Raw genomic sequence first — 72,089 nt, forward strand, 5'->3', positions numbered from 1 at the left:
TTAATTACAATCTCTGGCTACGCCCAAACTTTAAGTGCTGGAAATATGCTCATTGGATAATAGTTTGCAGGGTGCTTTTAATTACTTCCTTGATATAATGCAATTTACGTATTTTTATTGTTTGCTTTGGCTCTCTTTTTAACGTGCATACGTCATTATCGTGGTCTGCACAAACTTGTCATTGTGCGTGTATTCTGCTAACTGCACTGTCCATAACTGTTTGATAGGACTTCATTTGTAGCCTAGGCTATTTCCTTATTTTTTGTTGATTTAGTGGGCTCGTTTGTGGGAAGTTGAGAATGAGTTTCACGGAGACCGCCGGCACTCATCAGTAACTGAATTAAGTCTTCTATAGTCAGTGAAAGAAACTAAAAGTCCCATCCGGTTTGTTCACTAACAAACAGGGCGAACTCCATGCACTAAAACTAGGTTCAGCAAGATTATCGGCTAACACTTACTTCTGCAACAATTCCCTCTTCCTGGGATTGACACGATAGGCGTGTTGTGGCAAAGCGCCGCCAATGTCAATATCATGCTCAATCAGAGAGGTACGGCTAGGAACGTCAGGAAAGCAGGATATCCGCTTTCTCCACATCATTCAAATGGGAAAGATGTAAAGGTAGCTCTGCCAGGAACTGAACGAAGGAGTTTCGCAGGTGACCCTCTACGATCGCCTGTGATGGACCTCTCACGCCCTCACTTGACTCCTCACTTTGAGAATCAAGACTTTCAGGAGCATTGTCCACAGAAGAGAACACATGCTCTGGACCGCTAGAGCCCTCTAGAGGCATGTTGGCAATTAACCCAACAGGTGCAGCTGGCAAAGAAGGAAAATAAGGTTTCAAAAGATTGATATGGCAAACCTGCATCTTTTTCTGCTGATCTGGCGTACTGAGAACATAATTGTGATCATTGAAACATTTCACAATTTCATATGGGCCACCAAATTTAGCCTGAAAGGGACTACTCAAGTAGTCAACTTTATCCCCAAGGTTAAAACTATGGTGTTCAGCCCTGCGGTTATAAAGACTAGCATTTGCATTTTAGACTGAGCTTTACCCAGCTTATGTCTAGCAGCAGCTCTAGCTTCATACAAACGATAGCGGAACCAGCTAACATAGTCCAACACATTAATAGGTGTCTCAGCAGTGCACCACTCATGAGCTAAGACAGCGGTTGGCCCTCTCTCAGCATGTCCAAATACCAATTTGTTAGCGCTCTACCGCAGAATAGTGATGGCTTGTTCGCGAACGAATCAGTTTGAACAAACGACTCTTTAACATGAACAAACCGACCTGATTCCCCATTTCAGTTTGTCTTGTTCGTATCGTTCGTTCGCCGAGACTCGACTCCCAGCTCCACCCACTAGTCACTGACTCTCGAGTCGCTGTTCGTTCATTGACTGTGTTTAGCGGTAAAGACTTGAGGACTGAGAAGCCAGCCGGGCAACAACATTCCAATTCCGAACATGATGCGCTCATCAGCTAAATGGAACTTAGTTAATGTTGTGTTGATTGATGACCGTTTGCACCATTGCATGATCGTGATTCGTTTGAGAATGAGAACGAGGGAGGACCTGAGTCTGACCGACTCGGCTGAGAACTGTGCATTCGTGATTTGTTTGAACGAGAACGAGGGAGGAGCCGAGTCTGACCAACTCAGTGACTGATGCCACGCTTTACCATGGCACGAGTGACAGCACAGCTAGGAAACACATCAGGATGCCTCCGTGAGCACTGATCAGGCTTTGGTGGTACTTCAGGCACCAAATTAGACAAAACAATAGGTAGACGGCCTCGGTATTACCCCAGACCTTCCCGCCAGCCCGGTTATTGCCCAAGATGAATGAAATACCTGGTACTATGAGAGAAATTTAGTCTCACATTCAATGAAAATATGTAATTACTATCATGCTTACACGTTACATGAATCTAATAACTGGAGAAACATTGAGTTAACAGTACCACTCTCCACTAAACACAGCTGTAGGAGTCCACCATTAATGCTGTTGAGGTGAATGAGTATAGTGGCCTTTGGAACAACCTCCGAGCTTGACATGTTTAATATATGTCTCGCAAACCTCTAACTAAGAATCCCCCCAAATACCACAACAGTAGTCAATGGATCAATTATTAAAAGAAATACTTCAACACTTTAATTAATTCAAATTCACAAGTAAGATGAGTCCATCTATCGCCTAAATGGAAGGGAGAAAGCATAGCTCTAGGCCAGGGGGTACTCTGCTGTTACCGTAAACCATATCATAATGAGCCAACTTCAGCACACTGCACTGCACACATTGCACACCCTGCCCTCACTGGACACACTGCAAGCCTGTAGACACTGCACACAGCACACGCTGAACACTACACACAGCACACGCTGAACACTACACACAGCCCCCTGAACACACGTGAGGGGGACCAACCTCAAGAACACGTAAAACAGGGTTATGAGCCCATACATATAATACATGCAATAATCACCACTATGCCTGGTTATTAGAAAAAAAGGGCTCGCTGAACCAATAGGCCTGGTATCAAACAGTGCTTGCCGTAGCTACTACCCCCTGTATGATGGGGGTCCCATACATGGAGGATAGACTCAAAGATAAAATATCACACTATATCAACCAACAAACAAACAATAGTAGAGTATAAAATCGTCTGTTCCAACTCGCACCAAACTAGTCTCTCGAATGGCGAGTTGGAAAAACAAACAAACAAATAAACAGTGCTGTACGACGTGGTGTAGGGATCCGTCCGTCTACACCGTCCCTCACTGGTCACGGAGGCCGGAGCGGACTAGAAGATTGCACCAGTGACTTCTAGACAGAACAGACAGGAAAACAATGCGTCATGGTGATGTGACGTTATCGGAACCAGACTCACGCACAGCTTACGGCTAGGGTACGTCCCTTTCTCACGGGACTGGCAGGCGTTGTCGGGAAACGAAGACACGTCCGAATGGTCCTTCCTGGCGTTGCGAGGTCTGGTCGCGTAGTAGTGAGCTTTCCGGTTGTCGGCGTCCAGTGATCAGTCCTCCTGTTCTCGGGCTGAGGAGCGCCGAACTCCATGTTTTTGCCCCTTTTATTTCCTGGTCCCTCTTCTTCTGTGTACAAGAGAGAACACAACGTACACCCCAACCCACAGTGCCCCTAGGGGCAGGGAATATCGGCTCTAGCCAGAGTCTATTGTTCGGGATCTGGGGGGGAATCAACAGTCTTTCCAGTTAATATACTGTTCCCCCCCCCCTAGTCGCCTTCCGCGACATTCCCCCCCCTTTAACCATGGTCGCCCGACCTGGTGAATCAAGTATAGCGTGTAGGTCGTACCCCAAAGTTGCTTCGCTGGGAGCGACGAGGCCCCATTGTGTGCTGGTCCGCTTCCGGATCAGTGGACACTGATACCTCATCATTTAACACAACATCCTCATCATCAACCAACACCGGATCATAATTAACAACATTCCTATCATTAATCAACAACGGATCATAATTAACAACATTCCTATCATTAACTAACCCTGGTCCCCCCCCAGTGGTCCTACCTTGGGTCCCTAACTCAAAGGGTCGGGCAGTAGGGGGGTGAGGAGGCATCATTGTGGGGATGCTTAAAGAAGGCCTTGGAGGACCTATGGGAATGGAGGTGGATTGTATAGGGGAAAAGCGACCGGGGGGTAGCGTGGGGTGTACTGCCCTAGGCGGGACACCAGTGATGGCTGGACGGGAGGGGCACGGGGGCACTAGGAAACTGGGAAGATTGAACTGGGGCGGGGCAGCCACATTGGCCCCAGGTGGGCCTTCGTCTTGTACCTGTGGGCTGGCCAGCACTCCTGCTGGGCATGGGCGGAGGTTGTTCCGAAGCAAAGTTTGAGTGGGCCCTTCTTCCCCTTCCAGGCGAATGAGGTAGACAGGCTGTTCTGGCCAGGGTCGATCTAGCACAACATAAGGTGTGGGAAGCCACCTTGATGTCAGTTTACCCCATGCCCTTCTGCGGAAGTTCTTGACCAGCACTCGCTCGCCAGGTAGCAGAGGAACAGCCAATGCCCGTCTATTGTAACGTTTCTGGTCCAACGCATGCCGGTGGGAGACGTATAGCTGCACTCGGGCGTAAGCGTCCATCAGGGTATTATGGTGCTGGTGGACCCATTCTTCGAGATTACCACGCTGCTGGGGCAGGGTCACTCCATGGATGATGTCAATCAGTAGTCTGGCATGGCATCCAAACAGAACAAAGTGGGGGGTCATCCCTGTGCTTGCAGAGTTATTATAAACTTGCATCAGGGCCAGAAGTTTGTGATGCCATCGCGGGTGGTCTGTGGGATCCAGCGAGCTCAGCTCTCAGAGTTGACGCATCAATGCTGACTCGAAGGTGCCCCCTTGGTCAGTCAGAATTTGTTCTGGACGTCCATAAAGCTTTTACCGTGGTTGTGGCTGTCTGGTCCCGTGTGGGCACGGCCAGAACGTAGCGGGAAAATTAGTCAGTAATAACTAAGATGTATGGGAAGGCATCAGCCGGTCTCCCCAGGGATAGGTAATCTAGCCCTACTAGTTCAAAGGGGTAGCTACATTTTATTGACTGCAGGGGTGCACGAATCTCAGGGCTGGCCTTACTTACAAGGCACATAGGGCATTCTTGCGTCCACACCCAGACATCCCTACTCATTCCTGGCCAAAAGAACCGTCGTCTTAGAATGGATAGGACCTTCTCCACTCCACTGTGCCCCGCCGCCTGGTGGTACTCCAGCCAAAGGTCAAAACAGCACTTAGGCGGGAGGATCATTTGGAGGACTGTCACCCCAGTATCAGGTTCTAGCACCTGCCTCATCAGGAGACCCCTGTCCACCTTCAGTCAGTCCCACTCACGCAGTAGTTGGCGCATCTGGGGAGAGAGGGAACGCTTGTCCAGGCACGGTGGTAGAGTGCCCACTTCTACCCAGAGGCAGATCTGTTGGAGGTTGGGGTCCTGGCGTTGCCACTCCAACCAGGGCCTCTCTTCTGGGTCTCCCAGGTGGGTCGGGGGTTCAGCAGGAGTGGCCTCCGCTCTGTCCTCTGTCACCTGCACTCAGGGCCCCTGGGAGCCTGGACAACAAGTCTGCATTTTGGTTGGAGGCACCTGGCCGATACTTGATGTCGTAAGAGAAGTTGGCCAGTTGGGCGGCCCATCTCTGTTCGGTCGCACCAAGACGGGCGGTGTCGAGGTGTACTAACGGGTTGTTGTCAGTGAATACGGTAAACGTTGCACCCCAAAGGTAGTCTTTAAACTTTTCTGTTATAGCCCATTTCATACCGAGTAGCTCCAACTTAAAGGAGCTATAGTTCTGGTCGTTGCGTTCGGCCGGAACTAGGCTGCGGCTCGAGTAAGCTATCACTCGTTCCTTGCCCTCCTGCACCTGGGCTAGGACTGCACCCAAGCCATCCAGACTGGCGTCAGTGTATAGCTTAAAGGGTAGATTGAAATTAGCAAAGGCCAGAATGGGTGCACTGAGCAACCGTTGTTTCAAGAATTCAAAAACAGTTTGACACTTCTGCGGTCCACGTTACTGGTGCAGAGGAGCGGCTGGCGGTCCCTTGAAGAAGGCGATGGAGGGGGGTGGCTAACTTTGAGAAGGAAGTGATAAATCTCCTATAATATCCTACAAAGCCCAGGAAGGAGCGTACCTGTTTGACAGTGGTGGGGCAGGTCAATCTTGGACCACTCTTGTCTTCTCTGGATCGGTGGCCACTCCTCGGCCACTTAAAACATGTCCAAGGTAGCGGACCTGTCGCTGGAAAAACTGGCACTTCTTGGGCTGCAGCTTAAGGCCGTGGCTTTGGAGGCGTTCGAAAACTTGTTCCAGGTGTCGCAGGTGGGTCTCAAAGTCAGGGGAGTAAATGATGGCGTCGTCCAGGTATATCAGCAGATTGTCGTGTACCTTGTCCCCTAGGCAACGTTGCATCAGTCGCTGGAATGTAGCGGGGGCGTTACACAAACCAAAAGGCATCCGGGAGAACTTTCTCCTGGTCAGGGGGTGCCACCCCGACTTGCCAGTACCCACTGGCTAAGTCCAGCGTCGAGTACCATTCCGCCTGGTGGAGGCCCGTCAGAGACTCCTCAATCCTAGGGAGGGGAAACTAATCTTTATGAGTCACTGCGTTAAGTCTCCGATAGTCTACACAGAAGCGCAATGATCCATATTTTTTCTTAACAAGGACTATTGCGGCGGCCCAGGGTCTCAAACTTTCTTGAATCACACCACTGTCCAGCATACCCTTCAGCAGTCAGCGCAGTTCAGGGTACAATGTGGGTGGAACAGGTCTATACCTTTCCCGGATAGGGGGTGCCGTGCCGGTAGGGATACGATGTTGCACGGCCGTGATAAAACCAAAGGCTCCTCCATCCCTCCACTCCGATTGAGGGATGGATCCCTGGTGTGAGGGTGTGATGGTGGGGGCCACATAGGCCCTACAAGCCAGCGTTTCTCTCCTGGTTGTCTCCTTCTCCACTGCCTCGGCCTCTGTGCAGAGAGCTTCAAAGGTCACCGTGGGGTTACATCTGCCATGTCGCTCCAGCTCGATCTTCAGTGGGCCCTCCCTTAGGCCCTTAACGAAGTGGTCCTTCAGGACCTCATCTCGAGGGCCTGTGGTGTCGGGGGAGCTCCTCTGCCATCTGGAGAAACATTCACAAAGACGCAACATGAAAGTTTCCACTCCCTCCCCCTGTTCTTGTCTACAGGCAAAAAAGTCTGCACGGATGCTGGATGATGTCCTAGTGTCTCCATATAATTTAGTCAACTCCGCCAGAATAGTTTCCTCTGACTGTCTCCGTTCGGGGGGAAGCAACATGACGTGTCGGTGAGCTTTCCCTTCTAGCGCATCTAACACAAAGTCTACTGTCTGACTAGGGTCTAATCCCTGTGCTCTGAGGTAGGACCTTACTTTAGGTTGCCATTTGCTAAATGGTGGACTGTCGTCCTCGCCTGTGAACTTAGGGACCCAAGAGGAGCTCATAAAGCATGGCATCATCACTGTGTTCATTCGTGGTCTAACAGACCCCTGTTCTTGGCTACCCCCTGGACGCTCTTCGGACTCAGCATGACCTTCTACAGACATGTTTTTGTGATGAATTGGGGGATCCTGCCGACAACGCCAAAAGAGGTGTTGCGCAAACCTCTAACTAAGAATCCCCCCAAATACCACAACAGCAGTCAATGGATCAATTATTAAAATAAATACTTTATTAATACAATTTCATAAAAAATAACACGCGTAAGATGAGTCTATCTATTGCCTAAATGGGAGGGAGAAAGCATAGCTATAGGCCAGGGGGTAGACTGGTACTCTGCTGTTACCGTAAACCATATCATAATGAGCCAACTTCAGCACACTGCGCTGCACACATTGCACTGGACGCACTGCAAGCCTGAGGGCTTGCTGAACAGGCCTGGTATCAAACAGTGCTTGCTGTAGCTACTACCCCCTGTCCGATGGGGGTCCCATACATGGAGGATAGACTCAAAGATAAAATATCACACTATATCAACCAACAAACAAACAATATATAAAATCGTCCGTTCCAACTTGAGCCAAACTAGTCCCTCGAACGGCGAGTTGGAAAAAAACAAACCAAATAAACAGTGCTGTACGACGTGGTGTAGGGATCCGTCCGTCTACACCGTCCCTCACTGGTCACAGAGGCCGGAGCGGACTATAAGATTGCACCAGTGACTTCTAGACAGAACAGACAGGAAAACAATGCGTCATGGTGATGTGACGTTAGGATAGGGTAACATCTAGGCTAGGGTATGTCCCTTTCTCACGGGACTGGCAGGCGTTGTCGGGAAACGAAGACACGTCCGAATGGTCCTTCCTGGCGTTGCGAGGTCTGGTCGCGTAGTAGTGAGCTTTCCGGTTGTCGGCGTCCAGTGATCAGTCCTCCTGTTCTCGGGCTGAGGAGCGCCGAACTCCATGTTTTTGCCCCTTTTATTTCCTGGTCCCTCTTCTTCTGTGTACAAGAGAGAACACAACGTACACCCCAACCCACAGTGCCCCTAGGGGCAGGGAATATCGGCTCTAGCCAGAGTCTATTGTTATCTATCTATTATCCTAAATATGGTTGAGGCCACAGTTGTGGGCCCAGAGATACAGTACATCTCCACTTAAGGGAATAGTACATGGGATGAGGTAATGACGTATGGATGGCGTACCTGCAGAATGAAGATATAGGTAGGGACCCAGCAGTGGCTCTTCAGTTCTTTGTCAAACCAACTCGGCTCTGTTCTAACTTGCTCGCAAGGAATAATAAAGTCTTTATCTTTCATGCTTCAGTCTTCTCAAACTCTCTTATTTGTTTTAGTGGTAAATGCACTTTATCTACCACAGTACCAGGAGAGATTGACAAACTCTCACCACCACTTCACCTTTGACCAGTCCTGAAGAGAGACAAACTCTATGCAACGGCACCCAACAGGAGCCATTTCGAAACCCCTGACTAGAACATGTGTTCCAGTGGAAGAACTGTCAGACAGAGGCAAAACACCCGACAGCATAAATGACTGAGCTGCCCCAGTGTCTATCAGTATGCGTACTGGCACACTACAATTCCCATCAGGCAAAGACACAGCACTTTTGGTGACAAAGGGAGTGTAATCTGCGTCAAATTCACATTTATCCAGGTCAGTAGCAACCTCAGACCAAACACTCAAGGTATCATGCAAAGACGATGGGGCACTTCTCCAAGAAGACACCAGGCCAAAACCCTTGGCATTCCCTTTCCTCTTACGAAGGTCCATACAGTCATATTTCATATGGCATACCTTCTTACAATAGTTGCAAGTGACCTCTGCTCTGTTAGCGGGAGAACGGCTAGAGCTAGGGGGAATGAGTGTGGAGCGTCACTTCCACCACCAGATTGTGGTTGACGCCAAGGAGGGTGTCGTGTTCTATTGCGCTGGTTTGCCCAACCGCTACTAGCAACACGTTTACGCGTAAGCACAAACTTATCCGCAAAAACAGAAGCCTGATCCAGATTTTGCACCTCCTGTTCGTTCAGGTACACAGCGACAGCTTGAGGGAGACAGTTCTTGAAGTCCTCCAAGAGAATAAGTTGTCTTAGGTCTTCCCTGCTTTGAACCTTCTGTGCACTGCACCACCTATCAAACAGGCATTCTTTCTCACGTGCAAACTCAACAAAAGTATGCTGTTCTAGCTTCTTAGCACTCTTGAACTTCTGGCGATAAGCCTCAGAGCCCAGCTCATAGGCATGCAGTATGCTGTCTTTAACTACGTCATACTGAGCAGCTTGGTCCATACTTAGAGCGGAAAAGACCTCCTGGGCCTTCCCAGTAAACACACACTGGAGCAACAATGGCCACACCTTTTTGGGCCAATTAAGGGTGGTTGCTACCCTTTTCAAATGGGTGAAATATTTTTCCACTTCCTTCTCGGGGAAGGGTGGAAAAAGACGTCTTTTTTTCTCATGCTCATGAAACTCCATTTGCTTTAATTCAAGCTTGTGCTCGATTCTACGGAACTCTAAAGCCCTCCTTTGCTCCAGCAAAGGAGGAGCAAAGGAGAGCCCGAACCTCGGCAGCCTTCAGCTTTTTAAGCTGCAGCTCATCTGTGGCAACAGGAGCATCAGTTTTCAACACTCCTTTCATTTCTAACTGGCTTTTTACCGCGAAGAACAAGGTCTCTTTTAGATTCTTCTGCGCTGTTATCACCAAGTCATAGTGCGTAGCCACTGTACAGAATATTTAGCTAAGCTAAGCTAAATATTGGGGAGAAATTGGCTATTGGTAGATGAATGTCTTCTTGGTAGGCTAACAACCAGAACCAAGAAGACATTAATCTACCACTAGCCATTTTTTCCCCAATATTTAGTTAAGCTAAGCTACTTTAGCTAAGCTAAAGTTCCCTTTAGCTTAGCTAAAGTTTAGCTAGTTTCACAAAAGGCCAAGTTACTGAAACAACCAATTAAGCCAAAGGAGGCAACACTTCCACAACACAGTAACTTTAAATGACCTACGTGATCGCATGCATAGCCTAAAAAAAATAGCAGCGATAGGCTACGCAAATCACAATCAACTTGAGGCCATCTAAAAATAGACAAATGCACATTGATAGATAGATAGATAGATAGTCCTTTAATAATCCCACTTAGGAGAAATTCACCAGAAGTACAGTGGGAAAAGAGAGTGCGAAACAAGAGTATATATACAAATAAATTTACCAATTTGAAATAAAATATAATATAAAAAAATATTAGAATAAGATAAACATACTATATACATGTAACTGTCCGTTTGTAGGTGACTTGTGCATTAAAAAATAAATATGACTAAGTATAAATGTAAATGTGCCAATGTGCAGGGTTCCTGAAGTAATGAAGAATGAAATAAATAACAAGGTTTAAACAACAATCAGTCCTGAGGTGTGGGGTTTAGTCCTTAATCAAGTCGAGAAAAAGGAGATGTTGGGGCTTGGAGGTGTCAGGAACGGGGAATTGAGGTGTTGTAAAGTCTGATAGCTGATGGGATGAAAGAGCCCCCCAAGCGCTTTGAGGCACGTGGCTGAATGAGTCTGTGGCTGAACGTGCTCCTGAGTTACCTCAGCTTGGCGTAGAGAGGGTGAGAGGGATTGTCCATGATCGCCTGCAGCTTTCCTCTCATCCTCCTCTCTGTCACAGCCTCCACACAGTCCAGCTTCATCCCCACCACAGAGCTCGCTTTCCTCACCAGCTTATTCAGCTTGCTGGCACCTCCTCCCCAGCACACTGCAGCAAAGAAGGTGGCACTGGCTACCACAGACTGGTAGAACATCCGTAGTGGCCTAGTGCACACATTGAAAGACCTGAGCCTCCTCAGGAAGAACAGCCTGCTCTGTCCCTTCCTGTAGAGGCCCTCCGTGTTGTCTGACCAGTCCAGTTTATTGTTTAGATGCACCCCAAGGAACTTGTAGGTGTCCACCATCTCCACCCCCTCCCCGTTTATGGAAACAGGTATTGGGGGGCTCTTTCTGTGCTGGAAGTCCACCACCAGCTCCTTGGTTTTCCCGGTGTTGAGCTGAAGGTGGTTCCTGTCACACCATCCCACAAATTTCTCACATACTGGCATACTGGCCATGAGGTAGTTAGTAATCCATGCCACCATGTCAGGATCCACCTGCATCACTTGGCGCTTCTTAGCCAGCCGGATTGGCTGGACGGTGTCTAAAGCACTGGAGAAGTCGAAGAACATGATCCTCACCATGATTTGCGGCCTCTCCAGGTGCGTGTAAGCTCTGTGAAGCAGGCAGATGATGGCATCCTCCACGCCAATGTCAGTCTGGTACGCAAACTGCAGTGGGTCCAGGCAGTCCCGCACCAAGGGCCTGAGGTGCTTCAGGACCAGCCTCTCGAAGGTTTTCATGATGTGTGACGTTAGAGCCACAGGTCTGAAGTCTTTTGGAGCGGTGGGTCATCCCTTCTTTGGCACAGGGACTACGCAGGATGTCTTCCAGAGTGTTGGCACCTTTTTCAGCCTCAGGGAGAGGCCAAAAAGGTGTGTGAACAATCCTGCCAGCTGCTCCGCACAGACCTTGAGCACCCTCGGGCTGATGTCGTCCGGTCCTCTGGCCTTGTTTGTCCTGGTCCTGGTGAGCTGCCGTCTCACGTGGCTGGTGTTGATGGTTGGGGTTGTTGTTGCTGGGGTCACTGGGATAGTTGGGGGTGTGATGAGGGGATGACTGCCCTCTGGGCTGGACATTGGTCCAGCCTCCCGGGTAGTGTAGAAAGGGAGAGAGAGAGAGGGTGGTGCTGGGAGGGGAGGTGCAGAAGCTGCCATGCCCGGGTCTTGTGGTGCAGCAGAGAGATGAGTAGTGCAGGAGGGGGAGGGGGTGTTGGTCTGGCCCCAGTTGGTGAGTCAAATCTGTTAAAAAACAGGTTTAGCTCGTCAGCCCGTTCCTTTGTCCCCTCCTTTGATCCTCCAGCCTTTTTCATGCCAGTGATGGTTCTCACCCCCGCCCACACCTCTCGGGGGTTGTTCTGCTGCAGCTTCCCCTCTATTCTGTTCTTGTAGCAGTCTTTAGCCCTCCTCAGTTCCCTCCTCAGCTCTCTCTGTATTTCCCTTTGTGTGTCCTCATTGTCTCCTCCCATGAAGGCTCTCCTCTTCCGGTTCAACAGGACTTTGATGTCCCTGTTGTCCCATCTAAAAATAGACCAATGCACATTCCACAAACAGTTAATCGACCGGCATAGCGAATGCAAACAGCAGCAAACTAACTCAAACTTACAAACTTAAAGCAAAATACTCCCATGCATCCAGATTAAACATTCCATTGGTTTACAGTGTTAATTCCCACTGAAAAGGTGTACAAGCAGTCATCTGGCGTCCTGATTACCTTAAGGTGACCAGATTTCTGAGACAAAATCTGGGGACAGATTCAGATTCAGCGGTGTAAAAACCTCCAAACATGTAGCGTTTTTGTCATAGAAAACTAAAATGGGGACATTGCCCTTCCCCTGCCGGACGGGATTGTTGACGGGGGGGTTCAGTCACAGTCAAATCCGGGGACAGCAGTAGCCGGGGACAGGTCACTGAAAACGGGGACAGGATTGTCCCAAAAATAACAAAGACAAAACCATAAACAGTGCTCAGAAGGAAAGGCAAAGCCCAGCTGGAGCACTCTTCCTAAACTAGAGACTGCATGAAACATAAAGCCAAGACAAATCAAAGACGTTGTCACCTGAACACCCAAGAGTCTATGATCCAAACAGGTATCCCGGACGAGCCCCCAAATTATGTAACGTGGACTCGTACACCATCACATAGTAATGGAGTCAACACAGAATTCAATTTTAAATCAAAAGTAATTTATTTGATGTAAAACAAACAAGGCAAAACACATGTCTAGGGAATTGGATTACCTGCAAGGTACAATGTACATGTGGCAAAGTATGAATCTGACTGAACACAGCAGCAGCATGCCTGCATCAACCAAAGAGGTGCCCCCTGAAGTAGAGTGAAACCCTGCTTATATAACCCACCACCCAGGTGTGGTCAATTAGATTGTTATTACACTTGTAGTGGCAGCTATCTCCTAAAAGTGGGAGCAGGGGGTCATCACAACACAGATAGACAAACAGACAGAGAGACAGATATTAAATGATTTGTTGTTAAAGTAATGCCAGGCGAATTCAGCATATGCCTCAACAACATGTTGTATTAAAGTTGTTTAATATTCTGGATTGGTGTGTGCATCAACATTCAACTCATTTGCAGATACTTGAGGCAGAGAAGAGTTATGCTTTGCCTGTCTGAGTCAAAGGTTCACAAAATGGCTTAGAGTTTGGAATATGGTGTGTTAATTAAAATGGTAATTAGATGATCCTTGTGGCTAGACCGTGAGGGGGAGGAATTACTTTAAAGTTCCCTCAGTTGTACCTGTCCTGAATATGCAAATGTACTGATACATTGACATTGTTTATGTCGAAAGGCTTGTCATATGTTTACATATACGCAATCCCCCCCCCACACACACACACACACACACTTGTAATGACCATTTGAAAAGCTAACCGTTTTCAGGAATTTGCAGAATATTAATTTCAGGACACTATTTTTTATATAAAAAATCTGTTTTCTAAATGATTTAGCCATTTAGACAACAACACCCAATCAAACATATACTGACTTCTACACATGGACATGTGTTTACAAATTGCCCAACTGCCCACGTACCAAGGAACAAGTGTCAATTAAATCTTTCAGATTTAAGCGAGTCTTCAAAGTGTGTTAAACAGCTTGTTTGCGCTCAAACTTTACTTCCGTAACAGTGAGACGTCAGACTGTGCAGTGGGCAGTGTTGAAGTGCAGAAGTTCCGCCTTCCGGCAACCCGCAAAGTTACAACTTCTCGGCGGTGTGAATTTGCCGACACATGCACAAAGCATTCGACCAATCGCAATAGAGTGGGCATGTTGTCCCACATCCGCTCCTTAACAAGTCAACTTTAAAATTTCTTCTTCGTGTCCCACGGTCTGTGTCCTAAGAACAATGCAGCACTGCCGCTACGTCCCCCGATGGTCGTGCTGCGGTACTACATCGCTGCACCCCGGTCTGTCCCCCGTGGTCGTGCTGCAGTACTGCAGAGCTGCGCCCCGGACATCCGTCTTTTGCGTCCGGACACGTTGAGCAGAAAGGATCTTTTACTACTACTTTGAAGGGGACATATTATACCACCAGGTGTGAGTGTGATTAGCCATTACAATGCTGGATAGATCAGTCTACCAGCCTACCCAGTGGACTGTAGCAAACGTTGCTCATCTATCTGTCATACATCTAGGTGGACAAGCCCACCTGTGATATCAGAAGTGGCACATTTTCAAAACGGCTTGTAATGGCTAATCACACTCACACCTGGTGGTATAATATATCCCCTTTAAATCATTTCAATCATTCGGAAATAGTGACATCTACATTTATGAAGCATTGTTCATAGCTGCATAATCACTAGTCAGCTATTCATAATAATTTATAAATGATTAATTTGATAATTATATGATGATTCATAAGATAATTTATAAAGCTAATGATTTACAAACCTTTTGCAATGTCCTAATAATGCTTTGATAACACTTAATAATGCTTAAATTCACAACTATGAATCCACTATTTTCTTCTACTTTATTAATGCTTCAAGGTTACAGCAAGTCCTTAACTTTGTCTTGAACAGAAGGAGTCCATGTAGTGCATTAGGCTGAGCTCCCTTCTGTAGACCTAATAAAGATCTGTACGTCATTGTCAGTTACAATTGATTGCATTTAATGAGCTTGAATAAATAATGCAGACCTTCCTGTGTGACTATCCAGACAAGACACACAAACACACTTAGCAATGGTTTGATACCCTTCAATTGGTATGTCTTCATCAAACTATATTTTGTGTGAATGTCTTACTACCATTTGCATTATGAAACGTGCTTCCATAGCTGAACGGACCAATAAGTAGACTACGTCTAGTGCATTGAGTCCTGCATATGTAAGTACTGCAGGCCCTGGTTTATTTCAACCAGAGACAAGTGCAGGATAGCTGTGGTCAATTATTGGATCATTGCAGGTACATAAGATTGGTTAGGCAATTTATGTTAGAAGCATATTTGGGCATTTTTGTGGACATTCTCTTTAAATGCCAACAGCGATCAATAAATCATATGCTCTGACAAAAAGAAAATCCATTATCTGTGACTGTCGCAGCCTGCAATAAAGCCTTCCAATCATTTAATTTGGCCTGAATAAAATGATAGGATGGCCTTCCTGTCTGTCTACTACCTGACTGTCTACCTACCTGACTGTCTACCTACCTGTCTGTCTACCTACATGAGTGCATTCTGCCCATGCACTCATTGCTCATGACCGGAGTCTTCAACAAGGCTAGCAGACCTGTTGCTAAAGCTAGAGAGCTAGCACCACATGACTGGAGTCTTCCTGTAGGCTAGCAGACCTGTTGCTAAAGCTAGCGAGCTAGTAACACTTGACCAGAGTCTTTCTCAAGGCTAGCAGACCTGTTGCTAAAGCTAGTGAGCTTGAACAACATAGCTGAGTGATATTGTTTGGCAGATGAACAAACTGAGGACTCTGACACCGATACATCTATTACTGTTTGGCAGAAGATCTAATAGCATGCGAAGCAGAACAGAACAGAAGACTTGTGACACTTCTCACTTCTTACCCTTTGAGTTGGAGCAGAAAGTCACAGTGAAATCATTATCGTAAACTATAAGTATCCATTATAGCGATCAATCATAAATAAGTCTCTGTTTCTTGTACCAAATCAAAGAGGGAGAGATCCCTAAATTACTCTCCAGTCCCCACTTCCTGGTGGCCGGCGTCCATTACAAAGACATGCAAGGACCGCATACACAGTCAAGATACAACGTTCAGAAATGAGGCACAACTTTTTAAATAACAATCTGCTTTGTTGTTTTTTAAAATAACACGATGCAACTCATACTCATGTCAACTCATATCAGTGGCCTCTGTATTGTAAAAGGTGAATTGCAAAATGGTCACATCACGCTAACGTAATTTACAAGCTGTACAGATGCATTATTTTATTTTCCTTTAAAAAACCAAGGCTTTTCTTGGTCTCTTTCTTGGTGGAAAACTTTTCTTAATTTTACTTAATTTTGTGATGTGCTTCAAACAAATGTTTCAACCCAATTTCCAAATCCCGTTTTTGGAGATCTCAGGATAAACCTTTCCTCCCACAGAATCCAATCTGTAAGATTGGGTGGTTTCAAAGCATGGCAGTCCCATTTAGTCACACAAACATTGTGGAGATTAACCAACATAAACTTAAATGACTGCAGCAGCACCGGCTTGCAGGGCCACTAGAATTATGAACAGAGCCCATATTTAGATTCATAGCCACCTGCATCACTGTAGGATTGTAACCCAGTTATTACCTTGTTGTATTATTAATAAGCCCTTTACTAATCCAAGCACAATACATTACATAAACAGCATTTATATAATGTTGTATTTGTCATCTTTTATTGACAATGCAGGTATGCGGCATATTATTTTTTCAATTCTAGTCAATGTGATTTTAGAATCTCTTTTGTATATCAAATGTACTTTTTTAAAAACAAATTCCAAAACAAATGAACAGCTTGACAGGTTTGTTGTTATTATTCACGTCTTCTTTAATTCTAAAGAACATTCATTCGAGACAGCAGAACCATCTTTTTAATTATCTTTATTCAGCAAAATAACATTGATTTTATAAATTTCTGCTCAAACCTACCATCATTTAACCCCTGTACACACCCCTTATCCCAGTCCCTACCATCACCTCACCCCTGTACATACCCCTTACCCCAGTCCCTACCATCACCTTACCCCTGTACACACCCCTTATCATCCCCTAACCACTGTACACACCCCTTACCATCACCTCACCCCTGTGCACACCCCTTATCCCAATGATTTTGATTCCTTTTCCTCTATTCACAGGGAAATTTAGATCAGCTTCTACATAACATTGGTTTCTTGAAAAGAAAACTGGTGAGAAGATTCAAGACAACAAATAGCATTCTCAAATAAAGAGAATTGATTATATATTTGATCCACACACACAATAAACTATTTGGAACAACAATGACTTTGCCATTGACTGTAAACATGCTTTTAAAACAGGTTTTGAGAAAATGTAGATGATAGAACGATGAGGTACATATGCAAGAGTTGTGAAAATCCACCTGTGATCAATGTTTTATATAGGTATGTTTGTTTTAATGTGTGCATTTATGTCTGCAAGTTTTGGCATTAAGATAAAGTAAACAAGTCATTAGCAATAAGCTAATATCCGGGGTCACTTCTCCTCATCTTAGTGTAATCCCCTTCGTCATCAGACCAAACACAAGACGAGAGGCACAGCAGCCAAAGCTATGTGTGTTGTTACTGTGGGTCAGGTGAAGACAGCATGGTTCACTGGTAGAATTATGAGCATCTCATCTGATGCTTCCATAAACATTAAATTGGGTTTTATTTAATAAAAGGAGAAAATGCAAATTAAAACAACAAAGGCATTTTTCCACACTAAACGTAATGTATTACAAATAGAATAGACAGTTACAAGAAGGTAAACATCAGAGGTATACTTGTGATGTAGCACATAAAATAGCACGGTACATTCTCTTTACAAAAGACTAAGTCATGTATAGAGATCATTTAATAAAGGAGCGGTTGTGTATTTTTGTGTTGAAATTATGAATAAAGATAAATTACTCCAACTAAATTAGAAATCTCAGCAATACTTTCTTTTCTTAAACTCACAATTCTTGGATAAAACTGTAGTCCTACTGTTTGATATGTAATGACTTGGTTTAGCGAGTGTAAGCTATGGTTAACTGACATTGTATTGCCAGTTTTATTTTTTTTTATGAAATACGTATTTATATATTTATATATCTATAATGTAATTACATACTACACAAATATAGACTCTTTTTTTCTTTGTAATATCTGAATACTGGACAAATGATCTCAAACAAATAAACAAAGTGAATAAACAATGACAATGTTAGTCTTTAATTAGAGGTGGTCGATGAGAGACAGTGTCCATATTTCACTTGAAAGATTGAAGTACAGATGTGCAGTAGAAATCCGTTGGACGAGGAAATCCAACCTCTGTAAAGGTGACTGATGTTGACAGTAGCTCAGAACAATGTGGGGTAGGAGGCTAGTGGCTAGTGGCTAGGAGAGGAGGGACCAACTTGGCGGAAGTAAGAGGCTTCTTTTTCACTTCAATCAGGAGAGTGCATTTGGATGCAAATTATGGTAGCCTTCCAAACGGTAATAAGGCTTCCCTCGCCAAACCACACCCCAGAAGAAGAAGAAGCGTGGGTCCACCGCCTGAGGATGTTCTGGTACCTGTAGGAACAATGCACACATGGTGAAGACAGGTCGCTCTCTAGTTGTCTATCCATCCACCCAACCCTACCGCTCTATACATGACACTCTATTTAAGGAGTTGTGATTATCAGCACATGTCATATCCATAGACTTCGTCTCTTCCTTCTACTGCAGTCGCCTGACCAGTGATCTGGAAATTATTACTCGAAATGTAAACTACTCGACTGAGGCAAGCTTGATTTACAGCCCGACAACTGAGGGTGGACTAAGAAAACCATTTGGGGGCCGCCCTACTTATATACAAATCTTTTATTATGGGAAAGAGGACATTGCATGGTAAATAATAGACTGATTTACCATAAGCTAGTGCTCTTTAACACTATTCTAAGGAGCTACGTGGGCTACAAAGCTATCGGGAAACCCCAGTAAACCACTGCAGTGTTCTCACTTTACAAACTACCTCTGGCCCTTTGTGTGGGTTTGGGTTTGGGTTGCCCATGTTTGTCCGATACTGACGCGGTTTGAGATCTTATCCGAGGTCTGACCATGTCCTCACATGTACTCTGTACATGTACAACCTTTTGGAGTTTGGATCAAATGTGTATATACATTTCAGGACATAGCCTTTACCAAGTAGCCTTGATGAAGAGTAACATGTCTTCATGTTACTCTGAGAACCCCTCTCCATCTAGAGGCTCAGACTTGACTCTCAACAGATGGCGTCATTGCCTGGATAGTTTGCTGACCAGCGGTGTTCCTGGTTGGCTGATGAGTTGGTTGATTGAATCAACGACTAGCTGAGATACAGATGTATAATGCATAACCATAGTGGAAGAAAATGGTGACATCACATGTCAACAGCTAATAACTTCTGTCCCATCGGACCGTTTCCTGCCCACTCAGTGTAGGACACCACTTCCTCCACTGTCACAATCTGTGCAGAGTACAGGAGATGTACAAAGTACAGAATGTACGTGGGCTGCATACAGTGCATATCTAAAGAAAGCCAACAACATTTATTGTGTAGTTACTGCAATAGCTCCCCCAACCAATAGACACTTTTCCTCTAGAGACATCACTTGTAAACCCACCAACTAGAGCTCCCATTGACAACTAGCTCCCATTGACAACACAGGAAGCATCTCATCTGTTTTGTCAAATATGCTAAAATCAGATACAATGCAAGAGGAACAATGTTGAATGAGAATAATGAGATTGATACCCTGCAACAAAACGGAACATGATGGCTTTGAACACCAGGCCATCTAATTGGATGAGAGCCGCTCACTCAATGGGGCAGTAAAATGTCACCGTGATAACAGCCAACTATAAAAATGACGACCTGCCTGATTGGTCTATAGACAGTCTCTATTGTTTATGTTGATATGAAGTATGATGTAATATTCAGCTCAATCCAAAGCTCTGCAGCTTGAGTTACTACACTCACTAGTTTCTGGTAGAGTTACTACACTCACTAGGTTCTGGTAGAGACTTACTACACTCACTAGTTTCTGGTAGCGAGTTACTACACACACTAGTTTCTGGTAGCGAGTTAACTACACTCACTCGTTTCTGGTAGTGAGTTAACTACATACACAGTTCTTCTCACACAGATTTCGGTCCTACAGTTTCTAGCTTAGAAATATGTGTTTCCATTTGGGTGAAAGGCTCTTTGATTCAATGTTTTCTCAGAGTGCTTAAGATACATTTAGATTTAAGTGTTGCCCAAAGGAGAATATGTTTAAATGAAGCCTCTCCACCTGGATGTGTGAAAACAGCGATGTCAGGAAGGATGGATGTCGAGTTGGGATTTAACAACAGCTGACACACAGTCAGGCAGTAGCAGTACAGAGCAGCTTCCTCCCTAATGTGTCTGCAGCCGTCCCCAGCCCTCTCCCCTCACCAGTCACCCCCTCCCCCAGCTGGCGCGGGCCTTGTTGTTTACAGATGCAGCAATGCGGAAAAGGGAAATTTGGAGCACTAGTTCAAATTCAATTTAATCACAGTGCATTTGCCTTTTATTAGCCACCTGCCTCAAACCTCCAATCCGATGAAAGAACTCTGTCGCCCTCATTCTGTGGCGTGTTTCACACTGGGCCAGACTAGTTGCACAGCTACAAGCAGGCACTTATGGTGTGAGACGCACAAGACACAAGATCCTACAACACAGTTTTCAGCATAATTCCGGCCTAATAATGTCCCGCTCTGTAGCCCGGGGGATTATTCAACTCTTCACCTCCACTCAGCAGCCAGTAATATCTCCATGTCTCTTTGTTGTGCTTTAGGGTGAATACGACTCTCCCAGCATAATGGACTTTCTGTTTCAACCAGCTAACCAGCAGGGAAATAATTGGCAGGCAAGATGAGAAGTGCCCCAAAATGATAGCATATCAGTAGTAAAAAGGCAATGCAGATAAAAAATCCCATTTTGCCCCGAGGCCAGTTTGAAGAGTAGAATGATAATGTGAACCTTTAAAGCACGCTGGCTATGCTCTGTGTGTCGCTGGTCCCAATAAGCAGCTCCTTTGTTACATGATGCACATTCCCCCTAGTTTTATTTGGGAGGGCAACAATGTGTAAACAAAGGACTGTATGTTGTAATTGAATATAAAAGCTTTTTGGGAACTGAATTGCATCTAAAAAGGAAAAGTTGTAACCTCTTACACTGCGTGGATGTATAATTACAGTTGCTGCAATCTTTTAAATGTTAGACCAATGCACACAGAATGAGCACATTCAGTTTGACCTGAATACTGTGGAGGAAGTGATAGAGCGAGTAGAAGCATGGGTTGGTGCATGTCACTCCAACGCCCTGCCTCTAGACATCCTCAAGAGAGGCCGCTTTGACGGCTAGGGGACATGTTCACCAGTCAGGTTCCATTTGGAAGACGCATCAGACGAGGATCGCGGACGAGCGCTGTTACGGTCACGATTGTTGACGGGAAGGGGGTCGCGAGCGCTGAAGTAGAATAATGATGTATAACGCATAGGCCCGGCTTACACACGTCTCGCGGCAGCTCACATTAAATGTGGGCTGGTCCACCTGACCTCGGTGGCCGACCGGCCGACCGGGAAAACTCCCGATCGTCCCGACGACCACTCCGCCCCTGCGGACATACATACGTGTTGCATGTGACACGGCTGAACGACACGACCGCACACTCGACGCGAGTGTGCATTCGCGTCGTTCAGCCGCAGCATTAACGAGTCACATAATGGATTTAATGCATCACTAAGTAGTAGATTTTAGAAGGCAGGCAGCAAATGATGATTGAAAATTGTTTGTTGTAAGCTTGATGGATATAATTAAAAGAGTGCAGGTAAAGGGATAAGCAAGTTGACATTGTAATTAGGTAGCTCAATAGGGACTAACTATTACACACACAAAAAAACATTAGGAGTGACCTTTGTCTTGTTTAATAATAATACAGATGCGAGGACTCTTAAATAACTACATATAACTAATGTTAGGGAAATCTAAATGTTTTGTTACACGTTTCTGGAATTTTGGAATTTAAATATATATATCGGCCGATATATCGGAATATCAGATTTTTAAATCACCAAATATTTGTATCGGTATCGGCCTTAAAAATCCCATATCGGTCGGGCTCTACTCCCTATTAGCACGTATACATGTGTTGTTAGCCAAAGTTTGTAAGTTGAGTCCTGTTCTCTAAAACACATTCGGTGTGCTTGGAAGTCGTGATCACATCCTCTATCAGGCCTCTGTCTGCATGCTGTCCACCAGGTTCACAAAGGCTCAACCCAACCGAGCCGGGAGGGGAACGCTCCAGGGTTCTGACAAACTAACTATATGTGTTCCAGTTCCTACACAAAATCTAATCTCTTCTGCTGTTTGGACCTCAAAATTAAGTTTCAAGCGCAATTACCAACTCATCTTATACCTGAGCTGGGGATGTGTTTGGAGGACTGGGATCTGTTACCTTAGCTGGGGGTGTATTTGGAGGACTGGGATCTGTTACCTGAGCTGGGGGTGTATTTGGAGGACTGGGATCTGTTACCTGAGCTGGGAATGTGTTTGGAGGACTGGGATCTGTTACCTTAGCTGGGGGTGTATTTGGAGGACTGGGATCTGTTACCTGAGCTGGGGGTGTATTTGGAGGACTGGGATCTGTTACCTGAGCTGGGAATGTGTTTGGATCTCTTACCTGAGCTGGGGATGTGTTTGGCCGACTTGGAAGGCTCTCGAGAGCTGGAGGTCGAGCCTGCCATCTGGTCGCCGCTCATGGCGTCCGGCCCCAGAGGAGAGCTGGGTTTGCGCGGCTTCTTGTCGGTGAGATGCAGGGGGGAGGACTTCTTGACGGGCAGCGTGGGCCGCTGAGGCCGCTGGGTGCTGTTGACCTTCAGCCACGCCTGGGCTTTGTGCTCCAGAAGCTCCCCGTAGTTCGCCAGGGTGACCCGGCACTCGTAGAGCCCCTCGTCGTTCTTGCTGACCCTGGAGATCTGGAGCTTGTGCGAGATGTCGTTGCCCTGGACTTTCACCGTCTTTATCACAGAAAAGGTACAAACAGCGTTGTCCGTTTTTTTGTCATGAGTTTGTCATCGGAACATATAATAAAATACACTTTAACTTAATTGAAGAGAATCACAAGCAAAAAGAAAACTGAAGTGTGAACTGGACTTACACTTATTTTATTCCCATCCTTGTCAGGGTCCAGCTCTGCTGGGGTTTCCATCTGCAAACACAAACAGAATCAACCAGGTCAGTGAATGTTGACTTGTTCAGTATTTCATATTTATAGGGTTAATAGTATGCCCTAATATGTATGATGTAGTAAAGCAGCCATCTTGTGAAATGGCTCAAGAAATCACACTCACAAAAATAAGATTGACTCAATTAATAGTTAAAAACAACTGAAAAAGGATGCATTTGAAATCCAATCATTCTCTCCAACAACAGCCATATTCACCTCAAGGGTTCGAACCACAATCAGACACCAGGAATATTCTCCATACAGCCCATTCCTTGCCACTGTTTAAATATCAAAGGTGGACGTTGTGTCGCTTGTGTATTCACTGTGCTGGAAAGAAGATTAATGTGTCTATCAAATTGGAGTAAAAAGGGAATTCATTCGCAAACACTGATTCACCCTCCCTACAAAACAAAGTGTACTCTGGCGGACGGTCAGCACAGAATAGATGACTTGGTGGTGGAGCTCCCATTGAGCATTACAACAGAAAGAAATGGAATAGCTGTTCCTCACTGCCATGTAAACAATCAGATCTATCATCATCTTGTGGTAATATGTTCAAAAAGATTTTCTGTCAATGATTATTGACCAATTGGATGACCCATTTTCAGAACTTGGTCTGAGCTCCAAGATCACTGAGGACCAACGAAGTATCAACGAGGTAACCCAAGACGCTCTGATGAGCTGAAGTATGAGGAGCAGGATCTCCTAGAGGCACCGCAGCGTTCAGGATGACGAGGTGTTGAAGGGTTGGCCTCCTACCGGCTGGGAGAGCACTTCAACGACAGTGTACACTGGCTGCACAATAATGAGGACTTGCTTTCTAAAGCCCCTTGAATATGCATAAGGCCACTGCTAGGCTAGGCTAATGCGACTGAGACTAGACCAGCCAGTGCATCTCCTCAGTGCTGGGGAGGTAAACCAACAAGCTGAGCTAGAAGTAGCTGGATCGCTTAGAGATGGAATGCACCACAAGGGACAATCCTGTCCCCTTCAGCTCCTCCCACCTCCTCCATGATAAACAGAGACAATTAAGTCCCCCCATCAGACTTGTCCCCCAGGTCCACCAGAGAGCACTTAAGAGCTGTATCTACCCACAGCCATAAGGCGCTTGTTCAATTGGGTGTCCCACTATTATGGCTCTTTGTTCATTGCTTATCAAATAAACCCCAAAAACATATCCTTCACGCATGCTTTCTGATCACATGAACTGATGGAAACATTTCTGTCAGGACGGCTATGATACATAGGCTTCAACACACTTCATGTGTTCTTTCAAGATTCTTACTTTGGTCATTTCTTGACACTAAAATAAGAGCAAACACATTTCAGAGGCAACTTGATGTATTTATTTATCTTGTTGAACAGAATACAAAATATGTTTTTGTTCCACAAGATTCTTTGGAAATAAACACTTTTGATGAAGACACATATTATAAACACTACATTTGACAGTCTAATTATTAGCATCTTTAGATAATTGGTTTCCTGTATGTGTGTTCCAGCCTCTACCCCTTCCTGCCTCCCCACGGACACAAGATGACCTCATCTCATCAACTCATCCAGAACACGATCGCTCCCTATTTTTACTGCACTACATTTTTAAGGTGTTTGTTTTAATAATGAATGTGTCAGAGGATGGGCTGATGGAAAATGTGTAATTCATGCAATCATTTTGTTATTCAAATGTATTCGATAATAGGAAGGGTTCTTCAAAGCCCTGAAATGTCAACAAAGCGTGTTGCTGCTTGATGTAGAATAGCTTTACTCCCCCTAAGTAGCCCAGGTGAAGCTGCCTCTGTTATATGATCACAAGCCTTTGAATCTCAATGCAACAAATCTCTTTTAGGAAATAAGCTGTCAGACGTAGAGAAAGAGAATATGTCCCTTCAGGCCGTGGAGCTATACGGACGCTGATGTTTGGATCCGTGCTTCAGAGGGGAATTAAATAGTCCCGAATCACGAATGTAACCAGTTTGAGGGGGGAAGTGGTCCTGGAAGTCACCTATTAAACTACAGAGGCAACTATTTATGACCCACAGTCTGCTCTTTCTCAGGGATTTCAGAAGCAATGCTCAAAGCATTCTTTGAATTGTATTTATGTTTAGACTGGTAGATTGACAATGAGAATATACCGACCTTTACCTCATAAGGCTAGACATCCATTATGACCAGCAGGGTGTCCATGTTTGAAACCTTTGTACAGGGAGTATGTTTTTATTTTCTCTCCTAAAACATTTATAAAAAAATCCTCCTCTGAAATTTTTACCATTAACTGTGAGTCAATGAAGTATCCAAAGCATTATGAGTGTCTGACCCTGGGTTGTGTTGTGTGGCTGTTAACGGCTGTACAATGGTTCTGATATAACAATGAGAACAGCAGAGTCGATGTGGAGACGAGGCAACAATACATGCAAGCATGCTTGCAGCATGCACCAACTAAATGGGTAAAACGATGAAACTAAGAAGACACAACAAGCATAATCCCTAAAAAAGAGTTGCAATGAACGCACAAAATAATACACACTAAGAAGCATGTGTGTGGCCAGACTTCCGAGGAAACGTCAGCAATATGGGAAATATGGCCATGAAGAATTCAAAGCATCAGGATATCAATACAACCTTTATCGGTAACTCATTTCCACTCATTATTCATAAACCAATAGAATATAAATATGTATGAAGTACAAAATTAATTGAAATAGATTTAAAGCCATGAAGACCTCAGGTTAAAGTGAAGCTGACTGAATAACCACGATTCTGACCCCAGTGCAGCGTGATCTCCAAGGTGATGATGCGTAGAACCCATGAGCAACACAGTGAGTTAACCAACACCAACATCAGAACTATTTAACCATTCACTGCATAGTGCTTTTCATGTTTGTGCATGGGGTGTGACACCTCATCCACGACCAGAGTGCAGCAGTCACTGGCTGATACACAGCTGGATCCCTCCTGGGTGATGCATGGCTGGACCCCCTGTGTGCTGGGTGGACCCCCATGGTGATGCAGGGCAGCCATTATGAGCCAGAATGCCCATCACACACACTGGCCATCAAAGGGAATTCTACAAGTTCTAAACCTTTCGGTTAAAGGCCAGGCCTATTGTGATGAAACACCAATCGCAATTCCATTGACCAATCAATACATTTGTGTCCTGATAGCAAATCCAATAGACAAGAGGCATGTATGTCCGTGATCGTGGGAAGTCATCAAGTTAACAAAAGACCATCCAAATTACCAAGTGAAAAATGAAATTAAGAACTGAATCAGTTCTGGGATTGTTGACAACACGTTTTTCTACTAGATTTTAACTTTCTCATCAGACACAAACACATAGGAGTACATGTTGATGTCATTCTGAGCATTTATGCATATAAAGAATATAGAACAAAAAAGGATGCCAAATCCATCTTCTGTGTCGCTAGGTGAACATAGCATATATCTTCTTTGATAGCATCTCGTAATTCATGTCCTGATTTATGACACGCTGTCACAACAGTGGTTCTGTTGCTTCATGATGTGAAGCATAATTAGCTATAGGGGCCGCCACTTGGCATTAGTGCCAAAAACCCACAACAGGAATTGTTGAGCTTTTTCTCTGAACATTTAATCTGAAAGACAAACCATGTGTGTAGCAGCAGTATTGGTTTACGAAGTGGACTAAACAATGTGAAAGGCATTTTGAGTACATCAAACCTCCGTTGATTTACAAGTAAAGCAGGTAAACATTATTATAGAATGACAAAGGTATACAAAAACAAAAGAAACATGTAGGCTTCCATAGTCTGTTGCAAATCATCCAACAAATTAAGATACAAGTCCTGAGTTTAGACATCAAACAAGCCACTATAGATCACTGTACTGATGGGATTCGGTAGGTTATCAGAAACATGTCCAACTCGGTGGTGGAATCCTCTACTGAACAAGACAACCCTAAACAATAGCTTAAGTATCCCAGGGTAGTCTGAACTACATTACCCAACAACCTGAATCTGCTGGTCCCAGTCTGGACTACATTACCCAACAACCTGAGTCAGCCATGCTAGACAGATAAATAGAGAGAGAAACGCACAATAATGTGAAGTAACAAAATAGAAAAAAAGTCCAGTAATATTTTTGTGCAACCATAACCATAACTAACCATAACCATAACTAAATATCAGCTTCACAATTTCAAATGGAAAGCAATTGTTGCTTTGATTTATAACACACGAATCATAGATTAACGTCTCCTACCCATTGTCTATATCTTAGAATATATCATTGAGGGAACATGAGAACAGGAGATATTGATAAGATAAAAAATGGGCCGGCCACAATCGTACGGCCACAAAGTACAATAAATGATCTAACCTGCCAAGTGAACCTGGCTCTCTGAGTTACGAGGGCCAGGGTGGCGGTAATCATTGGCTGTTGGCCTCCGTTGATAAAAGGATTATTGCCACCAACTGAACACGAGTACGTATCAGCCTCTGATCAGCACCGCAACCGTTTTACTGCAACAATACATTAAATGTAATATCCTCTGACTTCTCTTCTGCTTCTGCAGGCCTGAAGCAATTAAAGAAGAATCAATGTGTTCAGACGGAAACCTCTGACAGCTCCATTATCCCGGCAATACGAGGGGCTTAGAGGACTCATGCTTCTATGGCTTGGTACTCATTTTGGGCCTTAATTCTCTGTCCACTCCTTAAGCAAACTCATCTTCTCAACGTTTATCATAACCAACTAAATCCTTCAAATTGTGTTAGTTAATTTAGTTTGGGGTTATTTTCCCAAATGTGTTGCCTACTATTTTCATATTTTCCTCTCATTACTCATCTCTCAGATCATCACTGATATCTAACATCATCTTCCTCAATCAGTCCAGGCTGTGTACACCTCCTTGTTTCTGATTGGTGGAGGGGTTTTACATTGCTCAGTGGTTATTTTATTCATAATTCTGATCATATAAAATCGAATAATCCATTATGAAATACTATTAAACCACATTGCACAAATACAAATACAGACATTGAAAGTGATGATTTGGTTGGACTGAAGATTTAATTAGTTGATTGATTTAATGTGTTAAGGGTGTTAGATTGCCGTAAAAAGTATAATCCAACTAAATCAGACCATTTAGGATTTATATGAATAACAAATACACTTCCTTAACCAATACAAATCCACGATAGCATGGTTTAACAAGTTTTATTTCCTGAGTGACTTATTTAAGGCAATTTGTTGCATCACAGCTTATCTGATGAGGAGTTAGGATCAAAAGGGCATGCGGAAAACTGTAAGTGACTGCAGCCGAGGTGCTGTAAGTGACTGCAGCCAAGGTGCTAGAAGAGACTCTGATGCACATGTCCTGAGGACCACGGACTCTGGCCGTCTATACACAATGCTACACATAATGTTACACAATGCAACACACGGCTACACATGGCTACACACTGCTACACACGGCTATGCAATGCAACACACCGCTACACACCACTACGCACCGCTACACACCGCTACACACCGCCAGACACACACAGGCCGTGCTCTCATGTCCCATAGGTCCATGTCTCCAAGGTCCAAAAGACAGAAATATCGTAACACACATATAATTATTATTAGCAACAGTATCATGGTTTGTATTCTGTGCATAATGCATATGTATGTAATGCATGCAAACGTGTGTAATTGGATCTGTGTTCACAGCACCTTACACATTATTAGGTCAGAGAAGAACCATCCTAAGTCCCTCTGAGACCAATAAACCATTTTTCCAAAGCTTCCATATGCTGAAACCAAGGCAGCGACCAGGAATATATACTGTCTGTAATATATACTGTACAGGACGCTTTCAATCATGGTCTTCTGAAGTATAACAGCACATTCCAAGCCCTCTTGGTAAATCATAGTCATAAAACAAAAAGGAGCCAGAAGGTGGTTGTTATTGTAGCAGAAAGGTGGCCGAGAGGAGGGCTTTAATAACAGGGACGTTCCAAGGTGGGGGCTTGGAGTGGGACGTGAACCCCTCCCACATGGAGCTCAGTCCAACCAGAGCGGACTGTGCAGTGAATGACAAGAGGTGTAGTCAGTCAAGCCTACTTTGCACCTGATTGGATCAGTTTGAATCAATCAGATTCCGCAACAACCAATCTGATTCTGCAACACCCAATCAGATTGTGCAACACCCATGACGTGAATTGTCCTTCGAGGAAAGCCCTCGAGGCCTTTCTATTTCATCTTCCATCGGAGTAATACCCTGGAGATCAGATCAAGCTATGACAACAGCAGCATCGATGCTAACTCCTTCAAACAGCAGCCATTCCAAACATGGCCTTTTCTCAGATTTTCTTCTTCTCCTTTTCTCTTTCTCCATTCCACTATTTGTACACTATATGGATTGCATCAACAGAAAGACTGTAGGTGAAATCTTTACATCTAATATGATATAGTGGTGTAGAAGTGTCTTATTATTTTCTCCTATTTGCTGAACCTTATCCACCCCTGCTATGACTTCTCATTATACTGGATGTGACAACACCCCCCTTCTCCAACCAGGTCCTCAGTGTCTTTATCCTGGGACGTCCCACTGTCTCCTCTGGGGCTATTTGCCCCTCCTGCTCAGGACTGTCTAGTCCGGTGCTCTCAGCTCTCCTCCAGGGTACCCCTGTGTTCTGATGTTTCTGTGGATGTATGGAATCCACAACAGACTTTGTACAGAAGGAGCTCAACCCTCAATAATAGATTGTATTACTGACGACCGCTGTGTGCTCAGTGTATCTTTGATGAGAGAGTCCCTCAGACGGAGTGTACTCGAGCAAACTGTTCTCCTATAGAATCTGTCCTTCATACTTCGAATAGTTTAACTTTGGTAAGCAGAAGAAGGTCATCTAAGGCTTCAGCTGTTGGAACATCTCCACCTGGCCCCCTGTGGATTAGCAATGCTCTTGATGTTGTTTCCAAATCCATCAGCATTATCCAGTTTCTGGGTGCATTCCAATCTGAACTGGAACGTTGGGTGAAGTCCTGGTTGTTCCTTGATGTTCCATCATGAGCCCAACCCTGATTGAGCAGAAGGTTATCCTTCAGGAATGCTAGGATAAGTCCCAGATGAGCCACACTCATCACTATCACAGAATTTGATCAATTGGTTTGCGTAAATACTCAATTCTAATCTGCACATTGCGAGCCAATAGTTGAGCACCTGCACACTCATCAAACCGCAATGTTTAATTCAATAGAAAAACTATTATACTTGGTACTTGAAAGTCCTCATCAAGTAGCCTTGACGAAAATAAATGAAGGATCATTCTTTGTCAAAAATACAGGTGCTGTAACCAAGGAAGACTAAAACAACTTGGGGACAATATTCTATTGATTTTGATCTATAAGTCTGATCACTCAGAAGTTTGTCAAAATCACTTGCTGCAATAAGCAATATAATTACACACCCGAATCACTATCACAACCAACTAATTTACATCTCTGCTGTATGACGTCATTATGTGAAATAACCTAGTAAATATATTATGTAATAATAATAATAATAATAATAATATAGTCCATCCCACCACACTCTCAGTTTAGTTCAGCAACTTTTTCAAATGTTTATTTGTTCGCTTCCTTTGAACACATTCATGTGTGGAATATGCACTGCATCTTAAAACACAGGCACTTTAAAACAACCATGAAAGATGCATTTGATGACAAGCGTATTCGCTGCTCTCTGAATCTTAATATATTAATATATATTAGATCACCAGTGGTACTTTCCTCACCAAATCATTCCAGATAATCCTTCATGTAAGACAGGAGGTGATATGAGTCCAAGGTCCAGATCGATAGGCCGATGCAGACAACATCTGCTCGTTTCCCCTGATCAAAAGCCAGATGAAATACGGTGACGCAAGTGTGCCGACAACAATAGCCTAATAATCACTACTTGTTCTAGTGACAGGAACATCTCAGAGCCCACACATGTGCGTCATATCTGTTACAGATGCACACCATGTACCCTCGCACACAGAAAGGAGCAGGGCTGGATGTCTGAGCCCATCACACACCACCACTCACCAGCCTCGGAACCCAGAGACACGTCTCAGAATGTTAAGAGAAATATCAGAAATATCCTCAATGTCCTCAACCCTGTCAGATGTTCCTGTCTACAACGGGCTGATCCACATGAAATCTACACAACCAAAGAAGAACATGCCAGACCACATATGTACCAATGTAGTCTTTGGATTGTCAAATGAAGGCCTTTTCCTGTGTTAGTTTAAGGCAATGCTGATTGAAGTTAGGGTTTCAGGTGTCATGGAGATATTTTCCTTATCGGTGATCTATGACGAACTAACCCTATTACCAACCCTAGACTTATAGAGCCATTGCCATTTTGCTGTTAGGCTGTAAATGTGTCATTGTTTTGTAAATGTGTGGTTTTAGACAATATATGAATAACAATATAGTAACGATTCATTCCTTTATAGTATTGTTGCTCTTACAAAATATGGTTTTGGAATGTTGAGAATAGCCAAGGGAAGGTTTCAACAAAAGAACGATGTAGCATGACACTAAGCATGGTGGGAGCACTGCTGCCTGTATTTACAGCATCATCAGGTGGCTAACACAGACCACTGCAACAGTAGGAGAATGCAGTGTGACACTTGAGAATGGATCTTAGTCGTGAAGAAGGTTTTTGAATAAATCAATATAGACAACTCATTAAAAAAGAAAAAGGAAATGCCAGCAATACCTCTTCTGCATGAACGTCCTCACTGTCTGAGGGCACAGGCTCTCTGAAGAACCACCACTGGATCTCCAGATACACAGACGCCGTCCCACTCTGAAAAGCACATGCCATCTCGATGTTCTGTCCTTCTACGGCTGTGGTGTTGGAAGGAAGATCTGTGAACTGCCCTGCAGAGGGGAGGAAGGGGGAGACATGAAGGCGATGAAGGAGGTGGCCTTGGTCATCAGTGAACACACACTCCCGAATGTGGGACTGGGATTAGTATGTCAGATTGAAGTGGACCATGGAAGTTCTTTATTAATTCTTTATAGTCCTACTCTTCCTCTATGTCGGCTACTGTCGGAGTTTGTTATAATATTCTGTGTTTAGTCTTAAAAACGTTTTTAGCTAATTAAAAGTAATCAAACAAATGATTACTTTACAATTGTTGTTTTTGATCGAAAACGTCTCAACATGCATTGACATACAATGAGAAGAATGTAGGTACTAATCCAGCGATAGACGTACAAATAAACGTATAACCTCCACCTATTCTTTAGTCTGGAATGCAGGAGATTTGCTGCATGAGGCAGAGAGGAGAGAGGCTGCGGAGCCTCCCCTCCCGCAGACTCTCTGCTGTCCTCTCCATGGTGCTGAACCCCTCGGTGGTCTGCTCTAACATCAGCCCCGCTGTCCACTCCCAGTAAGAATCTTTGAAACAAATGTCTTCAGAGATTCATGTCCAGGCCATTTGCTCTCACGATGGTCGAAGTCCGGCAGCCCTAATAGGCTTCATGTGTTCTGAACAGAACCTCACCGAGTTCATTTCTAACACCAGTTGCGTTTTTCTACCAGAAATGCCAAATGGGCAAAGGGTTTATCTTGGCGTTTATTGGAGGTCTCCATTTGAAGACATATCCTTCGTTATCGGCTCGTTGTCAAACACGTCATTTTTCAGATTTTCTGCACTTGTTACATTTCGTCCGCTCGTCTGACGATCAGACATTCTGTTCACTTCTTACCTTCGAACGAGAATCCCATCTGGAAACAGAGACCGGCTAAGACCGCAAATCCAACAGAGTCCTGCGAGCTCCACATCATTCCAACGAGCAGGTCGATGATCAACAGAAAGGGACGAAATCAGATCCTCAACGCAGAAAAAACCCCAGCAGCGATGTCAGATAGTGTCCGGTGTGACTGGGGACCGGAGCGCAGAGGACCGGAGGACCGGGGACATGCTGCTCCACGAGGATCGGGAGCTCTTCACTACTGCTGCTCCTCGGTGTGGCTCCACGACGCTGTGCGGGAGAAGGGCTGCTGTGAGGGTGGTGCTGTGAGGGTGGTGCTGAGGAGAAGTCAGGGTACTGGCCCCCTGCGGTGTTGTGAGGGTGGTGCTGTGAAGGGTACTCGCCCACTGTGGTGCTGTGAGGGTGGTGCTGTGAGGAGACGTCAGGGTACTCGCCCCCTGTGGTGCTGTGAGGGTAGTGTTTTAAGGGTGGTGCTTCTCGCCCCCTCTGGTGCTGTGAAGGTGGTGCTTTGAAGGTGGTGCTGAGGAGACGTCAGGGTACTGACCCCCTGTGGTGCTGTGAGGGTGGTGCTGCTGTGAGAGTGGTGCTGAGGAGACGTCAGGGTACTCGCCCCCTGTGGTGCAGTGAGGGAGGTGCTTTGAAGGTGGGGCTGAGGAGACGTCAGGGTACTCGCCCCCTGTGGTGCAGTGAGGGTGGTGCTTTGAGGGTGGTGCTCTGAGGAGACGTCAGGGTACTCGCCCCCTGTGGTGCAGTGAGGGTGGTGCTTTGAGGGTGGTGCTCTGAGGAGACGTCAGGGTACTCGCTGCCTGTGGTGCTGTGAGGGTGGTGCTGAGGAGACGTCAGGGTGCCCCTGTGGCGCTGCACCGTGGGCTCCTAGCTCCGGACGGGGGGGGGGGCTCCTGGCTCCGTGACCCACTTGATCGGGATTTACGGCGATGCTGATCGGGCAGTTGATGAGCAGATTGGATCTGGATTGATCTATTTATTTATTAAGAAACACGTGTATTGAAATGAGATATACCGCTGCCAACAGAACGCATCAACTACATTCACTAATGAATGTATGGACTTAAATATATAAAATTAATTACACATAAAGACACAGACTGAGATAAAACTATGTCCATTGATCTCAGTGCAATGCCCTTTAGATAAAACTTTTATACAAACTGACAACTGACAAACACCCTCTTTGAACAATCCAGTTCCCACCTGTCAATCAATGGCAGCAACTTTTGTAAGGAGATAATAGGATATTATATGACATTAGGATATGATATAAGGATATGATATTATGATGACTATTACGATGAAGTCCAGTCCACCTCACTACTGGCCTGGGCTACGTCTGCTATGGGCCGTTACGTGTTAACAGGCCTTTATATGCATTGTCTGTTCTATGCTGCCCTCTTGGCCAGGTCTCTCTTGAAAAAGAGATTTTAATCTCAATGAGACTTTTACCTGGTTAAATAAAGGTTAAATAAAACAAAATAAACTGGCCTTTCCAGAAACAGGTCAATTCAGTGTAAGACGCCTGGATGCTGATGAATCAGAAAGACTACCAGCAGGTATTCTAACGGTCAAGCTGCAGCCTCTCCTAACCATATTCAGGGTGATGTCAGTGGGCTGGGATCTGGCTCTGTAACAGATGGGGTAGCAGGGTCTGGTGACGGATCGCCTGTCTGTGGCGCTGCTGGCCCCCTGCCCAGCAGGGCACCTCAGCAGCGCCTCCAGGACACTCTCAGTGGGGGCCACAAGGGGCGAGGAAGAATGTGGGGGACATTTTGAGATTGATACCACACACAGTGGGAAGAGTAATGGAGGAAGAGGAAAAGTTGTGCCGTCCAACCCAGTAGGGCTGCAGAACAGTGTCCAGACAGAGAAACAAGTGTTAGTTCATTAGGCCATTTGGCAAAATCACTCATTTCACTTTGTCAGGGAAAGAAAGAAAGTATATCATAAAATACAATTCCTCCACTATTCCAGGGTGAACACTGTTCACTGATTATTTGGTATGCTGCTGTACCGTTTATATTTTCTTAATGTCATGTAAAAATAATTAGTGTAATGTAATAGTTCTGTTTCGAAGTGGCCGGGGTCTTGGCTAACTCACATTTACACTGAAGTGGAGTCACTGCAGATTACATTTGGAATACGTTTAAATCCTCGTCAGTTCCCGTGTGGATATCCGATTAAAACATCCCTGTGAGAACAGCAGGGAAAAGTCCAACTGCTTTGCATTTTATTCAATTTGATTTATTTAGAATTTACATGTTTATTGAACATTCTATAACAGAAACATTCCATAGTTTACAGCATAATACAATGAAGAATAACCTCCTCTCCGCCTATATACTTTACGATAGCGGTGTTATTTATGAGATGCATGAGGAGTCAAGCGGGACGAGGGGGGCCAGTGGACTGGCCAGTCAATCTATTGTGGAGGCGCCCCTGGACCCCTGACCTCCTTATCCTCCAGACCTCTCCCCTAAACCTCCAGAACGCCTCTAAACATCCTGGCCTCCTCTCCGCTAAACCTCCTCTAAACCTCCTGGCCTCCTCTAAACTTCCTGGCCTCCTCTAGACCACCTGGCCTCCTCTCCTCTAAACCTCCTCTAAACTTCCTGGCCTCCTCTAGACCTCCTGGCCTCCTCTAGACCACCTGGCCTCCTCTCCTCTAAACCTCCTCTAAACTTCCTGGCCTCCTCTAGACCTCCTGGCCTCCTCTAGACCTTCTGGCCTCCTCTCCTCTAAACCTCTATAATCCTTATACCTAATAACACTGAGCATCATTGTGTCACTCTAAGGAGCCAAAAAGAGTCTCATCATTCGCCACCAGACTCCTCCCACAGGTCCTCTTCATCATCTGAGGAGGACGAAGAGGACCTTGAAGACCAAGGGTTTCGCTGTGAGGGTCCTGGCAGGAGAACAAGGCCATTGTGTACGAGTCAGTATTGTGCTGGAGCTTGTGAAGCTCTGCCAGCTCTGCGGTGGAGACGGCTTGGAAGGGGAGCAGCTAGTGGGCAGGGACGCGGCCCTCAGCACCCTGGGACGCGGCCCTCAGCCCCCTAGGACGCCGCCCTCAGCCCCCTGGGACACGACCCTCAGCCCCTGGGACACAGCCCTGGGGCCCCTAGGACGCGGCCCTCAGCCCCCTAGGACACGGCCCTCAGCCCCCTAGGACGCCGCCCTCAGCCCCCTGGGATGTGGACCTCAGCCCCTGGGACACGGCCCTCCCCCCCCCCCCCCCGGGACATGGCCCTCCCCCCCTCAGCCCCTTGGGACGGACTTCACCTTCCACCTCAGGGGGGTCGGGACCCATCACAACATCAGAACCCAAAGCGTCTGCCTGGGAACCGGGGCGAGAGCAGACGGTTGAGTGGTCTCCTGCTGGCAGTGAACCTCACTGGGGAGGGCAGGTAGTCAGCTGCTCTGTGGATTCGCCCTCCAGACAATCCCCTATCGCACATTCTGTTTATCTCTCGAAGTCAGTCGGGCCTCATTCCGTAAAAAAAAAAAACTTTTTCGAAATGCCAAAACCCCAGAACCAATCAGCACACTGAGGACGGAATGCCGCAGTCTGCAAATTAAAAAAACAATGGCAGCGCCCAAGGAGAGGGAAGCAATCAAAACTGTTTTGATCCTAGACTGAATATAAATGTTACAAACTGGCCGGAAGGCTTAACTCAGATAGCAATATGCTTTTGCTTTACTTCCAACCAGATTCAGCAAGTTCACAAGCGTCACTCTGATTGGCACTGGAATGCCACATGGAGTTTTGGAACAACGCAAGTTTGGAGCCAATCAGTGCCCAGCCAGGGCCAGCCTGATGTCAGGAGGTCTCCCAGGGTTAGCCGTTACACTCACAATACTAAGATACTAACAGAACAGGTTATCATGCTAAATACACATCATACTCCTGCATGAGGGATTTGGATGATGCGTTGCCATGAGGTCACCAAGGCTCCCAGGTCTGTAGCCGTTGAGGCAACGGGTTCCACAGCAGGCTTAAACCCCTCCTGGGGGAGAGGACCATGTGGTCCCGGTGTGGACCATGTGGTCCCGGTGTGGACCATGGACCCAGGGATCGCTCCCTCTCAATTTGAAGGATGAAGGACCTCTTACCGACTTGGACCCTGAGCTTCACATGTGGCGACCCAAGGCTGAGTGCGAGGCCGTCAAGGGGTCCAGTGAACCATTATGATACGCTAATGAGCCGCATACGTGACACACTCTTAAGGCCTTCGGTCTTTTAGCCCAATCTCTGTTTTAGCGAGTAGCAGCTTCTGCTTGTCTCCTCTCAACTGAGATTATGTTTCTTGAGTGGTTATCTCCATTCTGCATACATTGAAGCACTTTGAGAGGCGGTGAGGCCGACGGAGCAGTCAAGATTAGTCTTCACTGTGAGCACCTACCGCCTGTTAGCTGCTGTATGCTAATCATATCCAAGTTCTCTAGAGCTGATATCATTAGTAACTTAAGAAATAATCAGTTACATTTGAAAATGCTCAGGCTCCATACAGCCAGTTGATTATACCATAAAATTCAGACAATGCTGGATTTTAACAACTTTAGGTATCAAATGACTAGATGGCTCTAAATCTGAAACTTAAACGATTCATCCCTTGAGGGACTGTTAAATGTGACCATTAATCTCATTATTATTAGTCAATGTTTGGATTGATCTTGTCTCTATAATTGCCTTTTATTTGTGATATTTTATATATATTTGTTTCAGGAGAAACAACTCTCTTGCAAGAGAGATTTCAATTTCAATGAGACTTTCCTAGTAAAATACCAAAAAATAGAAAAGAGCATGGCCATAGCCTTTTTATGAACTATTAGTTGAATCAGACGGAAATGAACTGCCACCCTTGCTGTCTTTCACTTGTTTTCATGAATTGTAGAATGTTTCATCCATGTTTTTGTACATTTTGATTTGATCTAATGCATTATTTTGTACACACATTATGTGCCGGCAGTTACTCATCTGGGTGAGACCGCTACATGCGACTGTGGGCGTTTGAATAACAAATGGAAGTACAACTAGACTAACTAAATAAATAAATAAATAAATTAATTAATTAATTAATTTAAAAAAAAAAAAAAATATATATATATATATATATATACACACAAAATGATCAAGACCACGAACATGGCGAGTCAGGCAGTTTATTTTAATATAGGCCTATGTACATTGGACAGCTGCAATTAAAATTATGTAACATGTGAGCGATGTGTAACTTTCCTCAATTTTGGTTAAAAGAGATTAAGACTGGAAAAACCTCAAGTAAATATTTACAGTTCTGAAAAATAAGTGGTTTTAATATAAAATAAATAATAATTAATAAGTAATAAATACAGAAATCGATCTGCAATAGCTAACCTTGATTGGGTTCTTACCATGAATAAATACATACATCTTGATTGCCTTTTTGTTGTAAGATAAGCAATCAGTCTCAATCAGCTTTACTAGGCATGCTAACATTATCTCTAGCAATCTGGTTATTAGGTTGCTAAATGGCGTTATCATAATCTTTCTTTATACTGATAATGTACGCCCAGACACTACGTCATCTGTAGATATACTCTTATGTTTTGCAAAGTTATAAATAATAAATAGGAGGCAGGCCAAGTATTTTGTGAAGTCACAAACATGAATTCCATACTAATGTACAACATTGCCACCCTGTGGTGGTCTTTGGTACTGACCTGACAGAGGCCATTCGCCTCAACCTCACATACAACACACCTCGAGGCAGTGTGGCACTCTGCTGCCTCACAGGCGAAGTTTCTGGGCTCCAGTCGAGCTCCTGTGTGGAGCTGACATATTCTGCCCGTTCTCTGTGGGTTTCCTCCAATGTTCCGGGTTCCTCCTTTACAGAGGGACCTTCATGCTAAGTTGATACACCTGCTTCCCACCTACAGTGAACCTGGAGATGTTCCCCAGGTACTGGACTGTGGGCTCCGTGCTGCTGCTGGTGACGGTGAAAGGTAGAGGTCATATATCATTGATTCACTGGCAATGCAGCGGTGGTCCTAGACAATCTCCTCTGGAGGGGGGGGGGGCGCTCAGGTCAGTGGTTCTGTCCCAGGGCTATGTTGGAACCAGTCAACCTCATTATCATAAACAATATTAACATTAAGCAGTGTTTATATCTGTTGTACAGGTTAGAATAAAGCAGAACTCGTGGTTAGACCCTTAAGCGTTGAGCATTGAAATGATTGACTTGACCTTGTGAAATGAATGGGCATCTAGAACCTGATTTTGAACCCTGATTTGGGCACATTTATTTACACTTTATTTACGTTGATTCATCTTTTATTTTTCGAAATAGATGTAGGTTTCTGAGGCTTTGTCCTAGCATTGAATGTTCTGCACAGGCTCTGTTCCAACAGATGATGAAACAAGTGTGGCTGCCTGTTGTCAAACCATAATATAATCATGATTGATCCATTAATGGTTCAGCACATGAAACATCTGATGATAGTGTGTTGACATTTACGCAAGGGGATGGTTTGAAAAATCTGAGCCAATTAGACCAGTATAAATCCAACTTACCACCAGCAGATGCAAATGTGGGTGAGAGAAAAATATATATATTTCAAAGGTCTTTCAATGCAAGGTGGTTCTCTGTGGATTTCCATTTAATGAGCAAATCTAGTTCTTCTGCACAAATCGTCACAGAACACACTGGCCTCTAACAGCATGTTAATCCGGTACAAGGACCGGCACAAGAGATGGAAGCAGACTGAGCACCAGAACGCCAAGACATACGCAAGGTTGATGTACGGAACAAAGATGCAACAGGATTCTCCTTAGAGGGTGAGGGTGAGGGCTGGGTGAAAACACTTAGAGATCTTTGTCTAATGAGACAGGCGAGCCAGCCCCTTTCTCACCTTCCTCAGCTGCTCAGCCGCCCAGCTGCGATAGCCAGAGGTGATAACGGCAATAAAAGCACAACCAGGTGAGCAGGGGAATCTTTCAGTCCCAGAAAGAGACATGTTGCATACTAACCAGCCTCCAGTCACGGCCATGAGGAGGTTTGAAAAACATGTTGATGCATTAATGAGAGATGCTTCTTAAGGCCGCACATCCAATGCTTTACAGAGTGGTGTACCAGTCAAAGGGAGGTTCCTCATATGCATTAACTGGTATGAATAAAGCATGCATCATTATTTGGGGTGGTATTTGATAAGAAAGAGTGTCCTTTGATTGATGACCTGAAAACCTAAAATGCCAGTTGCCGGACTCAAACACAGACCCTGCTCTGTGCATCAATTATTCGTACAGTTCAAATGCACTTCGTAAACCTTTACAGCTCCTGCAAGAACAGCAAAAGAATATTCCGATTTGGATTCTGGAAAAAAAAAACTGGGAAAACCATTCTATATATATATATATATATATATATATATATAACTACCCAATGCAAATAGGGTAGTTCAGACAGCTATAATGAGGCTCAAACCAATATCAGGCATCTCTTGAGACAGTATATCATAAGTGAAGTGAAGGAGAAATAATACTGGTGATGTATTATAGCACTGGCTTATGGAAGTGAAATTGCCATGAAGTGTGCCAAGGACTGCTGGGTCAACTACTACATTAACATGTGAATCGCAGGTGTTGCTCCACATTACGGTCGCACATGTGGAAAGAGCTCCCTGCCCCCGGACCAGACAGGCTCTGACCCGGGGGTCGAGTCTGAGTCGTGCTGGCGGTGGTATGTCTGGATGCCGGGGGGCGGGGGAACCACGCTGTCTTTTAAAGGTGGACTGATTATCAGCGCTGAATATCAGTCACGCTGTATTCTACATAATAGACTTAAAGTCCACTTCAAAATGAAAAAGTCTGACTCGCTTCAACTGCAGTCGCCTGACGAGTTTAATCTCCAGCCCTGTCGATATCAAAGCTCCAACTACAAAAATGCCTAATTTGTGCAATTGACCATCGGTTGTCCAGCTGATTAAGGGCAGCCACGGGCCGTGTGACGACTCATTTCACCACGGCTTATCTGCTGGGGAGATGCCAGCCTTGGCAGACGCTCAGAGACAGTGTCAGCAGAAAGGGATGAACCATTCTGGTCCTGCTGGAGCCTCCATCACTAAAGGAAGGCTGTGATCTGACCAGCTCCACAGCTGCTCCAGGTGAACCGCTGAATCACAGCCAGCAAACGTCATTGGAACCACAGGTTTAGAGACCTCCACAGGAAAGATTTATACATCCAGAGAGTAGAGTTCTAGCTTCCATCTGCATCCTAGATTGTTGAGCTCTGACGGGATATACAGTAAGTAAGTTTCCTGGTCCTTCCTAAAGCTGTACCCAGTGCGGAGGCCGCAGGCTGAACAGGTTGAGGCTCCTTCCACTGACCTGTCCCCCTTCCTCCTTTGTGAGTAAAACAAGTAACATACAAATATCAGATTCAAACACATCTTAAATGTCCTTCAGGATGGCCAGGGGGAGCGCAGTCTCACACTGTGCAGAACAGCACATCTGGGATGCGCCTTGATCACGGTATGGTGCATTTAGAGATAGACCACTAATTGGTAAGTGGCTTTTCTGTTTTTTATGTTTTATTTACTCAATGAACTGGAACATCCCTTTCCCTCCATGTTACCAGGGCTATGCTCCAGCCAAAGGCTCTTTGCACCCAGTGACTCACCCACAGCAAAGCCTCATACCCGTTTGTAGAGGAGCGTAAGGCCAGGGAACGTTCCTGGCCTCAGTTGGATGCTGATTCCATGCCCCAGAAGGCCTCTATGGTCTGCTGTGTGTTGCTCCCCAATGTGACTCAGAACGGGGTGGCAGACCCAGAGCCAGCCCTTCCAGAAGATGATGAACCTCCACCTAGCCCACACCACCCACATGGTGATCGAGGCTACATGATGGTTTTCTTCATCCTAAACAACCTGATGATGAGGAAGCTATAAATATCTTTAAGGTAAACGCCGCAATGTTTTGAAAACAAACATGCATATACATTTACAAGATGTATTTTACATATGCATATATAATTTATTATGAATATGTTAAGTGAGAACAACATCTTTCTGTTTCAATCCACTTGATTCCTTGCATCATAGTCCTGTAACATCCCCTCCACTCAGTGAACGATAAAACCGAAGGTCACATTGTATTCTACGAGAGATTGGGGCCTTGGTTCATCAGGCTTGCCTCTTAAAACTTTATTACAGTTTAATCTATCCATATCTCATATATGCTAACATAGTCTGGGCCGGTACATACCAATCCAATCTACTTAATTTTTTCATCATCCAAAATACATTTACAGGGCCAGCCACCTCCCTTAATCATCTGGCCCATCTGGCCCCTGCTTAAAAGAACATAACATCCTCTACTTCTAACATCCACATCACTCATTCATATATTCACCTACCTTCTATTCTGCTACCCACTACTTTCAATTGTTTCCTTGAAGCCAATTCCCAATCAATACATATAATATTACATGCCATCCAATACCTTCAGTGATCTGAAACTCATCTCAGTCCTATCTAACTAATATATGACAGACAGACAGATATACAGACAGATAGACCGACAGACGGACGGATAGAGAAAACAATATATATTTAAACAACGGCAAGTACATCACCGCCATCTGCTGTGCGGTAGGAGTATATATGTATACATATAAACTCCTCCCACCCAGTAGGTGGCGGTGATGTTCTTCACGTTTTGTGTTTCACCTTTTATTTTAAAAGAAGATATCACATGGGTGCGTTCCATTATTCTCACTTTGGTTTCCTCGTTCCCTATTCGCTAGTGAGCCCTGTATAGGCTACAAGTGGACCAATTGGAACCCAGCCCGCTTAGCCGTGACCGCGCAAAGTACTCTGGGTAATGGCCGTGGTCGTATGATGACATTGGGAGAGAAACTCTGAGACGGCGAATTGACAGGTCGGTGAACGTCTCCTACCGCTCCGTTTGAGCTTCATGCCAGACCATATGTTAACGTGTTAATATTTTGTCATTGTGAGGAGGTCTTGGCTGCGGCGGGAGACCGATAGTAGTGAATAAACCTGAAGCTATAGGACGACCTGATGACGTAACGTAACGTTAGTGAACGTACTAGTGAGTTACTTAACCTGTAGTTACCTTGGACGACCTGACGATGTAACGTATCGTCCGGACCGCACTAGTGAACTAGTTGGTTACTAAACCTGGCTGGAGTTACGATAATAAGTAGCGCTATAGAGCTTTTCAATGAGAGGACTGTTAACTAGTCACTTGTCAACTAATATTAGTTACTAGTTAACCAGTGAATGGTCGTGGGCTGTGTGAGCCAAGGAGGAGCCAGGGGTCACATGGGGCAGGATGGAGGCTAAGGGGGCAGGATCGGGCAGGATGGAGGCTAAGGGTTCACATGGGGCAGGATATTTGGGGTGGGGAAAAAAATAGATTCTTCGATTCGCCTGCTGCAGAGCGCTACAGAAAACTAATTTCTGCCTGCGGCTTCTCTGCGCAGAGAACCGACTTTATCTAATATAAAATGTTAGATAAGGTAATTCATCTGTTGATTGTCTTTAATGATCATCACACAAGTAGGAAGTGATTAGCAAACTCTGAGTAGCAAACTCAGATGTATATATATTTTTTTGAAAATGCTGCATGGAAATGTAAATTAAAAAATTGTTGCATTGAGATGCATCATCGTTTTAGAATTGAATCATTGACCTCTGAATCGGAACCTAATCGAATCGTGAGGTGCCAAGATATTCCCACCCCTAGAGGCTATGGGGCAGGATGGAGGCTGAGGGGTCACATGGGGCAGGATGGAGGCTGAGGGGAAATGTCTTTGTTGTCATTTTGTTACCACAATAATAGCATGTTGTCTCCCGCTCTCTCAGACTTTGACAACGATGGGAGTCACAGGGTCCGCTATGGGTGTCCCCACCATCTGGGCCGAGGCCGCAGTGGCCACGCTCCCCCAAGGCTGTCCGATGCATCGGGAAGACCCCCCCCCCAGGGGTGAGACAGCAGGGGGTTGATGAGGAGGAAATGGGATGGAGGGAGATTTAGACATTGAAGCGGTATCTGACTTAGGGCAGACGCAGGAGATGAACCCCATCTATTGATTGATGAATTCTGATGGTTGATTAATCCTCATGATAATCGATGACCATTGTCTATTAATCTTCACGTTTCAAGTAAAATAGATAAATTCATGGGATTATATTGATATTGATCAGTGTTGAATGTAGTTGAACTATTTAGTGGTTAATCAGAGTGGTCTTGTCTCTCCTTTCTCTCAGCTGCCCCCCCTCCAGGGTGCCCCATGCACCAAAGCAGTGCTGGTAAGTACCAGGAGAAGCTACACTCATCAAAACCACACAGCCTCAAGAAGCATTGTTGTAGTCAATCAACTCAGCTGTGGTGCATCAATAGGCCTCCATAAGTCACTGTAGCCTATGAGCTCCTTACCAACCCGTCTCCTTCCCATCATTTGGTCTGCAACTGCCAATCAACAAGCTCAACTGCTCCTTCCCCCCCCCTGCTGAGCGTCCCGTGGGTGTGGCTAGAGATGTTTCCATCAGCACCGCAACCAATAACATAGACGGGAGTTCCTTGATCTAAGAATGGATGAGCATTAGGACCTCCTGACGAGTGGAGCTTCTCCCCTTGCAGTACAGCCTCTAAACAAGCTGTAGTACTGAACAAAACCCAAACTGGTGCCTTCAAAGAGAGGATGGCTGGGTAATACTGAAGATTATAATGTTGTGTAAAGAGAGATATAGAGGAGGAACAGGAGTAATTGGTAGAAGGTAAAAGCCTCTCCTGTAGGATACTTCATCCAGGTTCTTGCCATATAAAGAGGTCTTCAGTGTGATGTATAGACTGTGTTTGAAGTGCTCCCGGGTCCGGCCTGCCACAGCTGTCCCCTTGCTGACAGGGTCTATGGCCCCCACAGCTGTCCCCTCACTCTGAAGCTCTCTGACCAGCTGGAGGTAACAGGTGGGGTTCCCTGTTCAGATGAAGTCAGGCCCGTTACCCTGCGCTCTGCCTTCTGCAAAAAATATGCGGTTAGGACTGTTTAGGAGTGTTTTAGAACGTGTTGCGCATGACCACACAGAGCGATCATGTTTTACCTCCACCATCCTCCAGGTGACGCCGTGCCTCTGGCCCCTGCGGCCCCTGAGGGTCCAGCGGGTCCAGCGGCCCCTGCAGGTCCGGCCCACCAGGACCGAGCCTATGAGTTTGTGGGGTGCCCCATGAAGGCTGCAGCGTCGGGTGGACAGAACAACATCGACCCCACGAACATGGTACTGTCCTCTGACACCTGAGATGGGAATGACACTAGAGATATTCTGGTCCTCCGGGAGAGAGGAATGATATTCATATCATATTCAAATTCTGATTTCTCTTTCATGGATTTCTTACTCTAGTAGGCTGTACACTAGTAGATACTAAAGTAAATTCTCACTAAAAGGCCTGTGCTGCACCAGTTGAGATCCATTGATCTCAACTGGTTGAGATCCATTGATCTCAACTGGTCCATTAAATCCACAGTCTTTTGTCTGCTGAAGGCCTGCGATGTGGTCGACTGGTTCTTCTCTCCTCTTCTAGCGCATCACGCATACTGGTTGCATACTGGTAGTTTTTCTGAAAAAAACACTAATTGCTGAGGCTATTGACGGTTCAAGCCTGGGAATGAATTATATCTGCTTTGGCTGGTTCCTGAAGTGTGAAGGAGGAGGTCTTAGTGAGAACTGATCCACTATGGTCTCTATGGGGTGTGAGATCCTCATGTGGGCTCTTTTCCTCCAGATGCCTCCTCCAAACCAGATCCCCGCCCCCGACCAGCCCTTCCCGCTGCCGCTCAGCAGGAGGGAGTCCAACATCCCCCGACACGGCAGCGACCAGAGATGGGTGTACCCCTCAGAGCAGATGTTCTGGAACGCCATGCTGCGCAAAGGGTGAGGAACGCCTGCTTCTCCTTGATCCACATTACCTTGAGTGAAGAAGAACACATGACTAGGGAGCATGAACACTAGACTTATGGAGCACCATACAAGTAGAGGGCTCAATTCCAACAATGAGGCTGTTAGTCAGCTAGAGAGCTCCATTCCAACAATAAAACTGTTAGTCAGCTGTACTCGGCACACAGTAGGAAAAGTAAATCCTTCTATTGATAAATAGTATCTTCCTAAGTGTTTCTGTTTTGTCTCTCTGAACCATTCCCTCTCCTCTGCCTCCGCCTCCTCTCCTGTTCCCTCTCCTCTGCCCTCCACCTCCTCTCCTGTCCTCCTCCCCTGCTGCAGGTGGCACTGGCGCGAGGAGTCCCTGGATCCTCAGGACATGAGCAACATCATCAAGATCCACAACGAGAACAACGAGCAGGCCTGGCAGGAGATCCTCAAGTGGGAGGCGCTGCATGCCCAGTGAGTCCATCTCGCCACTGTGGCTCCTCCCCTAAGAGTGCTGATGATGATGCTGATGATAATGTCACTCTTCCTCTTCCAGAGAATGCCCTTGTGGCCCCTCTCTCAAACGATTTGGAGGGAAAGCCAAAGAATATTCTCCAAGGGCACGGATTCGCTCCTGGATGGGGTCAGTATTTTATTAATCACTGGTAACATTATCCCACTAAGTGACTGGTAATATTATCCCACTAGGTGACTGGTTACATTATCCCACTAATGCCGCTTTTCCACCGCCAGTACCAACTCGACTCGACTCGACTCGCCTCGACTCAACTCGGTTTGGTTGCGTTTCCATCTAAAAAAGTACCTCTTCAATGTGGGCGGGTCGTAGAAAAGAACCTCTCCACCATGGGCGGGTCGTCATTAGGTTTTAATCACGGGAGACGCGATTCCCGGGAAATCTGAATCTGATCAAGACTATTTCCTGATTCCCGGGAAAGGTTATGATGGGAAATAAAATAAAAAGCGCAATGACTGCGCGTCTATTGTTGTCATACGGTAACGTTGATAGAGGCGAAACTCGAGCCCTAGGAAAGTAACGACACTGAAACGAAACAGCGAAACGCCGGTCCGTGGACTCCAGCCACGCCGGACACACACAACCACGCCCGACACACATAACGACGCGCAGCCTAACTCTAGCCCCGGGAAAGGAGCGACACACACGGCGAAACGCTGATCAGTGTCCCCCTCGGGAGCGGGTTCGTGGACTCCAACCACGCCGGACACAACTTAACTTGAGTGAATATTCCCATTTACAGCCGCTGGCCAATCAGTTACCAGCAGCCTGTTTACGTCACACAAAAGTACCTACTCCGCTGGCATGGAACCTCGACGGAGGTAGTACTAAAAAAAAGTACCCGGTACTAGGTACCAGGTACTTTTTTTGCCAATGGAAACGCAAATAAGGCGTGGCGAGTCGAGTCGAGTCGAGTCGAGTCGAGTAGGTACTGGCGGTGGAAAAGCGGCATAAGTGACTAGTAACATTATCCCACTTGGTGACTGGTCTCCTCCCAGTAGTTGACTGGTCTCCCCTCACTAACTGACTTGTGACTGGTCTCTCCGCACTAGCTGACTGGTAACCTGTCTACTGGTAACCCGTCTCCCCCTCCAGGTACGAGCTCCCGTTTGACCGCCATGACTGGATCGTGGACCGCTGTGGACGGGAGGTGCGCTACGTCATCGACTACTACGACGGCGAGATCAACAAGGACACCTACCAGTTCTCCAACCTGGACGTGCGCCCCGCCATCGACTCGCTGGACGCCGTCTGGGACCGCGTCAAGGTGGCATGGTGGCGCTGGACCTCCTAGTTACCTCCACCCTGCTCATGGAGAAACATGGGACAGGGGGGGCGCCTTCATCTGGACTCTGAGGTCTGTGCACCCTGAGGGGCACCCTGGCTCCACAGATCAAGAGTCTGACTTACACCGCTATCAGCAGAAGGTGTTCTTCAACCTCCATCTCATGTGGGGATGGTTGTGATGTTCTAACAAGAGGCTCTCCTTTCTGACGGCCTGTTTAGACCACTGCAGTCACTTAGAGGACTCCATCATCATGAACCTTTCTCAATTAAACCACACGGCTCACCTCCTAAAACATGTTGAAGTGATCCACAGGATTCCATTGGTTCCTAAACTCCAACCCTGCTCTTCAGTGCTTTGATGAAGCTTCCCTCCTCTACCTGAAGCAAATCAAACCCTGAAGTGAAGCTGGAGGGACGTCTCTTCAGGAGATCGTTCAGGAGATGATCCATGTGATCAGGCGGTTGTCCCACCTGGTTCCTTCAGACCGTTTGAATATTCTTTATTTCTTTGTTAAACTATGTTTATCTATGCTATTATAGCAGACTGAATGAGGGTGAATACATTCTGACAGCCTCCACTGTGATGCTGCTGTCTGGCTTTAGTAGAACCAAGGTCGCAGATAATGTGTGTGTGGAGGGTGATGTGTGTGTGTGGTGGGGGGGTATGTGTGGAGGGTGATGGATGTGTGGAGGGTAATGAATGTGAGGTAATGTGTGTGTCAAGGGTGATGTGTGTGTGTGGGGAGTAATGTATGTGTAAAGGGTAATGTATGTGTGGGGGTTTCTGCGGGCTAACTTTGAAGTGCAGCTGATTGTTTGGTTCTCAAAGCCTTGATTGACTTAAGGTGTAAACGATGTGGTTTTAAAATCCAGTAACATTGAAACATGTCCAGACTGTTGAGGTTCATCCCTCATTAAATGAAAACTTGTTTCAATATGTTGATCTGGATTTTAACTCCCTTTGATATTCTGTAATTATAGCTTTGATATTTATTAAATTGATCATAGAGCGATTCAAACAGACACAGATTTCCTGACCCCATGTGTGCTGAAACATGTTTAGTTTTCTTTGGTCGTGTGAATTTCATGATGTTTAGGTCTTTAGCTGTGATGCTGTCTCCAAATCAACTGGTCCTCAGTTGAATTGCATACCAATAAAAGTACCATTGCCTGTACAATTGCATCACTAGAGTTTGTTAAATCACTGATGGGTTTTTACGAAGATGATGTCAACTTCAGAGCATGAATATGGGAGGAGGAGCGAAACATGTAACAAGGGCAGCTCCATAACACATTAACAAGTGATTAAGTAATGATGTCAATACAATGCACTCCAGCTACATATATAGTAATATATATTATGATATAATATATATATATATATATATATAATTTAGGATTGCATTTTTTGCTTATCTTTACCTACAACATTGTTAAACACTTTCTTTGTTTCTGTATGGATCTTATTTAACTGAATTTAAAGTTTTATTTATGCCCCACCTTGCCTTTATATTTTTTAATTAATATTAAGAAAAAGGTCTGAGCCGCAGTATTCAGACTGAACAATAGATGGCGCCATGACACCACAAATAGTTCACTGAGCTGAGCGCCAATACCACCAATACCATGGCCTTACTGGCACGACCAAAACCAGCAGATGAAATGATTAAATCCTGTGTGGATTAACCCTGTGAACATGGTACACTAAATATGATATGATGCAAGATGAATTATGAATAAAACACAATCCGACAAAGAGTCTGGAGCCATGAGCCATTCATGTGCGTTGTAACAACCGAGGATTATTTGCTCAACTGAACTTCTGTAAATGATGTGCAACACAATCTGCAATCAACCAGTAAACAAGTACAGAGCTTAAAAGAAAAGGGAAGTTAAAAGCTTGAGCGATAGGGTGATACAAACGTACCTGACTCCTAGTTTCTAAGCGGCCATCAGTAGAGCACCCGGCTGTGAGAGCAGGGCTGGAATAGAATCCACAAACAGCTTTATAACGTCCATCCATTATGTTAGAACTTGAGGCCCAGCATGTCTCTGGTAATGTATAAATCACATGTTCATTTCTAGGCAACCTAGCCGTCTTCCTGTAAGGACCAGCCTCCTCACCCTACTCTGTGATGTGGAGACACTTTTTTTTATATTATTGTTTTAACCATGGATAACAGCCCTGGGCTGTTATTATAACATTATCGACAGCTGTACACTACCACACATAACATTACCAACATCTGTAAACTACCCCACATAACATTATCTACATCTGTAAACTGACCCACATAACATTATCTGCAGCTGTAAACTACCCCACATAACATTATCTGCAGCTGTAAACTACCCATCATAACATTACCTACATCTGTAAACGACCCAACATAACATTACCTACATCTGTAAACTATCCCACATAACATTATCTACAGCTGTAAACGACCCCACAAAACATTACCCACATCTGTAAACGACCCAACATAACATTACCTGCATCTGTAAACTACCCCACATAACATTATCTACATCTGTAAACGACCCAACATAACATTACCTACATCTGTAAACTATCCCACATAACATTATCTACAGCTGTAAACGACCCCACAAAACATTACCCACATCTGTAAACGACCCAACATAACATTACCTGCATCTGTAAACTACCCCACATAACATTATCTACATCTGTAAACGACCCAACATAACATTACCTACATCTGTAAACTATCCCACATAACATTATCTACAGCTGTAAACGACCCCACATAACATTACCCACATCTGTAAACGACCCAACATAACATTACCTGCATCTGTAAACTACCCCACATAACATTATCTACAGCTGTAAACAACCCCACATAACATTACCCACATCTGTAAACGACCCAACATAACATTACCTGCATCTGTAAACTACCCCACATAACATTATCTACATCTGTAAACGACCCAACATAACATTACCTACATCTGTAAACTATCCCACATAACATTATCTACAGCTGTAAACGACCCCACATAACATTACCCACATCTGTAAACGACCCAACATAACATTACCTGCATCTGTAAACTACCCCACATAACATTATCTACAGCTGTAAACAACCCCACATAACATTACCTACATCTGTAAACGACCCCACATAACACATTACCTATATCTGTAAACTATCCCACATAACATTATCTACAGCTGTAAACGACCCCACATAACATTACCCACATCTGTAAACGACCCAACATAACATTATCTGCAGCTGTAAATGACCCCACATAACATTACCTACATCTGTAAACGACCCCACATAACACATTACCTATATCTGTAATCTACCCCACATAACATTCCCTACATCTGTAAACTACCGTTTTGCTTGAGAGACCCCTAGTTTAATGTTTTATGTGACTTTTAATTGTTTGGTTCACTCTTGTATTTTTTACATAATTTTATATCACAAGTGTATTCACTCTAGTCAGAAAAGCGCTCTATGATTGCAATGTGTTATTCTAATGACTTGCACTGCACACCCTTCCTTGCAGCTGATTTATTAAACGATCAGATGAACCACCCCTTCAGTCTACAGGTCTATCAAAAGGTTGGAATCATCATGCACTAATTTCCTCTTTCCTACGGTGGAAATAAAATCTGCGAGTTTGAAAACGATGGTATTGTCTCCTTTTCAGTGATATAGTCCATTGAATTGTTAAGAGTACACAGAATTATAATTAAAATCCTGTTTGAAATTCTCCACATGAGGAGGACCTGGGTAGTGAATGAGACGTGAGCTGAGTGACTCCTTTAGGAGCTGCTGCTCTAAGGCCCCATGAAGAGAAGGACTCTTGTACAATTCTGGAACACTTTCTCTGATGGACGGAGGGTCTGGGTTGGAAAGGAACGAGACTCAGTGTCAGTAGGGAACAGAATAATCAACAGATGAGGCTCACAGCTAACAGAGCTAACGGAGCTAATGGAGCTAACGTAGATAACAGAGCTGACGCAGCGTTCACACTGCCGGTAGCCACGCCCCGCCCTGAGCCACGGGCCGATGAAGAGGTGGGTCCACTCTGCTGCTCTGTTAATGAGCTGGGCGAAAAAACAACCTGGAAGAGGACATAGGATGGCATTGTAATTACTTTTCCAATGATCACCTTTCACCTGCACCCCGATCAATACTACAGGCTCCGCTCTGGAACACTTACACACCCGCCTAATCTCACCTGATGCACTCGTTTACTGGTGTGTGTGTGTGTGTGTGTGTGGTTCTCATTAGAACAGCAGCACAAAACAAACAGGACAGGGTGGATAAAGAGTTAGAGGGACAAATTGCACAAAAGGATATCTAGAATCTAGAATGGGTTTTAGGCCGACAAGAACGTTGAGGGATGGAAGAAAGTTGTTGTACGGTATGTTCTAAATTCTATCTACCTACAAAACAACATTCTTTCCATTCCAAAGCTTTTGGAAAATGCTTCGCTGATCATCTTTTTCTCTTGCTTGCATGTTATCAAGTTCTGAAACTAATCCTAAAGAAATCCCTTTTTCAACGCTGAGTGTTTCCATAACGACAGCCGTGATGCACACGTGTTTCCCGGCGTGAGCTACCAGGCATAAGCACATTAGTTAATGACGTCCGACACCATTTTCCTTTTTGCTCTAATTATTTGTTGTCGTCATGACCCCTATTATCCGCTCATGCATGCAAGATGAGCACACATTCAGGAGACGTCCATTTATATCAGCGTTAGCTATTGTCCCCGTTCAACCGGAAAGCCCTCATCTGGCGAGCGCTAATTATAGCCTTGATTAGCATGGTGGAAAGGAGCAGGAGGCCCTGGTTAGAGATGTTGGCTCACCCTGGTCTTCATCAGGCAGATGCTTCATGTCAAGTGTGGTCAGAGGTCTGGAGACGTAAGAATGGTTGGAGTATCGGTTCCAGATTTGAAGGAGTAAAAATATGTAAAAAAATATGAAAATAATGTATTTAATTTGTGTGTTAAAATTGCATAAAGCAAAGACCTGATTAAGTGCGATGACTATCAGCATTCCTGTATGAAATACTATCTATTATGTATAGTATGGAACAGAATAATATATATGGATTATTGTATTTGTATAATATATGCTTATTTAAATATAATTATTTAGAAAAATGTATGTTGGTGCCATATTACAAATTGCACATAGTAAATATTACAGAAGATTACCGGCATGCAGGAGTTATCTGCAGATAGCAGAGCAGCATTCTGATCCAGATAGAATGCTCCAACTGAAGGCCTGAGGAGCTGGAGAGATGTAGAGATGTAGAACTGCAGAGATGAAGAAGTGTAGAGATGTAGAGGTAGAGGTGTAGAGATGTAAAGATGTAGAGGTATAGAGGTAGAGATGTATAGGTAGAGATGTAGAGTTGTAGAGATGTAGAGCTGTAGAGATGTATATGTAGAGACGTAGAGGTGTAGAGATGTAGAGGTAGAGACGTAGAGGTGTAGAGATGTAAAGATGTAGAGATGTATAGGTAGAGATGTAGTGTTGTACAGATGTAGAGCTGTATATGTAGAGATGTAGAGGTGAAGAGATGTAACCTCACAGCTGCACAGACCAAACCACCACACAGGGGATAGTCTACCCATACAGAGTGTGCGTGCAGACAGAAAGCAATATCCTCAGAAAAGGCCGACCTTGAAGGCATTAAAAGGAATTGCTCTGCATGATTGTGTCTCTCTATTTATTTGCTTGAAACACTAAACTCAAAATCTAATTCTGCCTCACCTGATGCAGAGTATTCAGAGCCCTCTCACGTATTGTTCCACTAATTCAACGGGAGGGCCGTATATCACGGGAAACCACACTATCTCTTCTCTCGGTTGCTTATTTACTGCATAATTCATTAAAATCCAATTTAGCAAAAAAATAATAAAATCTTCCCATTTACATGATAGATTGGCATGGCAGCCAAATAAATATGAGAAAGAACAGTCAAATAGTCACGCAGTCAAAAAAATGTCCACAGTCAAAAGGCACTGCATGAAAGAAATAGTTTCTGAGGCAATAAGTAACATCTTAATAAAATATAGGCCTACAGAAAGATATTTGCATACTTAATGTTTTAATGACCAAAAGAAATGAAGAACACTGTAAGCCTCTTACTTGCTCCCCCCCCCCCCCCCCCCCACCACCACTCCACCCCACACACACATCCCTTCACTGAGGAGGCAGAGCCAGCAGACACCTGTTTCCATTAGCCCTTCCCCAATTACAGAGAGCACACAGGCCTAATTGCACTAACAGTGGGACTGCATTAGCTCATTAGCATGCTGCACCATGCATCCAGAAGAGCGCAGAGGTACACAAAGCTCCTGTGATCACGCCAGAACTGTGGTTTTGTGACAAACAAGCAAAGCCTTTCAGCTAACTCAGAGTGGCTGGTTTACATGGAAGCTGTGTGAAGCACCATGAACATCTAGACCCTGTGAGAGAAGACCTCTTCTAATAGCATTGATAATGCAATTCGTAAAGCAGAACTCTTCTGAAATGGTAGGAGATAACTCTGGGTTTACCTGCCAAACTTAAGATCAACCATCTGCAATTGTATCCGACAGTCTGAGGAAGTGGCAACTAAAACTGATAACTATTACACATGCAGAGTAGGCTTATGATTGAAGGCACTATAGATTGAAGACGCTATAGATTGTAGATGCAATAGATTAAAGGCACTATAGATTGAAGGCACTATAGATTGAAGCCACCATAGATTGAAGCCGCTGTAGATTGAAGCCGCTATAGATTGAAGACGCTATAGATTGAAGATGCTATAGATTGAAGGCACTACAGATTGAAGCCACTATAGATTGAAGGCACTATAGATTAATGCCACTATAGATTGAAGCCACTATAAGGACCCACAGAGGATTTAAAAGTAAGTTGGTCACATTGGCAGTGAACTTTATTTAGAACTGACCTCTTGGGTGGTATAAATGTGTCAGAAATGTCCTTCTGGTTTTAGGATGTTGGTCTGTCTCTGCTGGCCATATGAAGGCAGTAGGCCTGTTCTTATAGAAGAGCCCTGATCGACCTGACACTTTGATAAAGCGTCAGTTCTAATGTGATGTAGGTACAGGGTTTCAATGACCGCTTGCGGCCTCTAGAGGCTGCTGTTGCACTGCGGGGAGCCCCGCAGTGCTTGCGGTGGGAGGTAACCAGGCTCCCCAATCGCTCTCCTTCGTTCTCTAGCAACAAGTTCATCAAACTGGAGAGATGGATTATATTGAGCATTACATTTAATTGGACTTCTTTAAATAGCACTCAAGTAGGTGTGTGTTTGTTTGGAAGACAGAGAGAAAGAGCACGTGCAAGTGTTACTCTCATGAGTCGTGCCTGCAATCACTTTGTATGTGTGTGTGTGTGTGTGTGTGTGTGTATACATATATACAGAGGATTGTGAATATTCTGTAAACTTTGTTGCCATATGTTGATGGTTTCTGCGTTGACACTGGTGTGTGTGTGTGTGTGTGTGTGTGTGTCATGCTCAGATGGGCAACAGGCCGATTTTATCTGGGCTACATCAACATCCTCCTGACTACACCGTCCTCAGCGGGGCGGGCTGTATGTGGTGGTAGGCCTTTCATACCCCTGGCATTGGATGGAATTGGAAGGGCTGACTGTATTAACCTCATCCAGCCTCAGGGGCCCCACAACCTCATCCAGCCTCAGGGGCCCCACAACCTCATCCAGCCTCAGGGGCCCCATGACCTCATCCAGCCTCAGGGGCCCCGACGACCTCATCCAGCCTCAGGGGCCCCGACGACCTCATCCAGCCTCAGATCTATCTATAGATCTATATATATCTATATATATATAGATCTATATAGATAGATCTAGAACTCATGAACCGCTGGGAGCCTTACGTAGGAGAGCCGAAGCCTCCAGTTGAACTGGGAAATAAACCCATAGCTTAGCTCCAGCCAGAGGTTAGCACCTTTAATTCCACCTTTAATTCTTTTTAGAGTGGCCTCGAAACACAGATAAAACCCACATCACTGCAAACAAGCTCATGATCAACACCTCCACATTTTCTATGCAATATTATCATCTCAGTAGATCTATATTTGAACATATTCATCCACCTTGTTGGACGTTGGAGACTAGTGTATTTGGGCCAGAGCAGTGACTTCCCTAATCCTCCATTCAGACACTGAGCCGGGCCGAGCGGGACACGAGGGAGGGAGGATTACGTTGTGTTGGGTGAGTCCGCCGGCCAGTGAGGGGCATGATGGTGTCAGGTGCGTCCATTAAGGACGTAACACGGCAGAGACTTACTGGTGCTCCACACTGGATTTAACATGCACCTGATTTACTGGAGTCTCCTTCATACTCCTGCTCTGTGCACGTGACATCAGAGGAAACTGAAGACTTCTAATGGGCCAACCTCTACATGGGTCGAATCCCCACACTATGAACACTGTTCATAGTGACAGATCACTGATTCTGAGACCAAAGATATTCATTTTTGATGAGATATGAACATACATGTTCCCAGGGACGGCTGGTATAAATGGACTAGTGGGGCTAACCCCCCCTTATCTTTTACAATAAACATGAGAAGAAATTATTAAATTAATGAAAATATTAAAATATAATAATTACTGAAACTTAGAATTGGTAGATTTTGGTGCAACGCGAGCAGCAACAGCACCAAATAATCACAAAAATGCAGGATACATATATAAATGGGCAGATTATTCTAAGCCAACACTCTTATTAGCATATCAATATCAGCATCCAATCGTTGTCGTCCCACCGTGAGTGACAGGTGTCATGACATACCCCCTCGATTTAGTGACCATTTGGGCTAAATGAATATAGCCCAGACCATTGACTTTCTGCCAATAACACTTAGGCGTACCGCCTCCAACAGTGACAGTGACTGTCAATGTTCGAGGCGGGAGAAGAGAGAGTGATGATCAACAACGGCGAGTGCTAACATACTTAACGAGCTGGACTATACTGACTCACCCGTTTTCATTGATGTCTTTGGAAGAAAAAAATGAAATAAAGGGACTCGGGGCACATCGCCAAAACGATGTCCAAATAAAACAAAAGGACACACGACAAAATCTTTCATTTTGTGTGTCACCGGACTTCAATGACATGGTGATTAACCTTTGCATCCCAGAAAGGCCGTCGATGTGAGCTTCTCTTCAAATAAGGTAGGCCAAAGCCCATAGACCTCTTAAAGGAAAATCACAGGCCTGATATTGCATTTATTCAGGACATGATGCTTGCTTCATAATGTGTGTGATAAAAACTGTGCAGTTGGCAGTCGTTACAGTTCAAACATGTTTTGTAGTGCATAGATGGAGTGTGTGTGTGTGTGTGTGTGTGTGTGTGTGTGTGTGTGTGTGTGTGTGTGTGTGTGGGTGGGTGGTTGTGTGTGTGAGAGAGAAACTTTTGTCATCAGAACATGTTTGTAGCCTACTGCTCAAATTTTTTGTAGAACATTATTACTTGCTGTAACTTGGTGCTGTATCTCTGGACTGTACCCTGTATGTGATTTTGTTGTTGCTGCAGAGTGAACTATTGATGGGTATAGGCCCTAGGCCTAATGCATTTGTTAGCCCCCCCCCACCCAATATCACCACCAGCCACTCCTGCATGTTCCTCAAAATAGTAAAAGCCAACTCTGCTTATTGTGTCAAGCCAGAAATAAAGAGTCAAGTCGATGGCGAGTCTGTTTGGAAGAGAACACACCATGAAAAGGTGTCTGTTCCAGAGAAAAGCAGCCTTGATTGACCATTTAATCTAAACCACATCTCTCCCCTCATCCGTCCTCTCGGCCACTGTTCCCTCTCAGGAAGATGAGCGAGTCCACCTCTGAAGGCACACCTCTGCGCCTCACATTAAGACGGAGCGCCTCCAGTGGCCCAGTCTCTCTCTCCCAGCCATCGATCAGCTCCTTTATTAGCGGCAGGCTCACATATAGGGACCGCCGGCCACCGGCGTTTCATTAAGGGAGGCTGCAGATGGACGGCAGCCAAGTGGTAAAGGGCAGTGAGCCAAGAGCCCAGTAATCAAACGTGACGGCCTTCGGCTTCCCAGGGCCACTGCTCTCTGTTCTGCTCCTCCGCTGGAGTTTACCAACTGAGGGAATAATGCTGAATATCTCAACATTAACGTCTGTAGGGTCATTTGTGACGTTCTTAGTGGGTTAATCTCCAAAAAATGACAATTATCGGGCTAGTTGTTGCATAGGATAAGCAACATCACTTATGGTTGTTCATTGATTTGTCGTTGGCAATCGGCACAAAAAACGTAAATATAATTGTAACATTAGATTGCAAAAAATAGTATCTCTTTACGAACATTAAGTAATTGATTATTGGATATTGTCAATGACCATATTTAGTAAGGTGTCCTAAATCTTGATAGGCTTCCATATTCCATGTGTGGGATGTATAATATATTGTGAAAATGCTTAACTTTTACTCGAAAAATATGCATTATATAAAAACGAAATATACTCAGTGCTAATCTATAGATAAATATATTTATTTTTATTATATTTTTATTTATTGATAATAACAACTCTCAGCTTGACAGACAAACTCCGCCATCCTAACTTCGAGAAGATTAGGGCCGGCAGATAATTATCAGATAAGATTTCTCATTATTTTGCACAGGCAGGTGAGGAGACTTCCCACCTCACCTTCGACACTCTAGATGGAAAGAGGACTCCATTTCACCAAGGGGGGGGGGGGGAGGGGGTGTAAACGCTGGTGAGCAGAACCCCGGTTCCCTCGGGCGAACGTCTCCGTCTCTCACTTGTTGATTCTTGTCCATTTCCTTCCTTTTCTTTTCATCACTCTTTCTTTACAATTTCCTCTACTTATCATTTAATCTGTCCATGAGGTGGCCCACCAATCTGCCATGTCTCTCTGCTGCGAGCCCAGAGGGGCAGGAGACCAGTTGTACATTCATCTCTTACTGGGAGCTATTGGGAGGTTTAAGAAAAAGAAACAGAACAGAGTATCTTGTAATCTGCTCTTCCGGTAGGGGGGTCAGGGTAATGCCATAAACTCATTCCCCTCGCAGCCTGACTGGTGGGGCTCGGTGACCGTAGGATCTTTGGAAACAATGACGGATCAATGCATTATTTTTTAGCACCCAGGTGTAAGCAACTCATTTCCTTTGAGTTGTAATGGTTACCCAAAAGATTCCACAAGGTTTCCCAACTAACCATTATGGCCCCAAGGTGAATCAGGTCTATGGGCAACACCCTGGCATCCCTGGCATGACTGTTAGAACGGTTAGGGTTAGGGTTAGGGTGTACCCAGTTAGTGTTAGGGTGTACCCTGACCCTAGGGTTAGGGCGTACCCTAACCCTAGCATCCTAGAGTTAGGGCGTATCCTGACCCTGATCGTTAGGGTTAGGGCGTACCCTGTCCCTGGCCCTAGGGTTAGGGCATACCCTGACCCACTATGAACCCACATCCCTCCTACCAACACACACACACACACTCACAGGCAAACACACACACACACACACACACACACACACACACACACACACACAGGCAAACAGACAGTACGTTTACATGTCCAGCTTAAAGGGGTAGTTTGGAATTTTGGACATCGGACCTCATCTTCAAGTGAGTCAGTGTGTTATTTATCATTGGAGACTGTTTTCAACACTTTTCATTCAGTCCTTCTAGTTGCAGAAATCGCTGGTGCTAGGCTAGCGCAAGTCAAGGGGAACTGCTAGCCTGCCAATAAAAACAGTTTTACCCACTCCACAGCAGTGGTGGAGCCAGAGGGGGGGCCGGGGATGGCACTGGCCCCCCCTGGAACCTGATTGGCCACCCCAGGTGCCACCCCAGTTGATTGACAGTTCACTGCATGTTTTGTTGAAAGCGCGATTTATGCTCTCGCACTCGCAGGCTCTCGGTCTCCCTGTTAACGCGCGAAGCAATCATGCACCCCACCCCGTCAACAATCCCGTCCGCATTTTTCAGGTTATTGAGAGGTCAGAACAATGGAGTGTCGGAGAAATTACATGGACCTGAAGTGAATTGACAGCTGTCTACTGAAAACATCTTTCTCCCGCCGGAGCAGCCCCTCCGCCACCCGTCTGTATACGGCATTCCCCCAATTCCTTCTCCCCCATGGGCGAGATAACCCAAACTATAGGTCTTAACTTGTTGTGGAAGTATCAGAGAGTCTGAGAACCCGACGCAGTCTTTAAGATTCATAATATTAGAGAATATCCCCGTCAGTTCGGCCGCGGTGTAATGAATGAATAAAGATCGTAAACATGTCGGGAGAAAAAAACATTTATTTTGACAGATGAAGTTACAAAGTTACTACTTTACAACCTTGTTGATGACCCACATTTAGAAAAACTTGTACTTTTAATTCAGCCTTGGGTGAAATCGAAGGGTAGTGTCTGTGTGCTTGCACCTTGAATGCATGCCATGCGCACTCCCGCGGCCGGGGATACAATTCTCATAGGGGTAACTACATTCACCGGCTTCCTCCATCTTCCATCTCTTTTTAAATAAATCGCTGTTTCTCGTTTTCCGACAGCGACAACAACATGACTATCGTCTCCTTCTACTTCCTGCTCACAGCCCCCGGAAAAGATCTCGAGCATGCGCAGAACGCATAATCCAATCCCAATTCGTGAATGCACGCTTAAATAAATAGTTCACCAGTGGACATATGAAGGTTTTATTAAGTAAATAATTATATGTATTATAAATGTTCAAAAAAAATTGAAATCGGTTCATCCTAGCCTGAGAAAAGGCAGAAAGAGTGTTTTTATGGTCTCTCTGGCTCATCCTCCAACTACCACGATGCATTGCGCTCTCTGCCCCGCCCGCCTGTTTCGGTTTGGAGGGGGGAGGACCACGAGTGGTTGCGCGAGTTGTCACGGCCGCGCACACACGTTGTGTAAACATATCCCCGTGATACGTTGACTAGTTTAGACTTCTGGGCCCCGTTTCCCGATAACGATGGATCCACGCTCGTACAATCCTTTTTACGATGGATCTTACGATGCATCGTAAGTTCCATCATCCCGAAACTCCTCTTAACATGAACGCGTGTGCACTGCTCTTACGACGTCGTAGACTTATAGCCAGTGATGGCTGGTCAATAGAGGGCGCTAGGGCGCCTCCCCTCCGTGAAATATTCACTTGAATATATCTGCCAACTCTGAATAAACTATTATACATACGAAATAAATCAACAAAAATACATAGCGTTTATCCTCATTTAATTGTGTGATAGACCATACTTGCAATTGCCAGCAACCATTTAAATGCGTCTGAACGTCAATGATTTGGGCTAGGCTAGTTATTGGTCATTCGAAATGAAGCCCTTGTGGAAATTGCGATGAAGGACACGAGACAATTTCGCACGTTGAGTCACGACTGCGTAACTCGTTTTGTCAATTAAACAGAACACACACAGTCATACAATCAACCCCTCGTCAGGCATACGTCACCAGACATTTAAAGGGGCAGCGGACCGTAAAAGCTAAACCACAGTGTGTAGAACAACACTTACAAACACAAGGTGAATTATGCAAGAATATGCATGTGACATTCACTACACACGTCCCCCCAGAATTCACCATATCAAAGGAACGAAAAAAAACAGTCAACGGGGAGGCGGCCGTATTAACCGGCCACAACGGCTGCGCCGCACAGGTGGGCGAGGAGACCCGACCACGGCAGGATTCCCACCCCGACACGGACGCGGGGCATGGAGCATGGGAGCCTCGGGAGGGGGGGCAGCAGGGGGCGGGGGCAGAGCCGGAGGCCGTCCGCGTCGTGGGGGCTGGGCCAAGTCAACGGGCCTGGCCACGTCCAAATGAGCTGGTTTCAGGCGGTCGATGGAGAGGCGCTGCGGTTTACCGCCCACGTCCACCACGAAATGTTTGTCCCCCGTCTCCAAAACACGGAACGGGCCCTCGTAGGGCGGGCGTAGCGCCCCCCTGTGGGCGTCATGGCGAATGAAAACGTACTCCGCTGTCCGAAGCCCAGTGGGGATGTGCGACTGAGGGAGGCCGTGACAGGAAGTAGGGACAGGCGCGAACAGCCCCGCATTGTCCAGCAGGGTGGCCCGCTGGAGAGTCGCAGACCAGGGAACGGTGGCGCCAGGGACAAAATCCCCCGGAACCCGCAGCGGCTGGCCATAAACCAGCTCCGCGGATGAGGACTGCAGGTCCTCCTTCGGTGCAGTCCTGATGCCCAGCATTACCCACGGGAGCCTGTCGACCCAGTTGCCGTCTTTGAGGCCGGCCCGAAGAGCAGCCTTCATTGACCTATGAAACCGCTCACAGAGTCCATTAGCCTGTGGGTGGTACGCGGTTGTGCGGTGGAGCTTCACACCAAAGCCCTGAGCAACGGCGTTCCACAGCTCAGAAGTGAACTGCGCGCCCCGGTCAGAGGATATGTCCGAAGGAGTGCCGAAACGGGCAATCCAGGTGCCGATAAATGCCCGTGTCATCTCGACAGATGTCAGCGACGTCAGCGGAACAGCCTCAGGCCAACGGGTGGTCCTGTCAACCATGGTCAACAGGTAGGTGAAACCGTGGGAGGATGGCAGTGGGCCGACCAGATCCACGTTTACATGGTCAAACCGTCTTTCCGGCACAGGGAACAACTCCAATGGGGCCTTAGTGTGCCGGTGCACTTTGGCCCGCTGGCACTCAAGACAGGTGTTAGCCCAGTCCCTGACGTCCTTCTTAAGGCCAGGCCAAACAAACCTAGCTGCGACCAGCCTCTGCGACGCCTTCGAACCAGGATGGGAAAGACCATGGACGGCATCAAAAACGAGTCGCCTCCACCCCGTGGGAACGATTGGCCGAGGACTGCCTGTGGAGACGTCACACAGGAGCATGGTGCCAGCATCGCCAACAACCACATCCTCTATTTTCAGCCCTGTAGTCGAGGTCCTCAGGAGTTGCACGTCTGGGTCCGTGGCCTGGTCTGCTTCCATGCGGTCGTAATCCAGGCCAAGATGGACTGCTCCTGCCACAGCCCGTGACAGGCAGTCCGCCACCCGGTTGTCCTTACCGGAAACGTGCTGCAAGTCCGTGGTGAACTCCGAAATGTAGGCCAGATGACGTTGCTGGCGGGCGGACCATGGCTCAGTCACCTTAGCCATGGCAAAAGTCAGCGGCTTGTGATCGACAAAAGCAGTGAAGGGTCGACCTTCCAGCAGGGAACAAAAATGTCTGACGGCGAGGTAAAGCCCAAGCAGCTCCCGGTCGAAAGTGCTGTACTTCCGCTCGCTGGGGCGCAACTGACGGCTGAAGAAAGCCAGTGGCTGCCAGGCCCCGCCCACCCACTGCTCGTAGACGGCTCCAACCGCGTAGTCCGAGGCATCCGAGGTGATGGCGATGGAAGCTGTGGGAGAAGGATGCGCCAGCATGGTGGCGTCCGCCAGGGCCGCCTTAGTGGCAACAAAAGCCTCGACCCTGCTCTCAGTCCAGTCCACGGCATGTTTGGACCCCCCCTTCAAGGCCTCGTGCAAGGGCTGCATGAGCTGGGCGGCATGAGGAATGAAGCGGTGGTAGAAATTCACCATGCCGAGGAACTCCTGCAGGGATCTGACAGTGAGCGGGCGCGGGAACCGAGCAACCGCCTCCACCTTCGATGGGAGAGGGGCTGCACCGTCCTCGGTGACTCTGTGTCCCAGGAAATCGATGACGGAGAGCCCAAACTGGCACTTGGCGGGGTTGACAATCAGCCCATGTTGGCTGAGCCGCTCGAAAAGTGTTTGGAGGTGCACCAGGTGCTGAGATTTGGACGTGCTCGCCACCAGGATGTCATCAAGGTACACAAAAAGGAAAGGCAGTTCCCGTAACACAGAGTCCATGAGGCGTTGAAAAGACTGAGCTGCGTTCTTAAGGCCGAACGGCATTCGGAGGAACTCGAAAAGACCAAACGGCGTGATCACCGCTGTTTTGGGAACATCCAATGGGTGTACAGGCACCTGATGATAACCCCGGACGAGGTCCACCTTGGAAAAAATCTTCATACCAGCCAGGTGTGCCGAAAAATCCTGGATGTTCGGGACCGGGTATCGGTCAGGCGTCGTTGCCTCATTAAGCCGCCGGTAGTCGCCACACGGGCGCCAGCCACCGCCAGGCTTGGGGACGATGTGGAGAGGCGATGCCCATGGGCTGTCGGACCGGCGGACTATACCCAGGCGTTCCATGTTTGCAAACTCAGCCTTTGCCACGGCAAGCTTGGTCGGGTCGAGGCGCTGAGCACGGGCGTAGACGGGTGGACCAGTAGTGGCGAGATGGTGCTCCACACCATGTTTCACGGCAGACGCAGAGAAAGTGGGCTGAGTGAGGGCTGGGAAACCGGCAAGTAGACGGTGGAAGTCATCCGTGGCAGAGAGAATGCCAGACAGACGTGTGGTGTCAGTCCCGCTGAGTGTGCACGTATAAGAACAAAACGTGACGGCGTCAATCAAACGGCGGTTCTTCACATCAACCAACAGTCCATGCGCACACAAAAAATCTGCGCCGAGGAGGGGAACGGAGACCTTCGCTGTAACAAAGTCCCATCCAAACCTGTGCCCTCCGAAACACAACTCGACGTACCTCGTGCCATATGTGCGGATGGGGCTACCATTGGCAGCTTCCATAGGGGGGCCGTGGCTGTCGGCCACCATGTCCAAACGGGATGCAGGCAGGACGCTCCTCTGTGCTCCCGTGTCGCAAAGGAAACGCCGACGCGGCCGACGCTCATGGCCACTACTGAGCGCCGGCCCTGGCGTTTCCCAAACCGCCGAAACTGCACGGCGAACGGCACTTAAGAGCCTTCGGTCCAAACTTCTCGTGGTAGAAACAAAGGCCTGAAGACTGCTGGGGGCTAGAAGACTGCTGCCGACGAGAAACGGTCGCAGCGACGAGCGTGGAGTCGTCCTGTGTCGCAGCAGCGACGTGCGCGGGGAAAAGCGCGGCCACACAGTGCTCTTGACCCGCGAGGAAAAATTTATCAGCCTCCTCTGCCAGTCTCCGACAGTCGACGATTGTGGTGCTGGCCAGCGCAGCTCTCACTTGGGAAGGCAGCTGACGCAGGAAAAGTTTAACGAAGAGAAAATCGGGTTCGTGCTCACCCAGGAGATCCAGCATACGGTCCATGAGCTCAGAGGGCTTGCTGTCCCCCAGCCCTTGAAGGGAGAAAAGCCTGCTGGCCCTCTCAGCGTCCGACAATTCAAAGGTCTTCAACAGGTGGGCTTTGAGCGCCGCATACTTCTCCCTTGCCGGAGGATGTTTAAGGAGGCTCACCACTCTGGATGCCGTCGCATTTCCGAGAGCCGACACAACGTGGTAGTACCTCGTTGCATCCGCGGTGATCTCACGTAGCGCAAACTGCGCTTCGGTCTGGGCGAACCATGCCGACGCCGAAGATTCCCAGAATTCGGGGAGCTTGAGGGCAACAGCGTTCGCGGTCATGGTCGTATCGAGTCACTGGATACGTCCAGCAGACTAACGTCGGGGTCACCAGTGTGGAAATTGCGATGAAGGACACGAGACAATTTCGCACGTTGAGTCACGACTGCGTAACTCGTTTTGTCAATTAAACAGAACACACACAGTCATACAATCAACCCCTCGTCAGGCATACGTCACCAGACATTTAAAGGGGCAGCGGACCGTAAAAGCTAAACCACAGTGTGTAGAACAACACTTACAAACACAAGGTGAATTATGCAAGAATATGCATGTGACATTCACTACACCCTCCTCCAAGTCAGGGGCGCCGGCCAAGTTGAAGGCAACGTAAGCTCGCAAACTTTTTGCTGTCTATCAAGCAGAGACAGCTTTTCATTGGCGCAAAAAAAATCGCCCTCGGGTCGCAGCAGTGTGCATCCCAGGCCAATGGTATGGCTTTTCTGTTTTTTTTTTTTTTATCACCACGCGATTGGACAATTCGCTAACTAGCAGAGTTCTAAAAGCACTTTCCACCCATTTCAGTGGAGGAATTGGACTCCCCAAGCAATGTTATAGGCTACTTAAAAGCAGCAAGTAAGTTACATATTAATTTAGTCTTTCGACCTGTAGCATATAAATAATAAGCAACTGTCCCATATTTCTAACTGCATTTGAAACAGCCATTGAGACTCAATAATGGACGCTATAGGACAGTGATCATGATTTGCCTCAATATCATTATAACAACAATGGGTATGCTTGCCCAGGCCCTGCAAGTCAGGATGTAGGCTATGAATCTGAATGAATAGTAGGTAATAGGTAATAGGTAGGGGCCATCTCCAAAATGCACCACAATACAGGAAATCAAATCGACCAAATTATTTTTTTTTCTATTACTGCGCCCCACCAACAATTTTTATCACCAGCCGCCACTGCTTGTAGCTGTCCACTGACAGTGCTGAAATGGGCTTGGTAGGAGGGGGAGACGCAGGAATGTTGTTGGATTAAACTATATTTTGTGGCAGCAAAAAAATATCTCCCCATCAAGGCCAACAGCAGAGTAGCCTACGAAAATAATAGACTAATATGAATGCTACAAATATTAAAACACAATTGATTAGGTCTAGGCCGACATATGCTATATCAGTCCTAATCCTGAACGCACCGTGCGTACATTGTTTCACGGCATTTTCTCCCCTGAAATAATTCCATATTACAAAAATAAAAAATAGCATGTGTCTGTGTGACAACTATAGCATTTATTTAAATGTGCTGATTTCTGAAACATGCTTTGCGCCGCAAAGAGGGCAGACTTTCTCTGATTCCGCAGACTGTTTCATTCATTCATTCAGTGATTGGCGCGCCGCGCACTCTCTAGTCTAGAAACTTTGGTGTCAACATTAAAAATGCAACGTTCCATTCATTCATTATCATTCAAACGCAGAGGCATTGACACGGCTATTGCTGTTGCTGGTCTAGATCGATTCCTCCCCATATTGTTGGGCAGGGGTATGATGGTGCGGGCAATGTAAGCGGGAAAGGCACGCATCGCAGCACAGTTTCCCGCAGCAGTCTACGTTCACTGCAGAAACCACGCTCTCAACGTGGCGATTGTGCACTCCAAGGTCAGTGATGTTCGTAACTGTCTAGACACGGTCCAATAAATAGTGAACTTCATCACAGCCTCACCGACGCACCTAGAGTGCTTTATGTCAAACAATCGCAACAAAAAACACCTGCAGAAATTCTCAGACACCCGCTGGTCTCAGCATGATTCATGTAGCCTATAGTATGTCTTCTGTCATTGATCAATATGAGGACATTTTAACTACAATGGTTAAATTAAATTCAGAGGGAGACCGCAAGTGCAGCTCACAAGCGACCTCCCACACGAGCAATGGAATCATTTGATTTTATTATTTGCCTTGTGACGTGCGTTTGATCGGTACATTTCGACTGTATCGCATGTAGCCTTTTTTTGGAATTTTAAATTGCTGCAATAAGTTATATTTTTGTTGACTTCTAACATGTCTCTGTCTTTGCTGTTTAAATCTAACAGTAGTCTACAAATATGCTATATATCGGCGGTAACCACTGTTTTTGGGGTATTGCTAAATAGCGCCAGCTGGCATTCTGTGGTATTGGATGTGTTTTAATAAAACACATCCAATACACGGAATGTCCAGCTGGTGACTCCACTGAGGCTATAGTAACGATGCCTCTAAAGGTGTGTTCACACCCACGGGCGTCAGTTTGGTTTGAAATGTGCTGGGGACAGAGACGCATTCGAAAGTGCATTTTCAGAAGTGCTGGGTACAATGAGGATGCAATCTTTTTTTTCTCTTTAATGCAGGTAGTGAAAGGTTCTGAAAGACTGCATACCCATGTAGCTTACTCAGTGACGGACTGGGAGCAAAAAACGGCCCGGGCATTTGCGCATTATAACCGGCCGCGGGTGTAATTGTTGAGGGGGGGGGGGGGGTTGAGATAGATAATGCGGGGCCGCCGTCACGACGGTGGAGCCGTGCGATCCCAACAAGCATGCCGCTCCGTGATTGGCCGGCCCAAACGGCCCACGAGAGGCCAAATGACCCACGGGAAGCAAAAAGCATTGGACATATTCTATGACCCACTATTGTCGCTTTTCCACCGACAGTGGAAAGCTACCAACACAAACAAAGAGGAGCTAGGAAAGCAAACTAACTACGTGTTTAAGTTGTGAAGGGGCACACGTGTGGCTACACACAGCACTACAGATGTCGAAACAGATTGAAAAAGCAAAACATATTTGTTGAACAGCTGAACGCTGTATCACATCATGGGCTGTTCTCAATTCAACAACACGCATCCATCCAATCTACATCAGGCATTCTGACCTAAACTCATGCACTCCCCAATACGATTATTCCACTAATTACTCCACTATCTTCATCTCCACTACACCCAACGCTGTACGAACGCAAACCATGGATAAGTTAGGCTACTTGGTGGCTATGGCTAACTTCAATCGAGTTAAAACAGCCGACCACTTGAGTGCAAAAAAACACAAAACACCTCACCACAGCACCAGCAAATCTTAAGCAATAAACATCGCGTCTTACCTTTATTTATGTGGCAGTGGTCTGCAGATGCATCCCGTGGTGTCGCCTGCCACATCCATTTAATTCAACAGGTGATCGCTCTGTGTGTCCACGGTACTACCGAGCTGCTCTGGTGCTTTTTACCTTCATGTATTCTGGCTAAAATTACTTGATTGTCTGATGCCTCATCATTGCATCCCAGCCAAAGAGTATTGGTATTAATACCTCATTCATTGTCCAAGCCAGGCTGGCAGCTCATACAAAAATAAGTAAGGGATAATCTATAGAACGCCGGTCATTATCGGGGAAATAAGCCCCGACAGGGCGAACCGGACACCACGCGATGCGAAGGTGTCTCGCCCTGAAAGGTCTTGTTCTCAGGCCCGGCGATTGCCATAGGCAAACTAGGCGATCGCCTAGGGCGGCAAAATGTGTTGGGGGCGCCCAAATGAAACATGTCTATTAAACATGAACATCCTAGGGTGCTCCCCTCCCCCGTCAACAATCCCGATCGCGCGCCCCCCCGTCAACAATCCCGATCGCGCGCCCCCCCGTCAACAATCCCGATCGCGCGCCCCCCGTCAATAATCCCGATCGCGTGCCCCCCCCCCCCCCCCTCAACAACCACCCAGCCCCGTCAACAATCCCGATCGCGCCTTTTTTTTGTGTGTCTTTTTACGATTCATTTGTTATTACCATTCGTAGTGTTGATCAGCAGAGAAATAGTCCGCCAAAGACGTTGACGTTGCTTAGCAACCAAATACGCTGGGGTTGATAAGTTACCGGACTACTTGCGGAGTGATACGAGAGACGTGAATCACAGCCACTTTCCTTGACAGCGGACATTATGCAACGGTCAATTATCGAAAAATAATTCACCACTGCAAGTCCGGAAGGACCATGCAAGTGAACAGCGCATACCACAGCATTGAGAAGAGCCGTGTAATAATCCATAATAATTAAACTCAAGTTTTTTGTCTTTTTAAGTGCTGGGTACAAAATGAATCTTGACGAAAACTGGTGGGGACTCGTCCCCAGCGTCCCCAGCGTAACTGACGCCTATGTTCACACCGCACTTCGCCCCGCGACACGTTTCAATGTTAAGTGAACGTGGAGACGCGAATCGGGCGAATTTTTTTTTCGCCTATTCGCGAAGAAGATTTGATTGACAGCGCGTTTTTCCACGTGAACGCGCTCGCCGTTTCGCGCTGTCAATCAAATCTTCTTCGCGCCGCGAATAATAAGTTGAAATATTTCAACTTCTTCGCGGCATTCGCGTTGAAACAGCCAATCAGCGTTCACTCCCTGTGGGTAACGTGGGTGAAGTAACGTAAAACAGCCAATCAGCGTTCACTCCCTGGGTGACGTCACGTAACAGCCAATCAGTTCACTCCCTGGGTGAAGTAACGTAAAACAGCCAATCACCGTTCAACCGTTCAGTGAACCGCAGCTTGGAGGAGAAAGTGATTGTTGCCGTTTGCGACTCCCGCTCTATATCTACATATAATATATAAATATCTATATCATATAATATATACGATATATATAATATCACGGCACAAAGTGGTGTGCGCCTCCAGATTATGTTATTAACCCATAAACGACGGGCTCTCCCTCTTCCACAACAGGTACAGACACACATCTCGGCCATGGTTGATGAGAATGAATTGGCATGAATGACCGTTGTCAGGCAAAAAAAAAATTTGCCCCGCGAATGCACACAAAAATGCACAGCGACAGATTATGATTTGTCGCGCGGCAACATTCGCCTATTCGCGCAAATAGGCGAAATGGGACAAAGTGCGGTGTGAACACACAGTTAGCGCTCTACAAGTACCCCTGTAGCCGTCGTTAGCTACGAGGGTTTTAACGACGTCGTTAGGCTAAGGATGCTTTCGGGAAACGGGGCCCTGCTCTCGTTTTTTAAACCGCAAAAATGCCCAATAGTTGTTTGGTACCCGGTTGCACCGAAAAGTCTAGGAAGGGACAGAAAGTAAGTAACGTTTTGCCAGTGAGCGTTGCAAACGATGGCTGCGGGCGATAAACAACCCCACAATTGGAGAAGACGTCAGTATTGAAATGATATAAGGTAAAACGATATGCAGTCTTCATTTCAAACTGGAGGATTTTGATAGAAATTATCTGTCCGTCTTCGCTGTGGGCCCGTTCCCAGATGACGAACAGGCCAGCGCTGCTAATGCACCTCCCGCAGCAAAACACACTCGCCTACAGGTAAGACTGTCGTAATCTTCTGCTATTTTTCTGTTTACAAAGTACACAATAATAGCTGCTATCAGGGAAAATGGCTAAAATTGTTCAAAAACAAAGTAAAGCAGGTTTTTTTTGTTATAATCGTGTTCTCCAGGCAAAGAAAAAATGTTTTTAAACGACTTATCATTTTCAGTGAGTGATAGAATCTAACATTATACTAGTGATAACTGTTGTCTTTATGGTGACATTTCAGAATCCGATGATTTCTTCAATGGTATCAAGAACATGACAAACTACATGCATGTGTTATTACAGAACACTGGTAGTGAACGTGGCGCATTGACTCTCTGCATCCTCCAACCCGTTGAAGACTGACACTTTCCCTTTGACATCCACACCAGTGAAAATCCTTCCCTCTGTCAAAGGACAATCTGTAAGATTCTGAAAAACTACTTTACAAATGATCTAAACCAAATATTTTGCCAATATATTACTTACACAAGATAACACTTTTTAACTCTCAACTAATCATTCTAAAGGAATTATATTTATATAATTGGTCAGCTTTACAATTAAAAAAAACCTCTTCTTTGTTTTACAGACATCGTGCCCAGACACACCTGGAACCCTTGATTCAAGCTTTAGCACTGTGGGTGAAGCAGACGAAAGTTATCAGCCCAACACAACTGTCACCCCCACGTCAACGTCATCATCAGAAGATGAAAGCATCAATAGCTGCTTTCACATAGGACCTCCGTCTTTTCTCCGCATTTGTGGAGCAGGAGGTTCGACCGTGAGGGTCATTCACACTTATTCACACTTGATGCCGGAAATGCGGAAATCGGTGTCAGTAGAATTTCCGGCTGCTTAAGGGGGGCGGGCTTGCAAGGGACGGCATATGACGTAGGGTCGCAAGAGGCGGGATCGGGTTTGTTTTGGTTTGACCGCAGACAGCACGCAGGCAGAACGGGCAGAACTCATCGCGATCATGTTAAATGTTGCTGCAGCGATGCATATATTCCGTTGCATCCACAACACCATCATCAATCGATGAAAGATTGGAGCATGAGTTACAGACAAATAGAGGAAACGACGAACAAGAAAGGCGTCGCGAACGACTGCGTTACCGGAGGAAGAGAGCGTACAAATGTAGTTGATTTATGTGTGTAACTGAGAAAACAGGGAGTGGAAGGACGGGAACATATAATGTTCAGCTAACTGTCAATAATAATTGTTATGAGAGTAGCGCATGTGTGTGCGAGAATGGCAGTGTGTGTGTGTGTGTGTGTGTGTGTGTGTGTGTGTGGACGAGCGAGGAGAGCGAGCGGTAGCGTGTGTCAGTTTAGTGAGGTAATGAGTCCGGTTGTGTCTGTGCAAACGTGTAGGCCCTACTGTAAAGTTAGTGAAACTAAGAATAAACTACACAGCCTTTCAATAATCGGTGGCCGCTTCATTCCGACCATATTCAAACCTATAAACAGACCCACTGCCGGTCAAAGTGAAGGGTGTTACTCCCGAGAAAATCGACGGAAGAATCTGGGAGCCGACAGCAAGAAAGGTGTAAGATAATAATAAAACATTTTTTTAAACCATTCAGCGAACAAAAGGCAATAGGCTGATTATCGATTAGGGTGCGGGTGCCACTCAATGACATGCAAACGTAGACCGAAGCGTCATCAACACGCCCACTCAACTGGTGTGAAATGCCGACATCCTACCATCCAACCATGTATGAATGTAGCAA

At 45.9% G+C, this 72,089-nt stretch overlaps 2 protein-coding genes across 2 annotated transcripts; one reads left to right on the forward strand and one right to left on the reverse strand.

The window, feature by feature from the left end:
- Positions 1-18,292: 18,292 nt before the first annotated feature.
- vstm2a (V-set and transmembrane domain containing 2A) lies at positions 18,293-32,901 on the reverse strand (the record flags this gene model as incomplete). Its single annotated transcript, XM_084475262.1, has 5 exons — positions 18,293-18,390; positions 22,545-22,881; positions 23,022-23,072; positions 31,825-31,988; positions 32,823-32,901. The coding sequence occupies 5 exons, from the start codon at positions 32,899-32,901 to the stop codon at positions 18,293-18,295; spliced, it is 729 nt and encodes a 242-aa protein (XP_084331388.1).
- Positions 32,902-42,694: 9,793 nt separating this feature from the next.
- hccsb (holocytochrome c synthase b) lies at positions 42,695-49,008 on the forward strand. Its single transcript, XM_084475502.1, has 8 exons — positions 42,695-42,756; positions 43,707-43,827; positions 44,112-44,153; positions 44,962-45,119; positions 45,625-45,773; positions 46,119-46,238; positions 46,321-46,407; positions 47,395-49,008. The coding sequence occupies exons 2-8, from the start codon at positions 43,719-43,721 to the stop codon at positions 47,591-47,593; spliced, it is 864 nt and encodes a 287-aa protein (XP_084331628.1). The 5' UTR covers positions 42,695-42,756; positions 43,707-43,718; the 3' UTR covers positions 47,594-49,008.
- Positions 49,009-72,089: the final 23,081 nt, after the last annotated feature.

This window comes from Micromesistius poutassou (genome assembly GCF_964030765.1).
Source record: "Micromesistius poutassou genome assembly, chromosome: 11".
Lineage (NCBI taxonomy): Eukaryota > Metazoa > Chordata > Actinopteri > Gadiformes > Gadidae > Micromesistius > Micromesistius poutassou.

What these genes read in the sequence shown, in the direction of transcription:
- hccsb (XM_084475502.1), top strand. Translation starts at nt 43,719, where the DNA reads ATGGGAGTCACAGGGTCCGCTATGGGTGTCCCCACCATCTGGGCCGAG. An exon ending in GGAAGACCCCCCCCCCAGGG is followed by an intron (nt 43,828 to 44,111) that starts GTGAGACAGCAG and finishes CCTTTCTCTCAG; the next exon opens with CTGCCCCCCCTCCAGGGTGC. An exon ending in CATGCACCAAAGCAGTGCTG is followed by an intron (nt 44,154 to 44,961) that starts GTAAGTACCAGG and finishes ACCATCCTCCAG; the next exon opens with GTGACGCCGTGCCTCTGGCC.